Source organism: Bos javanicus, chromosome 1, assembly GCF_032452875.1.
Source record: "Bos javanicus breed banteng chromosome 1, ARS-OSU_banteng_1.0, whole genome shotgun sequence".
In the NCBI taxonomy this organism is placed as follows: Eukaryota; Metazoa; Chordata; class Mammalia; order Artiodactyla; family Bovidae; genus Bos; species Bos javanicus.
In genome coordinates this window covers 141,807,106-141,868,053 of record NC_083868.1, presented here as the reverse complement: position 1 = coordinate 141,868,053, position 60,948 = coordinate 141,807,106, and the positions used below count along the sequence as shown (strand labels likewise).

The 60,948-nt window shown below is 51.6% G+C and overlaps 1 protein-coding gene and 1 pseudogene across 1 annotated transcript; both read left to right on the top strand.

Moving 5' to 3' along the window:
* Window positions 1–475: 475 nt before the first annotated feature.
* RIPK4 (receptor interacting serine/threonine kinase 4) lies at window positions 476–26,754 on the top strand. Its single transcript, XM_061422058.1, has 8 exons — window positions 476–722; window positions 10,403–10,694; window positions 15,617–15,765; window positions 17,623–17,672; window positions 19,925–20,083; window positions 20,879–20,982; window positions 22,244–22,505; window positions 24,209–26,754. The coding sequence occupies exons 1-8, from the start codon at window positions 541–543 to the stop codon at window positions 25,366–25,368; spliced, it is 2,358 nt and encodes a 785-aa protein (XP_061278042.1). The 5' UTR covers window positions 476–540; the 3' UTR covers window positions 25,369–26,754.
* Window positions 26,755–42,006: 15,252 nt separating this feature from the next.
* LOC133250679 (translation machinery-associated protein 7-like) lies at window positions 42,007–47,745 on the top strand (annotated as a pseudogene).
* The last annotated feature ends 13,203 nt before the right edge of the window (window positions 47,746–60,948 follow it).

Sequence of the window (60,948 nt, the reverse complement as noted above, 5' to 3'; positions counted from 1 at the left end):
GTGTGAAAAAGTGAGACATGAATCTCCAGAGAATTATGCTGAGTGCAAAAAGCCAATTCCAAAAGCTCCCACGCTGTGATTCCTGTGTGGGAACATAAGGTAGTTTGAGGTGGATACACGAATCTACACAAGTGGTAACATTGTATAGAACTTCTTACTAACAAAGAATATAGGAGAAATCTGAATAAGATGGGCGGATTGTATCAAAGTCAATATTTACTTTTTTCTATTTTTGCAATATTTTGTAAAGTGATAGCACTTTGGCAGAGTGAATTATTTTTTACAACTGCGTATGGCTCTACGATGATCTAAACACATACGCAGGCCCGCAGCACACACGCGGGCGCCGCCAGGTCCTTCTTTCGCTGGGCGCCGTGCGACCTCACCTGTCCGGTGGGTCGTTCTGCCCAACCTGGTGATCGCTCGGGGGGCGGGGCCGGAGAGGGGCGGGGCTGGCGGCGGACATGATGTCAGCGGGCGGGGCGCGCACCTGGCACCTGGGCGGCCGCGGCGGCGCTGGGCGACGGCTAGACGCGCGCGATGGAGGGCGAGAGCCGGGGCCCGTGGGCCCTGGGGCTGCTGCGCACTTTCGACGCGGGCGAGTTCGCGGGCTGGGAGAAGGTCGGCTCGGGCGGCTTCGGGCAGGTGTACAAGGTGCGCCACGTCCACTGGAAGACGTGGCTCGCCATCAAGTGCTCGCCAAGCCTGCACGTCGACGACAGGTCAGCGGCCCGGGCGGGGGCGGCTGCGCTGGGCGGGCGGTGGGGAGCCTGGGTTCCGGGCGTTCCCGTTCTCTCCACCCGAGTGGCCTCCGGGGCAGCCTCGGCAGGAAAACCCAGCGCCGGGAGAGGCCGTGAGCCCCCGGCGGGGTGGGCGCCGCTGGCCGGGTGGGAGGGACGCGGGGGGCGGCTTGGCGAGCTCCGGGTCTATTTGACCGCCGGGGTCCCGGGATGCGGCTCCTACGGGAGACCCTCGGGGAGCTGCGTTCGCCTAAGGAGTTGTTGAGTGCCTTGTATTGTTCCCTGGCTTCCGGTGAGCCCCGGATTTTCAGGGTCCCGAGCTCGCCTTGCATCTTCGACCCTCGGTGGCGCGGCCGGTCCGCCCAGGTCCCACCCAGGCGCTGCGGTTTGCTCCCGGCTTAGAAAAATTGCCGTGTGGGGATCTGGGCTTTGTGAGTGAGTTAGACTCCATTCGACTTACTTAGTAATTTACTTTGGAGCACAAATTGGTGGAAGACAGTAATTATTTCGGTCGGAAGCACTGGACTTGGCTTGGCCAGGCTTCCTCAGAGCCCTAGCACTTGAGAGTCGCTACCTGGCTTGGGCCTGGCGGTGGGTCCGGCAGGTGGCCCGGGAGCCTTGTTACAACACTCGGCGCTTTCTGGTCGCACACTGCCTTTTAGGCTGATTTCATTTCCAGACCAGGCCTCTGGGGAGCGGCCTTGCACTTACCCGCTTTGTGGCCGGGCCAGGGCGCCCTCCTAGACCCCGGTTTCTCCATCCAAAGCTGGGAGGATATCTGCTTGTTCCTCGGTAACAGGGGCGCTCAAATAAAGACAGTTGGAAAGGACCAGAGCTGCCCCAGTTAAATTCAGCCAGTGGATTATGGTCTGTGTGTACTTTTAGGGGAGAGGGAGGTGGGAGGAGAGTCTTGAGAAGCAGCTCTTTTTGGCTGGGGGTTGTTCACTGTTTATGGTTGCATTTTAATAATTTATAAGCTTTAGTTGAGTGCATCTAAATTACTTAGCCTTTGGTGAAGTTTGCATTCAACATGCAAGTTGTGTGGCATTTGTGGTTTGTATGGAGCCATGCCACACAATGCTCGTTGCAAAGTTGGGGCTCTTTGCAACCCCATGGACTATAGTCCACCAGACCCCTCTGTCCATGGAACTTCCCAGGCAAGAATACTGGAATGAGGTGTCATTTCCTACTTCAGGGGATCTTCCCCACCCAGGGCTCGAACCCAGTGTTTCTTGGGTCTTCTGCATTGACAGGCGGGCTCTTGAAGAGCTGTCTCTATAGTCAGCCCTGAACAGACACAGACTAGGAAGGTGACTCCTTTGCTATCTCAGAGACCTGGTTCCTAATCCTCGGCTTATTGAGTGATGGGCCTACAAACTCCAGCTCCCCCCGCCTCCACCCCCCATCACCCCCTCCCCAGTGGTGGCAATGCTCATTTCCAGGGTGGCCATGTGTACCCCCTGGACTGCGGTACACAGAATCACAGTGCGAGCTGCCACAGCCCGTGGTCCCCGATAGGAGGAAGCCCTGGGCATCTTTTGTGTTTTCATCCTGGCCTAAAAGATTATACAGCAGAGCTACTGGTGGCTTTTTGCTCTAAGCCTCAAATTTCAGTAGAGTGGTGACAAGTGTCATGCACATATCACCGGCTCAAAGGTGAGCAGCCTGAGAAGCTCTGCCTCGGATCCTGGGAGCTTCTCAGTCTGGGAGGGGCACTGTGGTTGTTTTGATGAAATCTGAATCACTTTGAATGCCAGCTAATAGTTGGATACTGAAAGGCAAGACTCTTGCCGCTGTGTAGATTTTTATGCTCTCGGGGACATTTATTTGTCTGCTGGAGTCTTCTGGCCGTTTTCCTCATCAGTGAGGGCTTTTAACATCACCTTATTGTGTTGGAAGAGCAGAGTAAACAAGCAGGTCCCCAGGCTGACTCATCAGCCCTCCCTAGGATCTGTTATTTCCAGCGTCCAGGCCCTTGTTTCTTGGGTGGCCCAGATGGAGGTCGGGTTTCTCCACGTGAGGCAGGCCACTTAGAATCTTGCATGGCCTGGTTGAAAAGTGTTTTGTCCTGTAACTGGAAGGCTTTCCTGCCCTGCCTGAAATAGGCAGGTAGAGGCATGTGCTGGGCAGCTGGGTCGAGGTCAGCATTGCCCAGCAGGAAGAATTCACCTCTTGCGCTTTGCCAGACTGAGTCAAGCAGGCTGGCTTCTGCGTTAGCAGCAGATTCCTCTGATTGAGAAGATGGTCAAACCCCTGCTCTTTGTAAATAAAACTCTTCAGAGTTAATTATTGACGCTTTGGTTTGAGATTCTCATTCGGAGTTCATGCCCCTCCCTCAGTGGTGCAGGGGGAGCAGGCTTGCATCCCTATCTTGGAATGGTGGAGTGTCCGGCCAGATTTCCACAGGTTGGCTCCATGCTCTTTTGGTGAGCTGCACACCATCCTGACCCTTCTGTTTGCAAGATGTTTCCTGGAGCGGGGAGTTGATTTGACTGAGGCTCCTGGGTGCAGCCCCCAGCCCCGTGCCCCTCCTGGCCAAGTCTTGTCTCACCTGTTTTTAGGCTGGTGCTTCTCACCCCTGCCACGAGGGCCTGACTTTTCCTTCCAAGGGCCTTTTCCACTGGTTACATTGGGACCCACTGCAGGCACACGTGTGGGCTTGTTTTCATCAGCTGCTTCTTCCTCTAGGGAGGCTGGGGTCTCCTGGCCCCAGTCTTCATGCCACACCTTGGCCACAGCGGGGCCTGATCCCCGGCACCCATCGAGGGCTCCTCAGAGGAGCAGGCTGCCCCAGACTATGTGAGCAGGTACTTCCTGTGAGAAAGTCAGGAGCCGCCTGGTCCCAGACACCCCTTGAAGTTTGCAGCAGGCAGAGGAACACCTGCAAGGTAGCTTCCAAGGGGGACCTGGGAGAACTGATGCCCCCTTCATCTGCATCTCCCCCTCTCATGGGGACGTCTGGTAGTCTGGTAGCTCAGGGGAGACGTGTGTCCTCCCAGCTGACCCTCATTAGGGGATCTTGAGGTTTGGGGCAGAGCTTAGTTGAGCGGGGGCATTCCCATTTAGGTGAGAACTAGCCCTGCAGGCCCGTTCCTCTGGCCCCCACTCCTGGCTAAGAAGAAGCCCGGGATAGCTGAGCACCAGCAGCTGCTGGGTGATTGGCCGAGGCTCGTTGGGGCGAGCCTGAGCAAACCTCAGGTTTGTACATACAGAGCCGACAATCCGACAAGCCTGGTTCTTGTCAGTTTTAAAAATAGCAGTGTGGGAACCCCTTGCAGGCTCCCTGGGAACGTAACTGGGTTGGTGCACAGAGAGGAGGCTGGGCCGGGAGGCTCAGGAATGATTAAATGGTGCTCCTGCTGCCTCTTCCCATAGGTGCTTCCCAGTACTCTCCCTCTGAGGAGCTCTTTGTTACCAGGTGCCTCCCTGCACCTCCACCCTTCCTCCTCTGTCTGCAGTTTCCTGCGGCTCCTTTTTCAGAAGCCTGAGTCCCAGGACTCATTTTCTCCCCTCCTCCCCACAAGGTACTTGCCTCTGGATATGGCTGGATGTCTTTGGAATTTCTGCTGAGACTGGAGGAGAACCCCATGGCTTCTCCAAAAAAGGGCCTTTGGAAATAATCAGTTTGGGACTTCCCTGGTGGTCCAGTGGCCAAGACTCCTTCTGATGCAGGGATGCAGGGAACTGAGATCCCACGAGCTGAAAGGCAGCTCAGCTCAGGCTGTGACAAAAGATCCCGCATGCCTCAACTAAGACCCGACACTGTCAAATGAATATCAAAAGAAAGAAAAAAATGATCAATCTGGTGAGATTTCTCATCTCTCCCCACCCTACGCCTTCTCTGGGGTGGGGGAAATGGGTTTCAGCCAGAAGAAAGATTGTACTGACCTAAATGGTGCTGAATAAGTGACTTTAACAAATTAGACCCCAGCTTGGTGTTCCGTCTTAGAGCAAGAAGGGCGGGGCGGGTGTGCTTTCCCCCATTCCTGCTGGGAAACAGCAACCCTTCCCCAAATGGGAGAAAGGAGATGTGATTGAAATGATTACAGAAGAGAAACATGACGCCAGCCCTACTGAATTATGCCTAATTGTAGACACGCTTTTAGCACGTCACCATTTTGGGGTTTAATGAAGACTGATGTCGGTGTTCTTTGGAAGGAATGATGCTAAAGCTGAAACTCCAGTTACTTTGGCCACCTCATGTGAAGAATTGACTCATTGGAAAAGACCCTGATGCTGGGAGGGATTGGGGGCAGGAGGAGAAGGGGACGACAGAGGATGAGATGGCTGGATGGCATCACTGACTCGATGGACGTGAGTCTCAGTGAACTCCGGGAGTTGGTCATGGACAGGGAGGCCTGGGTGCTGCAAATCATGGGGTCGCAAAGAGTCGGACACGACTGAGCGGCTGAACTGATGTCAGTGGACTCTGGTGGCCGGAGCTTCCCCGCCTCGCTGGGTGGAATGGGATTTGATGGTGAGGAGTCTGGGCACCTGTAGGCCCCTGGCCCGGTCCTACACCTGGGTTCTGGGACCTGTTTGACAGTCTCTCCTGGTCCTTAAGTAATAGCAGCCATTCACAATATCCAATCTCCATCCTTTGTGTGTTGTCATCAGCATAAACTGGAAACACTGCTTCGAGGAAAAGTGCATTTAAATTGATGAAAACACAGTCATGGTTTCATTCTGTGTACGAAGCACTTTCCTATCTTTTCCAGCAGCTCCCGGAAAGGGCCCAGCCCAGCCCAGACTTATTGAACTGCTGATACTGCCAGGTGTGGGGTGGGGTGGGGTGGGGTGGGGTGGGGTGGGGGGTCCTGGCACGGTACCAGAGGCCTGGGGAAGAAAGACCTAGAGGATAAATGGGACGGACACCTTTTGTGTCGACCTTCCTGAACCTGAACAATGAGGGTGGTTGGGGGGCTCGGCCAGCCCACCCCCAGTTCCATGTGAGGGGCTCCTTCCGGGTTCCCTTGATTCCCCTGCTGCGTGGTCCTGGAACCCCCTTCCCCTCCCCGGTGGGTGCAGCCAGGGTAGGGTCCTCGGCTTTAAGGCGTTTCTGACTGAGCTGTCACGGAGAAGGTGATTTGTCCCTTGAAACGCAGACTTCATTTCCAGGATATCTCACCTTCCTCCTCCAACTGTCGTGGGATGTGTGGTCAGTGGTCACACTGACCTGTGTCAGTCACAAAGCCTGCCTGGTGTTGCTTCCCAAAAGGGTACAGGCAGTCTTAGAACATTCCAGCCACAGTCAACTCTATGGAGCAGACAGCCGCAGGGCTGCCCCCCAGCCCGCTTAAACAAAGTCAGGTTAATGGGGTCTCAGTTTGGCGGGAAGGGCCCCGGGGCAGGGGAATGAGCTGGGAACCTGCTGACCTCGGCTGGTGGGGCCATGAGTGATCTGCTGCCAGCGGCTCCTCTGAGCCTAACGAACTCTGCCATCAGAAGTCACCTGGGTCTTATGTATTCAGCCCTTTGGGCAAATGGAAGCAAACACTTTTGCTGAGAGGCACAGAGCCGCTCTTTATAAGACCTTCAGCCTCAGTGTAGTTGACAACCTCCTTGGCTGTTGTCAGGCTGGCAGGGGGGTGGGGCTGGGGCTGGGGCTGGCTCTCAGAATGTCCTCTGAGTGACTGGCCTGTAAACTCTGGAACCAGCAGTGCCTGGAAGCCTGCAGGCCTGTGGGGGGACTCCCGGTGAAAGTGTGTCTCTGTCCATCCCGTGGCCAAACATATGTCAGGGCCACGTGAGTGCTGCATGCTGGACTCGTGCTGGTGGGGAGCAGTGGCACACCAGTCACTTTAAAAGAACATAAAGGAAGGCAGGAGGACCAGACAAGTCACAAAACTGATTCTTCAGTAGGGAACAGAAGCAGCCCCAGTGCTGATCCCCACCACTGGGTAGTGAGTGTCAGAGGAGGGTGCTTGAACTGGTTAGTGTAGGTGACGTGAGGTCTCCCCGGAGGAGGAAGAAGGGGATGGGCCAAGGGTGCCATTTCCGATCCTTAAGTGACCTGTGTTGTTGTTCGGTCGCTGAGTTGTGTCCAGCTCTTTGTGACCCCATGGACTGCAGCACATCAGGTTTCCCTGTCCTTCACTACTTTTATTTTAAATGATGCTTGATCCAGCCCTTTTCTGGTATAGATGTCCCTCGAGATCAGGTACAGGGCTGGGGTCTGCCTGCAGGTCATCCTGGAACCCAGCGAGCAGCGTGGCTGCAGGGAGGGGCTGGCTGGGACCAGGCATCTGAACCCAGGCTTCAGCCCAGCCTGGGACCCCCACAGGGGCTCTTGTGAGCATCCTGCTGTCTGTCCATTCATTGGCTCTTTAACCAGAGTGCTAAGGAAGTGCATCAAACTAAGGCGAGTTAGCTCAGTTTTGTTTTGTAGTCGTGTCTTTATTTACTCCTGATACCTGTCACACTTGTGTTTGAGGCCAGTAAGTAGGGTTCTCTTGCTCCTTGAACCTGATTAGAACTAACCCACGCTAACCCTTCCTACCTCCCACCTCCTGCTGCTTCCCTGAATGGGGAGCCACCTAGTAATTCCCAGTAGCGTTCTAGGACCATCCTTGTTCCCTTCCTCTTCACATCCAATCTGTCACCAAGCCTTAATGATTCTCATTCAGAAATGAGCCCCACATCGACCAGCCTGCGCCCCGATGACCTCCCTGAGTGGGTCACCCACCCTAAGTGTGTGTATCCCCTCTGCTCCTGTGGTTCCTAGCCTGGGCCCCCCTGCAGAAGTGGGGCTGTGACTTCCTCATAAGCCCTTACTGCTGCCTGCCCTCTGCCCACCCAAGTTAGGGACCCCCTTTATTTAACCTCCCCAGGTCCCTGCTCTTTCCCCTCAAAGATCTTGGATTTTTCAACAACACCTCTTTTTGGGGGTAATTTTCCATCTTCTCCCCTAGAAGGTAAATATCCTGAAGGCAGGGAAGGGTCTCCTTGTCATCAGTTCTAACATGTAGAGGATGCTCAGTAAATATATGTCAATAAATGAATTTTAATTGGATACGGATTAAAATTAAAGCAAATGCTGGGAGTACTGAAGTGGGTGATTCCAGGCTGTAGTGGTTTATTTTAAATTTGGCTAAAAATGCGTTAGCTCTGTTGCCGGGGTTGTCAGGCTTAACCCTTGGCTTTTGGGGCTGGATAAGTCTTGGCCTTGGGGGCTGTCCTGTGCAATGCAGGGTAGGGGGGTGGGCAGTGCTCCTGGCTTCTCCCCACTGGATGCCAGCAGCCCCCAGCTCTGACAACCCACATGTCTCCAGCCAGTGCCCAGTGTCCCTGGAGGCAAAGTTGCCCCTGGGTGAGAACCACTGGTCTACATCCCGAGATCCTGTCCCTGAGACGCCCACTGTGGTGAGTGTTCACGGGGCGGGGGGCTCCCCTCCCAAAAGCAGGGGCTGGATAGGTAGGCAGAGGTGCTGAGATGCTGTCCAGCTGAGCCCACTGAAGGCAGAGCCAGAGCCAGTGTCAGCGTGTCACGGCTCTTCCTTGCTGGTGGCCCCACCCTGGGAAGTGCTTTCGTGCCTGTGAGGGGAGCCTAGGAGTGAGCTGTGGTCACAGAGAGGAGGCTGGTCAGTGAGAAACAGACTCATTTTTCTTGGTGGTTTCTGATTCTCCAGCAGGCTGAGAAGTGGGACCAGGGGCAGGCGGGGCGGGCAGGTGCACCCAGACTCCGAAAGAGCCCCTGCGGTGGGAACCAGCCATCCTGGGTCTGGGTGAGGTGGCTGGTGTGGGAGTCTGCCTTCTGGTGGGGACAGGTCCCTGCGGCCTCTTGTGCTGCTTTCTGCTTCAGTTCCTAGCCCTCCATGGGCTATGTGCTTCTGAACTGTCCCTTAGGAGCTTTGGAGAAAACAGATTCCTGGCACCCACCTGGAGCCCATTCCCCAGGAGCAGAGCTGAGGAATCTGCATTTCAGCCAGCTCCCAGGTCCTTTCTGCGGTGGCCAGACGCTGTCCTTTTGGGCCTCAGCCTCGTCTCCTGAATGCACCCTGAGACTTTGACCCGTCACACTAACCCTGACCAAGGCCCTGGGTGCTAGGCTGTAAGGCCATGGGCTGCACCAGGAAGTGACATAGAGCGGGTTGGCCGATTTTCTGACTGGAGAGAGCGAATGTTTCAGGCTCTGCAGCCCACGGAGTCTGGCCACGCATCTCTGCCTTGAGTGTAGAGGCTGCCCTGCCCCTGGGGACGTGAATGGATGGGCAAGACTCCCAGCCAGAGTTCCTTTAGAAAATAGGAGCTGGCCGTGGACAGGAGTTCAGCAGTTTCTCAAAAGGTTAGACATAGAAATACCACATGACCGGGCAACTCTCCTTCTCAGAGTATATCCAAGAGATAGAAGCGGGGACTTGAACCACCTGTGTGTATAAATGTACAGCATTAGTCCCAGTAACTGAAAGGTGCAGACCAGCCAAGTGCTGATCGGCAGATAAGCAGATAAACACAGCGTGTGGGTTCCTACAGCGGAATGTTACTCAGCTCTGAGAAGAGTGACCTTCTGGCGTGTGCTTCAACATGGGTGGACCGGGAAAGCATGATGAGTGAAACAAGCAAGTTACTAAAGGACAGGTATTGTATGATTCCACTTATGTGAAGTCCATAGAGGTCCTGGGAAGTGGAAAGGAGGTTGGGGGCTGCGAGGAGGGTTCCTGTTGGGGTGGGCACAGACACTTTTGTTGGGATGATGACAGAGTTTGGGTGGAGAGAGTAGTGTTGATTGTACAACCTCGTGAATGGATACTGATGCCTGTGAATTGCCCACTTGTGAATGGTCACAGTGATAAATGCTGTGTTACGTGTAATTCACTACAGTGGCTTTAAAGAGAAGGAGGCTTTTGGACAGTGGTCTCTGCAGACCCTGCTCAAGACCAGTGCTCTGTGGATTTCAGTATGGGGTTGCGGTCAGGAATGACAAGGCCGGATGGAATGATGGGCTTCAAAAAGAAGGGGACTGTGCTCTTTGGGTGGACAGTTCATTACAGCTTTTAACCTGAACGTCCCAAGTGAAGGATTTGTCAGCTTCGGCCGCCGCCTCTGAAGCCCAGAGCCTGCACTGGCTCAGTGCTGCCTGAGAGTTTTCAGATCATAATCAGTCTCTGTTTTCACCTCTGATAACCCCAAAACACATAGCTGTGTTTGAATAACCATGGAACTGAAGGCCTTGGAAGGCCCAGAAAGTCCCCTACGTACGAACCTTTAAGTTGCCAACTTTCAAAGATGTGAATGTGCCCGTGTGCCAGCTGTTGTGCCGTACACTGTAGCTCTCAAGGTCCTGTACTGTAAGGTTAAAAGATGTTTTCTTTCTTAATTTGTGTTTGTTTTTTATATATTATTTCTGAAAAGTATTTATAAACCTAGACAGTATAGTACTATATAGCCGATTATGTTAGTTGGGTACCTAGGCTCACTTTGTTGGACTTACAAACATGCTCTCAAAAGGAACTCTATCGTATGTAGGGGTCTCACTGTATTTAGCACTAAAGTGAGCCCTGTGTGTATGTGTGCACACACACCCATGCATTTGTACATATGTACACGTGCATTTTAGCAATTTTGTCAGCCGTATGGAGCTGATTGTCTCCTGGCTGCGGTGCCCGTGTTTGCGACAGGCGACTGCTGCCCGCCATGTTCCTCATGTCTTTGAACTTTTCCAGGGAGCGCATGGAACTTCTGGAAGAAGCCAAGAAGATGGAGATGGCCAAGTTCCGTTACATCCTGCCCGTGTACGGCATCTGCCGGGAGCCCGTGGGCCTGGTCATGGAGTACATGGAGACCGGCTCCCTGGAGAAGCTGCTGGCCTCCGAGCCACTGCCCTGGGACCTGCGCTTCCGCATCATCCATGAGACGGCCGTGGGCATGAACTTCCTGCACTGCATGGCCCCGCCGCTCCTGCACCTGGACCTCAAGCCCGCCAACATCCTGCTGGATGCCCACTACCATGTCAAGGTGGGGGTGCGCGGGCAGGGCTCGTGCTCTGGGGGTGCAGGGGGAGGCTGGACCTCAAGCCCGCCATCCTGCTGGACACCCACTACCATGTCAAGGTGGGGGTGCCCAGGGAGGGCTGGGTTCTCTGGGGGTGCAGGGGGATGCTGGCCCTCAAGCCCACCATCCTGCTGGATGCCCACTACCATGTCAAGGTGGGGGTGCCCAGGGAGGGCTGGGTGCTCTGGGGGTGGGGTGGGGAAGGTGGTGGAACCTCAGGGCCAGTGAGAAGGTGGAAGAGGTTCTCCTGCAGGAAAGAACTTGAAACAGAGGCTCTCTCAGCATCAGGACCCCCACTGTTGTCGTGTGTGGCTGGTCCGAATGCCCCTGATGGTGTAGCTGGAAAATGGGCTCTTAGGAACACAGGTCACCCTGCCCCACATTCTGGATCAGGACTCTAGGAGTCCGGGCTTATTGGCCATCTGACAAAGTCAGGTTAGAAAGTGGACCATGGATTGGCTGACTCTGTGTGAGGCCCGGTGGGGCTGTGTTTCCCCTTGGTGGTTCCTGGGGTGATGGGAGTCTCGGGGTGTCATGGAGAGAAGCCCTGGAGGGACGCCTTCTGTTGTCTTCACTCAAGGCCTGTTAGTTCTAATCTATTTTTCGGTAAGTTTATAAAGCAGAAAAGCATGAGGTATAATATAACTAAAAACCAGGGGCCGCCCGCTGGGATTGGCCATTGTTAGTGTGTTCAGGTTTGCATTTCTTTGAAGATCTCTTGTCAATGGAGGGCACCAGGTGACCTGGGTCCTAGGGCTCACCCAGCCGCCACGGCCTCCCCATGCCTCAGGAAGGCAAGTTGGTGGGAAGACCCGCACACCACGGCCTGGGTCCCCTCTGGCTCCTTGGCATCCTCACTCACCCTTGGAAGAAAAGCTGGTCCCCCGCACGCCGCACCCACCGCCCGCATCCTGACTCTGCAACAGGCACAGAGCTCTGGCCAAGTCCACCTGTGACCCATGGGGAAATCAGTTTTCACATCAGATGTTTAGTTACAATGTGTCCTTAAAGGAGATGTCACTCAATAATCAGATTTTAGCAGAAATTCGAAGTACGCTCCTGCTAAAGTGAAGCAGGGAATTGAGAAAACAGACATCAGGTGGGTGGTTCCTGGTCCGCCCAGCTCTAGCGCCCCTGCAGTCCTGCTTCCTTCTGGGTGGGGTGCTGGCCTCACGTGTGGACCCTCTGCCCCCTGTGAACATTACAGGGTTGTGACTGGGAACCTGGGGTCCATGGGCACCCAGTCAGTGTGGGACCTTGGATCTCAAACTTGAATATGCCCAAGAACAGGGAGGTGAGGACAGGTCCCTGCTGTTTGCAGAGGACCCCACCTGCAGGAGCTGCCGCATCTCCCAGGGGAAGCACCACGTGGACGGTGGCTCCTGCCAAGCTGGGAAAGTTGAGTCAAAGGCCCGTGTTGTCCCACTGTACATGGTTGAGCAGAGGTTAGAACCACATTCAGGCACCCTGGAGCCCTTGGTCCGTCACCGAACCCGCTGCCACACATGGGGTGCTCACAGACATAATGGGTAGCAGGCGTTGTCACGCAGGGGTGGAGTGGGCAGTGGTGGTAGGTGCCCAGGCAGCCCCCGGGTGCAGTGTGAGGAGACACTGTAACTCCAGCTCAGGGTGGGGGTGTTCCTGGATGGGGCTGGTCTCCAGAGGGGACCAGTCAGGATTGGGGGGCACACACGGAACAGCTCAAGGTGGGGGTGTCACTGGGTGGGACTGGTCTCCAGAGGGGGACCAGTCAGGATTGGGGGGCACACACGAAACAGCCTTTTGGTGGAGGAAGTCATGGAAAGTTCTGGGTTTTAGGGGCAGGGGAAACAGACATAGTTGGATTAGAGTATAGGGTGTGGGAGGGTTGCTGAGACATTGCTGGAATAAAATGCGCCTTTCTTAGGGAGTCCCCAGTGGGCACAGCCCAGCCTTCAGAGCTGTCTTTTCAGCATCATGGACCACAGTGGGCCCGGCGGGGCTTATATTTCAGCCCATTTCCTCCCCACGGTGCAGGTTCCTCTGCTGATAGCCGCGTTTGGGCCGGGAGGCCACGCCCTGTAGGACCATGATGACCTTCCTCCCAGCACCCTCCTCAGCAGCACAGCCTTCCTGTGCTCTGCCCCTGGCGGGTGGGGTGATGGCCCTGTTGTTGGGTCGCCACGCCTGGCCCATGGAGTTGGAATGACCGGGACACAGTCCCTCTGTTCTGTCCATACCAGATGTTGACCTTCTTACAGGGATGGTCCTGATGCTGGGCACACAGTAGGACCGAACACTCGCCCAGCAGGGTGGAGAGTGCCACTCGCCAGCACCCGGGGCTGGTGTCCCTGTGGTCTGTGTGTTTCTGCGTCGGCTCTGAGGCTCCTCGGTTTGAGCACTTTCTCCCTCCGCTTTCTTCTTCCTCCACTTGGCAGCCCCTGGCTTGGCAGGCCTGGCGCTTTTGACAGTTTTAGGAAGTGGGTGAACATTCCGTCAAGGACCATGCGGCTTGTCATGGAGGACCTGGGATGGCTGGGAACAGCGGGGGAGGGATGCTGCCACTTGGAGGACACAGCCAGGGTACCGCCCCACTTCCCTGGAGAGGTCAGGAACGGACTCCTCCATGACTCCCTGTTTATGGGGCGGTCACCACACACAGCCCCAGACCAGCAGAAAATCTGTTTATGGGCTGTGTTTCTTTCATCCTCAGGAATGGCTCAGTGGGAGCTTGGTCTGAGGTTCTAAGTCATCCACTGGATGTCTGGGCAGTTCTTCGTTGATGGTTATTTGCAGTGATATAACTGGAATCTGCAATCTTGAAATACGATGATAAGTTGTCACTCCACCCCCTTCCCTTGATCCCTCCAGACTCATTAATGTCCATAGATAGGAGGATTGGAACTGAAAATTTCACAGCAACCAGTATGTTTTGGAATGAGTATTCAAGACGCTTAATATTAAATGAATACTTGATATTAAGTATACGAAGTGTCACTACTAAAATATTAATTTTAGTATAAGCAGTAAACCCATTTCAACTTCATAATGAAATAACTCGACTTAAAACCTCAGGCCACACTTGAGGCCCAGGTTGCTCAGCCCAGACTGTGTTCAGAGGGACACCCAGGGTCCTGTCCTCTGTGGCCCACAGTGGCCTTCTCCCCGAGGTGGCGCAGCCCCCCCTGCCCTCGGTTACTCTGTTAGCCTCGTCCAGCTGGGCCCAGCAGGGGAAGGGCTGTGTCTCGGGGCCTGTGTGACACTGGCTCTGGGCAGTACCACAGTGGACACTAAGTGTGAATTCATTTGTGAATTGTAGACACTTGCTGTTCACCGGGATTGCCACACTGTCCCTCTCTCCAGGAACCTGGGGACAGACGGGGAGATGAGAAAGGTCAGGTGGAGAAGTCTGGCGGGCCGGAGGGTCAGTGGGCATCAGAGGATTCTCATTTCTGAGTTTGATTTTGATGCCAGGGCTTTCACATAGAATTATGCATATTTTCTTTTCACCACGTATATCATGAAGCAGCCTGCTGTACCTGAAAACAGCAGAAATAAAAAGAAAGGGCAGCCAGCACACTTCTGAGTCTGGTCCTGACACTTTCCACTCGTCCAGCTATTACCTTGTGTTGCTGTCTCCTCCCGAGATGCCGGGTTGGGTGATGGGTCTGTTATGGGGAGCTGGCGCTTTGCTCTTCAGAGTGGAAAGTGTCTTGGAGGCCAGAGAACGGAGAGCTGCCGGAAGCCCAGAAGTGGCCAGACTGGCCTCCTTTGCATGGACCCACGCCCACCCTGGCACAGCCTGGCTGCAGAAATAGGGGGCTGGGTCCAGTCTTGCAGGCTTTCTTCCCATCACCCTCCCCACCCCCGCAGATGTGAGGACCGGGTCCCCAGTCATGAACTTCCCTTGCTCAGCGGTGATGACACCAGGCCCCTGGCTCGCCTTGTGGGCAGGTGAGCCCAGAACTAAAGGCCTGACTCAGCCGCATTTCCGATCACTCCAGAGGTGTGTTTGAGGAGGAGCCCAGAATTAATTAGAAGGCTTAGAAAAATCCACGAGGCTCAGAGGAGAATTTATGAAGGGGCCATTTTCCACCTGCCGGCAAGTGTGGCTTAACTGCAAGGGGCGTTTAACACCACCAAGCTCTGATTGATAGCCGGGGTCGGGGGCCGGAGGGCGGTGGGTCCCTGCAGTGACTTCCCCCTTGTGGCTTCCCCAGACCTTCAGGGTGGGCACCTTTGTCCCAGGAGCTGAGGAGGCAGGGGGCTGTGAGGGCCAAGCCCCTGGGAACAGGTGCCCTTGGACTGGTGGGCTGGGTGGTGTACGAGCCGGCTGCAGGACGCTGGGATGCTGTGTGCTTGCAGACAGCAAGTATCTGTCCCCAGAACGTTCTGCGTGGAGGACAGATTGGTCGTGTGTGTTCTGCTCGCTTTAAAGGGCTTCTGAAGACATATTTCCTTTTAAAGGACGTGCCACCACTTGCCCGCTTCCCCAGCTGCGAGATTGCATAACTGCTTTGCCCCAACACCTGAAAACGAAGGGCCGCTTCCTCCCTTTGTGTGACGGGGCAGACACAACGCCCCACAGACAAGCCGTAATTCTTCAGTTCCCTCTCCCAGTGGATTCCTTCCTGATAGTGTCATCTTTTCCCGAGCCGTCAAGCCCTTAATGTCTTCAGGCTTGGTTCTTCCCTGGCCGGCCGGGCCTTCCCGCCTGCTCGGGGAGTGCAGCTGACATGAGAGCTGTGATCCTGTGAAGGGGCCCGCACAGCCAGGCTGGGGGACTGCGCCCCCCAACACTGCTGAGGGGACATGATGATAAACGTCCTCAAGTGGCAGCCGGGCCACCTCACTTGGCTCGCTGCCAGCCAAGCCTGACCAGCCCCCTCCTCGCCGCTCTGTTCCAGATTTCCGACTTCGGGCTGGCCAAGTGCAACGGGCTGTCCCACTCGCATGACCTCAGCATGGATGGCCTGTTCGGCACCATCGCCTACCTCCCTCCAGAGCGCATCCGGGAGAAGAGCCGGCTCTTTGACACCAAGCATGACGTGTACAGGTGGGCGACAGGTGTACAGCCCCGGCCGGCTCTGCAGCTCCATTCCTCGGGTTTGGACGGGGCTTTCCCAAGGGCTCCTGGGTACCGTCAGATAAGAGGTTCAGTCCAGATGAGAGGGCGTTTAGTCGGTGGGCACAAGCCACCCCAGAGCTTTCTCTTTTCTTCTCTTTCCTTGCTGCGCTGTGCAGCATGTGGGGGTCTTAGTTCCCTGACTAGGGATCGAACCCGTGACCCCTGCAGGGGGAGCTCAGAGTCTTAACCAGGGACTGTTAGGGAAGTCCCAACCCCAGAACTTTCTTACAAGAGGAACTTCTCTGCTGTGAGTGATGCCGCTTAGGATGGAGGTCATGAATGGCTGGTGTCAGTCAGAGCCGGTTACGTAACGGATGGGCAGCCCCTGCCTGGTGAGAGCTTTGGTGTTTGTAGGAAAGGTAGGCTTCCTCACGTGTCTGTTGAGACCACCTGCTTTCAGTGGTCTGTGCGGCTGTCTGCATGTGAATTCAGGCTCCCAAATCCAGTCCCTCTGGCTCAGAACTTACCCTTCCGAGCATCACTGACCTGTGACAGGAACGTGGACACCTGGAGGCTGTTCCAAGGCAGCATTGGGGATTTCTGAGCCAGAGAACAATCGGGAATCACGTGGTAGCATCGTTTCCCAAATTGTCATGGTCTTAATCCCTCAGATGTCTTGAAGAAGAAAAGCAGGCGGGCGGGTGTGAGTGGCACTTAAGCCCCGTCATTGTGGTTCTTGTCCACGCGGATGACTGTCACCCTGAGCCCTGCCCTTGTGTCATCGCCGCTGCCTGGGGTCCCGGCCAGCTGGTTTGACCACAGCCGCCCTGTCTGTGCTCTGCTGGGCTTCTTCCTGTCCGTCTGCAGGCGAGCGGTACGGGGGCACTGGGCCCGGCTCGTAGGGTTTAGGGAGAATAAAATTCTCTCTTTATTCAGAGTTGAGAGTTTCAGTTTTTGAACTGGCAGATTTCAGTTAATTTTCACTGAGGACTTTTGGATCTCTATAAACAGGTGCTGTTAACCCAATGCAGGCTGATAGCCCAAGTTTGGACTTTTTTTTTTTAATTTACCAGATTGAGCTCTTTGGGGGGTATATCCAGAGCAATTATATAGATAGATTGTGTGTGTGTGTGTGTGTGTGTGTGTACACATGTGTATATATATATATATGTGTTGTGTATGTATATATTATATATATAGATAAATATGTGTACATATATAAAAATATGTGCATACACACACATTTATGTATGTATATTTACATGGTTGGATAAAATGTTCATTCCTGTATTCTGTAAGATGTTACAGAAAAACCCAGATGAACTTTTTGGCCAACCCAATTTGTATATGTCTTACCACACAAGTGTATATAGCTTCTAATCACCACCAAGGGCTGTGGGAAGCTCAGATGGCTGCCTGCTCGTCTTTTCCATGCACTTGGATGACATCAGTGGGCAGGTTACTCAGTCACCAAGAGCTGTAGTCAGCATCTTGTGGACGTGTCTGCAAGAACGTGGTGTGAATGAAGCAGTCACGCCGTTCTCCGCACAAGCTGATGGCCCAGGGACAGGGTGGCCCCCTCTCAGGGACCCCTTCCTGCTGTCTGGACTGACAGTCCAGTCTGAGCTTCCAGCACGCCTTGTCCCACAATAAGAGTATTTGCCCATTTAAAAAATTCATGAAAAATACCTCCATGTCCTCTTTCTCTCTCTCTCTCTCCCTGTCTCTTGAAGACTCTGGTTGAGGGGGTGGTTTTACTGAGCTTGTCGCAGTGTCAGGGGAGTGGGGCTCTGGCTTTGTTTGAGAATCTGACTTGCAGGCACTGATGTGCCCGTCTCCTTGCAGCTTTGCCATCGTGATCTGGGGCGTGCTCACGCAGAAGAAGCCATTTGCAGGTGAGTGGACATGTCAGGGGTGGTGCAGCCGTCTCTCCTGGCCCCGTGAAGGGGGTGCTTTGCGGTCCTTTCTGTGTAAGGAGGGCCTGCCAATCGCAGAGGGGGCTGCCCTGGCTTGTGGAGCTGGTGGGCTGTCCAGGCAGGTGGGGTGGTGAGGCTGCTCTGTCCAGCCCAGCAGGTCAGCATGGAGACCCACGGCCCACCTCATTGTGGGCTTTCCCATATGTCAAAAAGGTGATCTCTCCATGCAGTTCACATACAGGGAAAGGCACAGATCCAATGGGGTCCAGTCAGTGGATCTTGTTAGGTACCAGCTCATTCTTTTGTGTTGTGTGACATACATAGCATATAATTCCCATTACAATTTTTTAGAAGTAATTCTTATTAGCATTTAGTTGCTAAAATTCCCATTTTTAATCACTTCAGCTATGCATTGTGGTGTTAAGCTCACAGTGTTGTATGATCATCACGACCTGGACCCCCTGGTGCTTAGGCAAGTCATTCCCAACCCCCCACCCCCAGCCCCTGACCACCACTCACCTGTTTTCTGTTTCTGTGGGTTTGTCTGTTGTACTTATTTCCAGCTAGTTTTTTTTTTTTTTAATTTTGTAATTTTTGGTTGTAAAATACATGTCTAACAGAAATGACTACTAGAACTGTGTTGAAGTGTATGGTGCAGTCGTGTGAAGGGTGTTCTTCTTCTGGGGCAGCCAGTCTCCAGAATCACTGTGTAGATGCTGCCGCAGAGGGGTGCCCCCAGGTCAGAGTCCCTGGGTCAGCCCGCCCAGCCTGAGAGCTGGGGGTTTCCTCTTCCCCCGCACCCACCAGGCACCCACCACAAGGATTTCTGGCCTTGAGATTTCAGTACCTTGACTTGGTTTACTGGAAAAGTCAAGTACTTTTTCTCTTTATTTTGGAAAGCTTTCCTCTTCCTCTCCAAGCCTATCTGGGCTACTTCATCTTTTCTGGTTTGACCAAAAAGTTCTAAAAATGCAGATCAGAGTCAGTGTGCAGCCCTAGGTCTGCTGGTTGAGAAGCAGAGTAGGATCCTTGTAGGGTTTTGCCCGTAGTCGTTACCCTGTCTCCATGGCGCTGCCTCCTCCACGGAGGTCCAGGGTCTGGGTTCTTTTCAGTGTGGCCGTGTGCCTGTCTGACTGCCACCGTCTGCTGGACATGGCCCCTGGGGTCAGACACACGATGGGAAGGAACGTGGGAGCTGAGGTGCCCGTGCTTCATCAATTGGTCGACGGGCCATCCAGGGTGCGCAGAGGCGGCTTATGAACCTGTTCCATCTGTGTTTGGCAGCAGAAACCCTTCCAGGTGTTTAGGTGACTTACATTTTATCCAGAGGACCTGCTGGGTTTTGGAAGTCTGAGTTATTGTGGAGATAACATGTAGATACCTGAGCTCGCTATTGCATAAGGTTTAACGGGAAAGTGGAACAAAATATCAGAGCAGACTCCTGGCAGCCATCGGTGACTTTGGGCCAGTTTTCCACCCCTGTGGCTCGGCATCTTGGGAGTCCCCTGGTGTGGGCGTGGTGGGAACCAGAAACTTGTACTCCTGCTTGGTCGCTGGTGTGGTTTTAGGCTGATTGAGGAAATCTGGGCCCTGAGGGTCACCTTGGGCCCCTCATTCTGTGACCAGGATGATGATGGTGAGGGGTCCACGCCTGCTTCTGAAGGGGGTTAGAAAGGAGGCCAGGTGGGGCCCCACATTACGAATTGCAGGAGAAGGGTCCCCATTTACATAGCCCATGTGTGAAGGGACTGAGAGCCATGTACCATCACTGGGCCTGGCTCATCGCCAGGCACGTGTGCTTTGGGGTAGGAATTCAGAAAGACTTTTTCGTCATTGCAGGGAGCTATGGGTCACTTAGGGGCTGGCAGTGTGACTCCATGGTTTATCAGTTTTCCTCTGTTTGGGCCCCTTTGGAATCTGCCCCGTTAGATATTTTGCTCCTTTGAACTTGATTTTTCTTTGAGTTCGCGGCATAGAAAGATCTCTGTGGTACCAGAGAGTGATTCCCCTCGGTAGATCACAGGTGGTTTCCAACATCTGGAGCATAGAGGACAGGTGTGTCCGGCAAGGTTAAGGATTTCAGAAACCTCCGTGCTTTGAAGAGGAAATAATACCGTGTCTCCCAGGAGGGTGCCCAAACTTTCCCACGGTCGTCGTCGCTCCTCCTGAAGATAAGAAATCCGACCTCAGCCCCTGGGAGCTGCCCTGACTTGTGCACCTTCCCTTTGCAGACGAGAAAAACATCCTGCACATTATGGTGAGAGTGGTGAAGGGCCACAGGCCGGAGCTGCCGCCTGTCTGCAAACCCCGGCCGCGCGCCTGCAGGAGCCTCCTTCGCCTCATGCAGCGCTGCTGGCACGGGGACCCCCGGGAGCGGCCCAGCTTCCAAGGTGAGCGCCCACCCTGGGCTCCGGGAGCCCTGCTGCCTGACTCTCATGCTGTTGTCCCAGGGGATGGAGTTGATGGCCAGGAAGGGGACAGGCGGCAGCTGGGACGAGGAGGCTGTTCACAGACAGGAGTGCCAGAGTGAGCCCGCTTCCTGCAGGCTGTACCCGCCCAGGGCCCCGCCCATGGCCCTCCAGCTCCCAGGGCCAGGGAGGGGCGGCTGGAACCACTTGGTCATCTCCAGCTGTCCACCTCCGGCTGCGGCCTGCTGTCCCGAGGAGCCTGGTGTTCTGGGTTCAGATACAGTAGTGCGTCTTTTGGGGACCACATGACCACTGGCCTGTGGCCTTCTTTGAGTTTCTCTTGGGGCCTCGTCCCCAGGGAACAGCTGTGTCCTTTGGTTAGGAGAGTGATCCTGATGCTGTTGGAATTGATCATGACATTTCAAACATATGAGGAAAATGAGTGTGAACGAAGTGCTGGCAGCCTGGTACTGGCAGCCCTGGCCGTCGGAGTACGAGCTCTGGCTGGGCTGGCTAGTGGGGCTCCCTGGACGAAGGCTTCTTGGGGAAACAGAGACACGGTGGCTCCTTTTAGAGTCTGGCCAGACCCTGCATGTGGTTGCTGATAGGGGTGCTGGGGGTCCGCTGTGAGCTCAGCCAGGGGCCAGCAGCGTGGGCAGCGCTGACAGGTCAGACTGAACACCGCAGGCGCTGGTCCCCTCCAAGGTCACAGGCTTAAGTAGCTCATTTGCTAATTCATTGTCTGAGTGACACACCTGTTTGTATTTTCCTCCAAAGAAATCACTTCTGAAACCGAAGACCTGTGCGAAAAACCTGATGAGGAGGTGAAAGAGACGCCTCAAGACCCAGATGTGAGAGACCCGCCTGATGCTGAGGCCGAGGTAATGGGGACCCTCCCGGGGCCTGGTTTCTGCCACACCAGCTTCAGGGATTGAGTCTCTGCTTCCTGCAGACACCCTGCCAGCCTGGACCACCCACCCGGCTCTGAGGCTTGGGCCGGCCGCAGAATTCTGTCTCAGGGCAGGGGTAGGTCCATGGTGTGCTGGCCCCGGATTGGTTTCCTGCCTGACGGTATCCCATCCCCACCTGCTGTCTGTGCTTAGGGAAGGGCAGTGTGGGCCCATGGCTGACATTAAGTAGCCGCCGCCTGGATGCTGTGTGTGTGTGTTTTCTGACTGCACTGCACAGCATGTGGGATCTTAGTTCCTTGACCAGGGACAGAACCCGCACCCCCTGTATTGAAAGGGCACAGGCTTAACTATCGGACCACCAGGGAAGTCTGGGCCGGATGCTCTTTGAACCAGGGGAGCTGCTTGAAGCCCCTGCTGGGCCACACTGGGGAGAGGGGTCTGGGCTCCAGGGGTCTGGGTGTCTTTCTGCACCTCGAGGTTGGGGATTGGCGCCTTTCTAACTGCCCATAAATGTTTTTCCTCTACGAGTGCCACACAGGTTATGTAAGATGTGGTAAGAAATTCTAACTATGCTAACTAAATAAATACATTTAAGGCAGTCGGACTTGTAAAGTGGAGGCTGATAAACTGACTTTATAAGGTGTTATCTGGTGTTATCATCCCTGGCCGGGGTGTAAGGCCGGCAGATAAGTAACTGTTTATGGTGTGTCTGCTTTCTGAGCACGAGGGCTGTGTGTGTCAGGTCCGGGGGCAAAGCAACGGTGGAGGGGACCTGGCCCCTGATAAGGAAAAGAGCGGCCCAGCACATGGGTGTGACTCGGCGCACCAGGCCGCGGGGTTGGAGGATTCAGGGAAGGGCCGTGAGTCCCTCTCAGGCTCTGATCCCTCACCAGGACCTGCCTTTCTCCCTGCTGTCAGGACAGAGCCTGTGAAGGGCCTGTTAGCACGGGTTGAGCTGGAACGCCGTGCCCTCCCCAGGGCTGAGCCCCACACCTCACCTGTGCACCCACAGCTCCCAAACCAGCCTTGCATGGCCCCAAGGAGGGTTCAGCGTGTTAGGACCCTACCCAAAGCCATCTCCTTCCTCCGTTTCTCTTTAGCACCAGCACCGTGTGGGAACAAGAGTTGAATTCTCTGTGTGGCTCATGTGGGGGGACCCACATGTTCCCCTGATCCTGCCCCATCCGGTCATGGATGGAGCCTCATCTCTTCTGTCTGCTTGTCTCCACAGGCCCCTGTGCCCACCCCACTGAAGCGTGCGTCTGCCCCCACCTTCGACAACGATTACAGCCTCTCTGAGCTGCTGTCCCAGCTGGACTCTGGCATCTCCCAGACCCTTGAGGGCCCGGAAGAGCTCAGCCGCAGCTCCTCCGAGTCCAAACTTCCGTCGGCAAGCAGTGGCAAGAGGCTCTCGGGGGTGTCCTCTGTGGATTCTGCTTTCTCCTCCCGAGGGTCACTGTCCTTGTCTTTCGAGAGGGAACCTTCAACGAATGGTGAGCAGGGACCCCCACACCAGGGAAATAATGGGTTTAATTCTGAGGGGGCAGGCATGGTGTGAGCAACTGAAAAGGATCAGGCGTCTTGTTTCTTGGCCTGGCTGTAGTTCTGTGTTTTCTGCAGCCCTTTGCTTATTGGGTTTGGGTGTCAGTGCACACTGGGGGGGCACACGGGCTGAGCAGGTGTCACTTAGGTGTAAGGGGAGTGGGTCATGCCCCTGGCTGTGTGGAGGGTCTCGCCTGTGCCGACACCGCGTGCAGGGACTGACCTCAGGTGTGTAGGTTGAAGAAGCTGGATTGTACCAGGTAGCCCAGTGAATGGATGGACCCCCTCTTCCTGGAGAGCTCTCTCTCTTTTGTAATGTCAGCCCTGTACCCTCTTTCTCAGGCAATGCTGGGTACACACCCCATTCTTTCTTATTTGTGGGCTCCCGTTTCCTGGGCCTGCACTGTCATTGGAAGTCATAACTGCCTGGTCCTGACTATACACCTTGGGTTTTCTCTCTGGAAGGCACTTTTCCCTGCTCCGGCCCTGTCCCAGTTGCTGGCCCTTGGGCATGGGGGCCCTCCTGTGAGGGCCTCACTGCATCTCCTGTGAGGATGATGTGTGAGATTTCCTTTCCATGAGGAAAAGATGGATGTTCATGTGTAGGGCTGTAGCACAGGGGTGGCCAGAGGGTCGTGGGGAGGGTGCAGACCTCAGGGGGAAGGGGAGCTTGCTCCTCCTGGGGAATCGGGAATTCTTCCTGGAATGAGGACCTTGCCTAGATGCCTTGGCCCTCCTGGGATTTTTAGAGTGGTGTGTTTGGGATTAAAGAGAGCATTTTGAGTAAGGAGACACCTTGCAAAGATGCAGATGTAGGGAAGGCCTGGCTGCATTGGAGGTGAGCAGTCAGCGCTGAGGTTGGAAAGAAAGAAGCACCTGTTTCCCATGGAGAAAGTCATTAGAATGCGCTCTTCTCAGGGTCTGGTACCTTCAGGTAACGTGTTCATGCTTAGATCAGTCACTGGTCCGTCTCAGGAGCCTGTGCTGAAACACCAAGTCCCAGCTGCATTTACTCTGTTTTCTTAGCACCCCCAGCACCCCCTCCTCCTATGCAAGGCCCCTTGAGTGTGTTTCCCATGAAGGCGCCTTGTTTCATGCATATCAGAACCCCAGACAACATAGTGGGGTTTTTCTGTAAATCAAACATTTACATGTTTACATCATGAGTAACAGTCCTTCTGAAGTGGGAGTCTCGGTCCTTGGAGGATTTTTCTAGAAAACATCCTAGGTGGTGGTACTGGGACAAGAGGCACTGTTTGGAGGTTGGGCTGCAGGCAGCTGCTTGGCCCTGGAGGGATGCCCCAGGGTGGGAGCTGCCAGATCTCCAGTGGCTCGGGGGCTCCTGCCTGCTCTGTGTTCACTGCCTTCTCTCCCTTGTTAGCAGTCACTGCCATTGCTGAGCACCAGCAAGGGCCTGAATTTTATATCCTTTATTTAATCACAACTTCATCGGATAGCTGGAATGATTTTCATTTTGCAGTTTGACAAAAGAGCACCTTGGGGATATTCATTGACCTTCCTGAGGTCTCCCCACTAGGTCTTAAACCACATGGACAAACACTTAAGCGATTTCAGGTAAACAGTAGCTACGTTCAAACACCGGCCAGACCTCGGGAGCCGCCCCGTCTGACCCCTGCATCTGCTGTCCCCGCAGACCTTGGCACCACGGACATCCAGAAGAAGAAGCTGGTGGACGCCATCGTGAGTGGGGACACCAGCAGGCTAATGAAGATCCTGCAGCCCCAGGACGTGGACCTGGTCCTGGACGGGGGTGCCAGCCTGCTGCACCTGGCCGTGGAGGCCGGGCAGGAGGACTGTGTTAAGTGGCTGCTGCTCAACAATGCCAACCCCAACCTCACCAACAGGAGGGGCTCCACCCCGCTGCACGTGGCCGTGGAGAAACGGGTGCGGGGCATCGTGGAGCTCCTGCTGGCCCGGAAGATCAGTGTCAACGCTGCAGATGAGGACCAGTGGACGGCCCTGCACTTCGCGGCCCAGAACGGGGACGAGGGCAGCACGCGGCTGCTGCTGGAGAAGAACGCCTCCGTGCACGAGGCAGACTGCGAGGGCCGGACGCCCATGCATGTGGCCTGCCAGCACGGCCAGGAGGGCGTCGTGCGGATCCTGCTGCGCCGTGGCGTGGATGCAGGCCTGCCGGGGAAGGACGCCTGGGTGCCACTGCACTACGCCGCCTGGCAGGGCCACCTACCCATCGTCAAGCTGCTGGCCAAGCAGCCAGGGGTGAGCGTGGACGCCCAGACGCTGGACGGAAGGACACCCCTGCACCTGGCTGCCCAGCGCGGGCACTACCGCGTGGCCCGCGTCCTCATTGACCTACACTCCGACGTCAACGTGTGCAACCTGCTGGCGCAGACGCCGCTTCATGTGGCCGCGGAGACGGGCCACACGAGCACGGCCAGGCTGCTCCTGCACCGGGGCGCCCACAGAGAGGCAGTGACTGCAGAGGGCTGCACTGCTCTGCACCTGGCCGCCCGCAATGGGCACCTGGCAACCGTCAAGCTGCTGGTGGAGGAGCGGGCCAACATGCTGGCCCGGGGCCCCCGCAGCCAGACGGCACTGCACCTGGCTGCTGCCGGCGGGCACTCGGAGGTGGTGGAGGAGCTGGTCAGCGCCGACGTGCTTGACCTGTCCGATGAGCAGGGCCTCAGCGCACTGCACCTGGCCGCCCAGGGCCGACATACCAAGACGGTGGAGACTCTGCTCAGACACGGAGCCCACGTCAACCTACAGAGCCTCAAGTTCCAGGGCGGCCCCAGTCCTGCCGCCACGCTCCTCCGGCGGAGCAAGACCTAGCCTGCTGACACAGGAGACGGGGCCCAGCAGGGTTCCTGTCCCAGCATCGTGCTCTGCTCGTCACATCCGTGGCCTGCGGGACACTGACCGAGCTTAGGCGTTACCCGCCCTCCCGATGAGGTTGATCAGTGTGCTTGGCCGCTGCTAGTGGGCACCCGTGTCGGAGGGATGGTGGGCCGGAGGCATTTGGTTGTGTCCCTCACTCCTGATCTTGGTCCCTCGGTGACAGAGCCGTGAGCCCACCTGTCCTGAGCGGCTGCCTGGAGTGCATGGGAACGCAGGTGTGGGAGGAGCTGAATCTTTTGTCTCCATTTGCAGCAGTGAAGAAGCTTGCTCCACAGAGTTTGAGTGGGATTCTTGCTTTATAGAATGTCAGTAATGGATGAAGAGTGTCGGCTATCGCTTGAGATCTGTTAAAAGCACTCACTTCGGGGACTTCCCTGGTGGTCCAGTGGCTAAGACTCCATGCTCACGGTGCAAGGGGCCTGCGTCTGAGCCCTGGTCACAGAAGTGGATCTCACACGCCACAACTGAAGATCGTGCATGTACAACTAAGACATTGTGCAGCCAAATAGATAATGGAAATTTAAATAAAAAGTAGGTTAATCTAGTTTGTGGGCAACGAGCATAAACTGATAAGTTGGTTTTTTAAAACAAAAAAGCAGTCGTCTCACCAGCCCTTTTACACCCAAGTTTGTTTGTCCATCACTCTGTCCTTGTGGGTGGCCACACATGGATGCCAGCCGTGTTACCTGCCTTTGTTCATTTCATGTTGCATAAAATATTTGAACTCGAAAGTCAGCTGTCCAAAAGTCAACGGACAGCCTCAGTTCTGGACTCAGAACAGTGTTATTGAGTTCAGTGACCCACCTTTCATGTCATTTTCTCTCCAGTTCTTATTTTTGGAGAGACGGTGGTTTGTGGCTAGTGATGCTGTGTTGGGGTCTCCCAGGGGGCTCCTGACTTGCTTTACAGACAGCTACACTGTGCAGGGGCCTCAGCTTTCGGGGTGTGACCCCCGAGACGACTGCAGGAGACAGCTTCATGGTCTCGGCTATAAAAGCACTGTTTTTTCATCATCAAGGGTGTCTCGCACCTCCCGCTGATGCTGTTGTGAGAGTCAGTTTGCTGAAGGGCCGCAGCCTATATGTACACATGCCCCTTGGCCTGGTATATGAAGCAGAGATTGATATTAATGTACCGTGTATGTTAATGTGAATCTGTGGGCGGGTTACTTCTTTTCTATAACAGGAAATATCCCGACTGCTTAAAACTGGCTATGTTTTAATACGCCTTGTGCTTTACTACGTTGTATTACTGTTGGATGTAGAACGCGTGGAAGAAAGTCTGCTTGATGTCAATAAAGCTGAGTTCTCTTCCTACTTCTCTGAAGCCCTTGAGACTACATCTTTTTATACATGAGCTCAAATAATCGGATTTCTGCAGCCCAGAGGTTGAGGCGGTCACACGTGGTGTGGAGACGCCCTTTGGAAGGGCAGCCTGGAGCTGAGGTCAGAACCAGGGGTGAGCTGGCAGCAAGCTTTCCCTTGTTACTGACCAGGATAGCCACAGTATCCGCGTGCTGTGTCTGCTGCGTCTCAGCCCCAGCCTTGGAGACGTGGTCCCGTGGGCTCAGGTGTCTCATGACTTTGTTGTCACCGTGTCCCCCCTAGAGACGTGCCTGCTGCCTCACTCCGAGCAGAGAGGTCAGACCCCTGACCATGACCGATATAGCCCTTTCATTTCTGTGGTTTCTAGACTCCGTGTCCAACAACTGTGAGGACATTGTGAGCCGGGTGCAAATTTCTTCTGGATCCCCATTGGGCTGAGGGCACCGCCCATCAGCTCCTGGTGCTCTTGCCCCTGCACGCGGGCCTGGGCACCATGGGCTCCTGGTTTTCCACTTGAGTGCTCCACACCCAAGTGCTGACTCACCCAGAGTTGCCGTCTTCTTCCAGGTCACTGTGCCTGGTGCCGGTTCTTCAGGGCCTTGGCTGGAGGCATTTCACTGCCCAGCCTCAGCTACTTGGGTGTGGCGGGCAGTTTGATTCAGGACTCCTGTTGACGCAGCAGCAGAGCGGAAACCAGCGTTGGAGAAGCTGACATTCAGCAGGGTCCTTTCCCTGAGCTTTCACTTCGAGGGCCAGCTTATGGAAAACTTTGATCTTAACCCTGGGCAAGGGTCCCTCCCCACTCAGCCACCCCTCTTCTCCTCCCACTTTCCTCAGTCATTTCCCCCTACCCACCTCTCTCCCTCCCATCCTTATCCCCCTCTTTTCCTCTCTTCTCTTGCCTTCCTTTACAATTATCGTATGAAGTCAGGGGGTCAGGACCTGCCATTCCAGCACCGGTACGACCTTCCCAGGTGCTGGAGCTCCAGGCTTCCTATTGTATCCATGCATTGACATCATGATCAGGGACATGTGGCTCTGGTGGGGACTGTTGAGTCAGGAGAGGCACCACATGGGCAGGGTACTATGCAGGGGTGTTAGTCATCACTCTGGGCCCAATTGGCAAAGAAAAATATGCCACACCATGATCCAGTGTGAACAATGGCTGGATCCAGTGTTCACAAGTGTCACCCTTCCCCACTGGTGGTTTCATTAAGGTGCAAGCAGGCTCCATGCACAAAAACACAAATGGCTCTGACATCTCCTAGCTTAACCTCAGCCCAAGGATCCCAGTAGAAAGAGTGTTCTCGTCATCTCTGCCCCTTCTCAAACCCCAAATTCAATGTTATTCATAGGAACTTGGGCTTCCCTGGTGGTTCAGATGCAAAGCAGGAGATGTGAGTTTTGATCCCTGGGTCAGGAAGATCTGGAGAAGGAAATGGCAACCCACTCCAGTATTCTTGCCTAGGAAATCCCATGGACAGAGGAGCCTGGTGGGCTACAGTCCATGGAGTTGCAAAGAGTCAGACACGACTGAGGGACTCACACACACGTACACAGGAACTTACTTTTTTTCCTCCCCACATTTTAACAGCTCTTGCGAGAGTGGATGGCATCTTACAGTTGAAGTTGGCAACATTGTTTTCTCTTTTGGAGGTGCTCTAGATAAGGGTACATTTTATCATTCACAGCATCTCAGAATTGATGTAGTACATTGGCCATTCCCCTTAGGAACGGCCTGGCTATGCCCATTCCTAAGACCAGCTGTGGTGGCCAGGGCAAGAGAATGCTCTGGACCCGAGGCTGGGTCAGGTGGTCGGTCTTACCCAGAACTTGGGGTGGTAGTTTGCTAAAGGAAAACCAGGACACTCCTGCTGGAGAGGTGGATTAGAGGCTGGGTAGTGATGATTGCTTCTGGGCAGGAAAGCTATGACAAAGGTAGACAGTGTGTTAAAAAGCAAAGACATCACTTTGCTAACAAAGGTCTGTATAGTCAAGGCCATGGTCTTTCCAGTAGTCATGTACGGATGTGAGTTGGACAATAAAGAAAGCTGAGCACCAAAGGATTGATGCTTTTGAACTGCGGTGCTGGAGAAGACTCTTGAGAGTCCCTTGGAAAACAAGGAGATCAAACAATCAATCTTAAAGGAAATCAGTCCTGAATATTCATTGGAAGGATTGATGCTGAAGCTGAAGCTCCAGTAATTTGGCCACTTGATGCAAAGAACTGATTCATTGGAAAAGACCCTGATGCTGGGCAAGATTGAAGGCAGGAGGAGAAGGGGGTGACAGAGGATGAGATGGCTGGATGGCATCACTGATTAAATGGAAATGAACTTGGGCAAACTCCAGGAGATAGTGAGGGATAGGGAGGTCTGGCGTGCTGCAGTCCATGGGGTCACAAAGAGTCTGACACGACTTGGCGACTGAACAACAACTAACAGACACGGGTTTCCCCACACAGAGACCCCCCACAAAGAGCCCTCAGAAGAGCTGGACCCGCCTGGGGACCTGAGATGCCAGTGGAATGTGTGTCTGGACATCTCAGGAATTCGACAGAAGTCTCCCTGATTCAGGCTCTTCTTGAAGCCCTGGAGAATAGCAGGGATGTTCTGGAAGGTATTGGCCTGGCTTTTGGACAGTTACCCAGTGGCTTCCAAGCCATAGCCACTGGGTCAGAGAGAGTATCTTAGGGTCACCCACTCAATGCATCAGAGGTGGGGGAGGAACCCCTGTTCCCAGGCTCTGTGAACTCTCACCATATCTAGAGGGAAGAAGAGTCATCCCTAGTTACTGAGACCCTGTCCTCCCTAAGCCAAGCTGGATCTAAGAGGGTGCCCACCTGATTGAAGGGGATGAAGCAATCGAGTAACAGAAAGGTGGCTCAGATGGCCACCTCTGCAGGCTACGGGAGGGAAGAACAATCAGAACCTCCCAGGTGGCTGAAGGCCGTGATGATGAAGGGGTTACACAAAGAATAAGTGTCCTCCGTGACTATTGGAAAGTGCTAATATCTGTAATAAAAATGTTTGCACTAAAAGTAACGTATGTGTGTGTGCGTGTGCATGCTCAGTCGTGTCTGACTCTTTGCAACCCCATGGACTGTAGACTCCTCTGTCTATGGGATTATCCTGGCAAGAATATTGGAGTGAGTTGCCATTTTCTTCTTCAAGGGATCTTCCCAACCCAGGGATTGAACCTGTGTCTCTTATGTCTCCTGCATTGGCAGGCAGATTTTTTTTTTTTACCATCTGACCCACATTTTTCAAAAAAGCATTTAGCTGCTGGATGAGGATGAGGAAACACACAGTAGGAGACAAGCCCACCTAGGGCAGGAGGCATCCCTGCCGGCCATTTCACACCTCCAAGTACATGTAGGGGAAAAATAACTGTATAGTTGTATGTGGGGTTCCCAGGTGGTTCAGTGGTAAAGAATCTGCCTGCCAGTGCAGGAGACCTAAGAGACGCAGGTTCAATCCCTGGGTCGGGAAGATCCCGTGGAAAGGGAAATGGCAACCCACTCCAGTATTCTTGCCAGGATAATCCCGTGGACAGAGGAGCCTGGCGGGCTATAGTCCATGGGGTTGCAAAAGAGTGCATGCAACACAATTTAGTGACTAAAGAGCAATAGTTGCATGTAGCTCCAGAAGGATGCTCCCAGAGTCTGTGGGGTGCTGGCCCAGAGCCTGAGGGTCGAGGGTGCTGGGGGAGGACACTCAATTTTTAAGACTCGTGTCTGAGTTAGATGCTGCTGCTACTTGGCTCACAGCCTGAAGGTTTCATCAAGCCTGGGCGCCTCTGTGGCAACCAAAGGGAATGAGGTCTCCTTCCTTGCTTCCTCCCTCCTGAGTCACTGCCTGGGCTGGCTGGGCCACCGGAAAGATGAGCCCCTGGTGAAGTGGCACCTGATGGGGACAGTGAGTGTGGCTGGTGGGGAGGTGGCCCCTGCTTGAGAAAAAACTGGCTCTTGGGCAGGCCGCTGCCTCCTCCGCGGGCTGTGGTGGGCTGTGGCCATGGGACCTCCTTTTTCTTTGGTCTTTCCTGGGCAGCTGTGTGAACGTGCATGTTAAGTCACTTCAGTTGTGTCTGACTCTGTGACCCCATGGACTATAGCCCTCCGGGCTCCTCTGTCCATGGGATTCTCCAGATAAGAACACTGGCATGGGTTGCCATGCCGTCCTCCAGGGGATCTTCCTGACCCAGGGATTGAACTTGTGTCCCTTGTATCTCCTACATTGGCGGGTGGATTCTTTACCACTAGAGCCACCTGAAAGAGCCCTGCTAATTAACCAGCCAGCTCCCCAGGAGGCAGGGCATCTCCCTGCCCATCCATCTCTCCCTGTGCTTCCAGGAACAAAGCCAACTGGATGTGTTGAATCTGATATTAAAAATGTCAATCTTCAGAGGTGAAAGTACCAGACTCTGAAAGGCAGAGACAGACACGTGGACTGCTCAGCGCTCTTGCCAGGAACCCTTAGACCCAGACCTCTCCCTGCCCTGCCCCCTGCTCCATCAAAGGCGGGACATGGGACACGTTTGAACCAGTTGTGCCTGGACCTTGTGACTCTCTATACTCACAAATAGGAACTGCGCCTCTCCTGCCCCGCCCCCCAGGCCTCTCTCCCTTCTCTCAGCACTCAGCACCTCTAGCCAGGAAAAGCTCTCTGGCCCTGACAGTTAAAGGTCCCTGCCCTCCGTCATCCTGCAGAGACACCTACTCATTGGTAAGCCCTGCCCCTGCGCACAGGGCTTCCAGACTTCAGTTACTAATCACGTTGGGAAGATAACAGTGAGCCTCTCACAAGGAAGACAAAGAAAGACACTACCCCCAACCAAAAAATAAAAGAAAGAAAAAGAAAGACATCACCCCCAAATAAGCCAACAAGCAGAGAAAACAAAGTATGGAGCAGGGGAAAACTTTAAAATATACAATTACCTCAGAGAGAAAGCAGAAGACTTCAAACAAACGGAAATCAGAACAGGAGTGTGTGCATGAACATTTCGAGAACAGAAATTGAAAAAAATTTTTAATGTGGTGGGAGAGATGAAACCCTTAACAGAAGGAAAGAAGGTCAGAATCATTCCAGGAGGCCCAACATCCCAATGAGAGAATGTCCAGAAGCAGAGAAGGAAGCAAAGACACCCAAAGTAAGGACAGGAGCCTTAGCTACAGAAGGGCCATCACACGGTGCAGGGCAATGTCTGGGTGGACAGCTAGTCAAAGCATGGCACCCGGAAGGTCAGGGTGGGGATGCAGAGGTGGTGCTGGAAACTTCCAGGGGGTTGCCGGGGCATCGGGGTGGGGGGTTCTAAGTCAGGTGGCATCGGACTGCTAGACAACAAAGGGCAAACTAGAAGACAAGAGAACGATGCCCTCAACATTTTAAGGAAAGTGTTTTTCTTCCTTCCTTTCTTTTTTGACTGCCCAGCAGCATTTGCTCTTAGTTCTCCGACTAGGGGTCAAACCCATACCCCCTGCAGGGGAAGCGCAGAGTCTTAACCACTGGACTGCCAGAGAAGTCTCCGGGAAGGCAGTTTTTCAGTCTAGCACTGCTGTGAATTTTCTCCTTTAATTGTCAGCTTTGTTTGTCTCTCCATCTTTTTCTCTCCCTTCGCTATGGTCTACGTCATTGGCCCCTATATAGGAGCTGTGCCTTCCAGTTGCAGAGTGGAGCTGACTTTGTGAGAATGGGGCTGTGTCTAACCTGTCATTAACTTATCCATTGATATTGTTATTCCATCCATTGTATTTTTTATTTCTATAAGTTCTATTTCACTCCTTCTGAATATGCCCCCCCCCTTTTTTTTTTCCAGCAGTACCTGGGTTCAATTCCTTGTTTTTACATCTATAATCATTTTAAACATGTTTGTTTAAAGCTATTATCTGATAGTCCTATTACCTGAGGTTCTTAGGAATCTCATTTCCCTGTTTATGGGGTCTGCTGGTGGATTGTTTTCTCATGTCTTACAGTTTTGGATTGTGAGCTCATTTTCAGTAGGGCTCTGCCTGTGGGAATATTTTGTGCTTAAGCTGAGGACGTGTTTTTCCTGAAAGATTTTGTGTTTGCAAGATTCTCATTTGTATTGGCAGTCAGTGAATATTTTCATGCTAATCTCAGGGCTTTGTGAGTCCTAGACTATGCAGGTAGTACACGTTTGAGTCTCACACCTGAAAAGGACAGGCTCACCATTACAAGTTCTCTAGATTGGTTTTGTTTTTGTTTTTTTTTGCTTGGTTTTTTAAACCACCCATGGCACGGGCTGACTTCCCTCATGGCTCAGCTGGTAAGGAGTCTGCATGCGATTCAGGAGCTGTGGGCTTGATATTTGGGTTGGGAAGATTCCCTGGAGAAGGAAATGGCAACCCCCTCCAGTATTCTTGCCTGGAAAATCCCATAGACAGAGGAGCCTGGCAGACAACAGTTCATGTGGTTGCAAAGAGTCAGACACGACTGAGTGACTTCACTTCTCTCTTCTCTGGCACAGGCTGAGATAGGTATGTTTCCAGGTCTTTTCTCTTTGTTGGTGGGTAGACATATTCCTTTGCAGGGAGCTGTCAAGGGTCTCACTTAACAACAGCTGCCTTGCATGGGCCCCAGCCTTTTCTTGTGTCCTGGGATGTTGGACCCAACTCCCCAAGTATGGAGACTGGCAGCCACATTTACCAGGTTGGTCTTCATTTCTCTCTTCTCCTTTGGTGCCTAGAAATTTTGCTCCCTTTTTTTCTGGTACATTTAGATAATCATGTAAAGGGATTCTCACATTTTATACAACATTTCTAAATGTGTATTAGGCAAGTCTTCATGTCTGGTCCACATAGGATAGGGGCAGGTCCAAGCCTATTGACCTAGGCATAGTGATGTACAAACAGTGAATTTTAATTTCAATGTGGCTGTTGACATAACCACCCTGGGTGACTGTGGGTGTGGGTGGGGCTGTTATGAAAGGGCTCAATCTTCATCTTTTGTAGTCAGAAATGAAGACTTAAACAGAAAACAGCAGTGAACAGCAGTGACCACTTAGGACAGGATGAACACTAAAGATTTGAACTTCAAGTTTTTAAAAAATATATTTATTTATTGGGCTGCCTCCGTCTTAGTTTCAGCATGTAGGATCTTTGGTGCAGTACATGGGCTCTCTAGTGGTGTTCGGGCTCCAGAGCGTGGGCGCTCAGAAGTTTTGATGCACAGTCTTAGTTGCTCTATAGGACCTTAGTACCCCAATCAGGGATTGAACACGTGTCCCCTGCACTTCAAGGTGGATTCTAAACCACTAGACCACTAGGAAGTCACGAACTTCAGGACTTGAATGTGGCTGCCCCACTGTGTGAGAGCTGGATTTTGGCAGTGGGCGACCAGTAAGGCAGGGGACAGTTGTGTTCTGCTTCCTTGTCCGGAGCTCTTTGCTTAATGCGCCGTGTATATTTACTGATCTGATTAAAAAACACACAAGGAATAATTTGGCCACCTGATGTGAACAGCCAATTCATTGGGAAAGACCCTGATGCTGGGAAAGGTTGAGGGCAGGAGAAGAGGGCGACAGAGGATAAAATGGTTGGATGGGATCACTGACCCAATGAACAAGAGTTTGAGAAACTCCAGGAGATGGTGAAGGAGAGGGAAGCCTGGTGTGCTGTGGTCCGTAGGGTCTCAAAGAGTTGGACATAACTTAGTGACTGAACAGCAGCAACAACCAAGTGAACATGCCTACACATGTTGATTTGCTGATGAGAGGACCCCAAGGGGCTTGGGAATGAACAAGGCAGGGTATCTTGGCTGAGACCCAGCTCTCTGAAAGATCCCAAGTGCAGGATTCTGGGGGTTCTGCTTTCACTTTTTAAGGCAGCCCAAGTTTCAACATCCATCCAACAAGCATTCCTCAGCCCTTCCCAAGTGCCAGCGCCTGAGCTAGGAGCTGAGAACCTCTGGCCTTTCCTGAGGGAGAATGAAAAAGGCACACCAGTGATGTCCATGAAACCAACCCTGAAGACTTCTCTATTGACTTAAGATCTGACCACTGACTTTGTAATTAACCCACACAGATTTTCCTGTCCACTCAAATCCACCTTCAGAGGCTGATGGTGGCTTCTCGGGATGGTGGCATCATCAGGGAACTTTCCTTCTCGTTCTTTTAGCCCCGAGTGGAAATAACGATGTTTACCTGCCACTGACTAACTGGGTGAGGCTTCACTCATGAGCCTGCTCCTCCCGCTCCCCTCCCTCCCTCCACCCAGACTTGGGCTTTGCCTCTCTCTGTGGGACGCTGAACCTTGATCTCTGTCTGAGGCTAACCAGGTTTCCTCTAGCTGCCCCGGCATGTGGACCAACCTGGTTATTTCATGTGGTGCGGGTGGGTGGTGGCAGACTATGTGGGCCCCACCTCCAACAACATTGCCTGCGGCCTGGCCTGGTGGGTGTTGCCCACCTGCTAAGGCAAGAAGACACACCTTCTGTTCCCTTTCTTCACCATCAGAGAAGCCTGAGCATGGAGGGAGAATGGCATGCAGTCTGGAGACCCAGGTACAAAGCCGGCCCTCTGCTCCTGACTGTGGGCTGGCGAAGCTTTGATGCCTGAAAACTGGATATCCACAGTCCTGTGAACTGTGAACTATTGATGGTCTACACCCCAAGAGTTGCAAACAGAGACTCAGAGAAGTGCAAGCGCACCTGTGCTCAGAGCAGCTCGTTCCCAACCAGCAAGGGGGAAAGAGTGCAGGGTCTGTCAGTGGGTACCGGAATCAACCCAGCGTAGCATCTCCACACAGTAGCGTGTTATCCAGGAAGGAAGGAAGGATGGGTGCCTGCTACCACGTGAGTGAGCCTCTAAGTCTCTATGTCCAGAGAAAGACAACAGACACGGAGGTCACATACTGTATATTCCATGAATAGGAAAAGTCCTGGATGTGGTGGCCAGGCCTGGGGGGAGGCTGGGGAGAAACTGCTGAGAGGTCCAGGCTTTTCCTTTGGAGGGAAGGAAACACGGGGTTGGAACAACATTGTGAATGTGCTAGATGCTTCCTCAGTTGCCTCTAACGTGACTAATCTTATGCTGTGTGTATTCATCTCAATACATTAAAAAAAAGGTCCCTCAACAGAAGCAAGTCCTGCAGCTGCCAGGCCCTGAGCCAAAGGCAGAAAGGGGCCCCTTGTTTGTGTTTTCCTCTTCCAGGCCCGCTAAGGACCTGGGCGGTGCCTGGTGCGTCCTTATTTTACACTGACTCTGTCTTGTTTTATGATTCACTGCATCTCTTTTGTAGATGTAATGAAGCTGTGCAGCATGGACATGTCAGACTAAGGCATCCCTTCAGTCCACCTTTTGTTCCTTCACTTCCTCCATCGTTTGTACAGACCAAGCTCCCACCGAGCAGTGTGGGTCACCTCCTGGTCTCAAAGGACACCAAGCCCTCTAGCGTCTCTGACACTTGCTCACCTTCTAGAGGACAGTGGGTAACAGAGAGAGCCGGCCCAGAGGAGAAGGGGAGGGAGGCGGCCTGGAAGTTCCTTGCCTGGGGACCCAGCCCTCAGGTGGCTAGGGGATGGTGTTGGGAGGTCAGGGAGACCAGGAAAGCCCTTGCAGGTGGGAACAATGGACAGAGATGTGTCATGGGCTGGTGTGCTGGGAGTGATCTGGATGCCGGCCAGAAACGGGGGCTGTGGAGACACGGGGAGCAGCCCATGCTGCCCCTTTTGGAGTCAGTTAGGCAGTAGCTTAGAACACTATGGTCCCAGCGTGGGAGTGAGCCATCCTGGGCTCTTCCCAACAAGTTGGATGAGCTCCTAGGACCAGGCCTCATGGGCTGGAGAGTTGGGCTTGGGGCTGGGGAGGCTGTCCAGGGGCCCCCACCCCCACCCTACCCTCCACCATTTCCATCTTGGCTGGCAGGGCTCCCTCCCCAGGGAAATGGCTACAATGGGACCCATGCATGACCATCCACTCACAGGACACATCTTCCTGAGGCAGAGGCATCTCAGGCTGTGGGCCCCCAGAGCTGCACTTTGGAGCAACTCTGAAACAGCAAAACAGAGATGCTCCCAAGGAGTCAGAAGAGGCCTGGCTGTTGTGGAATCCTGTGTCGGTGCTGGGCTGGGTGGAGTTTCCTGGTGATTATTGGTGGTGGCAGTAATGATCTCCACACCCTGGCTGTAGCCATGTTAGGGATGGAGGGGTGGGGCTGGCCCATGAAGGAGGGGCTGGGGGAGCTCTGCCAGTTGTTTGGCACAGATCTGGCCCCTCCAGAAGGCTTCTCCCAGCCTTGGTCGAGCCTGGAGAGCTGTGTGTCTGATGCTTGTCAGCTTCTCCTGGTCTTGGGGGAGGGAGCAGGCCTGACACGCCCTGCATTCATCACATCTGTCCAGAGAAACAGAACAGTGGGTGTGAAAATGTGCAAATTAAGAGATTTATCATGAGGAATTTGCTCATGAGATTATGGAGGCTGGCAAGTCCCAAATCCTATGGGGTAGACCAGATGGCTGGAGACCCAGCTGAAGTCTAAAGTTCATCGGTTGCAGCAGCCCTCTTTTTCTTGAGAAGGCAATCTTTTGTGCTATTGGGTTCTTTGACTGATGTGGTGAGGCCCACTCACACCACAAAGGGCAATCTGCTTTACTCCAAGTCTACCAATTTAGATGCTGATCTCATCCAAAAGCATTCTCACAGTAACAACTAGAAAAATGCTTGGCCATATGTCTGGCACCATGGTCTAGCCAAGCTGATGCACAGAATGAAACATCACATTCTCCTCACCCTTACCAGCAGCCCTGGGTGCTGGAGCCCCCTCAGCATCATAGGTTCCCACGGAACCCTGTTCAGTTGGGTGAATGTCACCTACCTTGCATACAGGTAAACTCATAAGACTGAAGGTATTGGCTTGCCCAGGGATGCAGGGTGGCCTGGCAGTCCCACTAGGGGCCTGGACCACGCATCCTCTCTGGAGATGAAACAACAGGAGGGAAGAGGTTAATGTAGACAACCACAGCACCGCCGAGGAGACCAAGTCACAGGAAACCGCTTCTGCTGATCTGGCCACATTCTTCCTTCATTCATCAAAGGCAGCAACGGCCTGCTGGGACCTGCCACAGGAAATCATCACCTCAATCTACCTGAACACACCTTCCTGGAGTGGCCTCCCCATCGTCCTCACTCACAACCCAGTTCTCCCTCGACCTTCAGCCCTGGGAACGACTCCCTGTGGTCCCAAGTCCCCTTAGGGGGGGCTTCCAGGATGACCTGAGTCAGAGCATCTCAGCCAGGGGCCAACTTCCCTGATCATGTTGGTTAAAACCAAGGTCAGTGTCATCACTCCCAGGGGACAAGGAGGATCCTGATTAAGTGGGGATGGGAGTGTGTACACTGGACTACAACCTTGGATATGAAACAATCGAGGCCCCAGAGTGGTGAAGCTATTGCCCAAGATCACTTTTTAATATCCCAAATATTGCACAAGACATACTTACAATAAAAAGTTAGCCATAATATAGTTTATTAATTTTTTATTAAAATGTACAATTCTCAATTTTACTAATGTTCTGTTTGAAATTTTAAAAATGATTCATAATTTTTAGCACAAGTATACCCTAAATATTGCATGGACTTACAAAAAATGATGAATAGCTCACAAATGTTTATAATTTATACTTGTACTTTATTGTTTATGACTGTGTGTATGTGTGAAAGTCGCTCAGTTGTGTCCAACTCTTTGTGACCCCATGGACTATACAGTCCATGGAATTCTCCAGGCCAGAATACTGAAGTGGGTAGCCTTTCCCTTCTCAAGGGAATCTTCCCAACCCAGGGGTTGAACCCAGGTCTCCCACATTACAGGCAGATTCTTTACCACTTGAGCCACCAGGGAAGCCCAAGAATATTGGAGTGGATAGCCTATCCCTTCTCCAATGGATCTTCCCGACTCAGGAATCGAACCGGGGTCTCCTGCATTGCAGGTGGATTCTTTACCAACTGAGCTATCAGGGACTACTCATACTAAAAAAATTGTTGCTGATCTGAATTTCACATTTAACTGGGTGCCCTGCATTTTATCTAGCACCTTACTTACGTAACATCCTCTTAGTAATTCTTGGTTCTTTGAAGAGTATAAAATTTTGTTTCTATTAAATTTCAAATTTTTCCTTGTTTTTTGTTTTATTGAAGTATAGTTGATTTACAACATGTTAGTTTCAGGTGTATAGCACAGCGATTCAGTTTTATATGATATATAAAATTTTTTCTTGTATATATATATTCTTTTTCAGATTCTTTTCCATTATAGGTTATTATAAGATAATGAATATAGTTCCCTGTGCTGTACAGTTGCTATTTATCTATTTTGTATATTGTAATTTATATATTAGCATATATATATATATATTTCTGCTAATTCCAAACTCTTAATTTATTCCCCCCCGAAAGTTTGTTTTTAAATAGTTCAATATTTGAATTTCTCTCAAGTAAGCTTATCGTATAGGTTTTACTGCAACCCACAGATGTCATTTTGTTGTTCAGTTGCTCAGTTGTGTCCGACTTTTTGGGACCCCATGGACTGCAGCATGCCAGGCTTCCCTGTCCTTCACTGTCTCCTGGAGTTTGCTCAGACTTGTGTCCATTGAGTTGGTGATGCCATCCAACCATCTCATTTTCTGTTGCCCCCTTCTCCTCCTGCCCTCGATCTTTCCCAGCATCAGGGTCATGACCATTAACAAAGAGCTGATATTTCTTGCATTACAAAGACAACGTGCTTTGCTATTTGCAAAGCCAGCCAGGAGATGAAGGGAACAGGACTCTCTCCAATCTGCCAAGTTGCTTGTTCTTGTCCCTGGCCACCACTTCCGGACCAAGGACTTTGGGGGAGATGTGGCGGTTCCTGGCTCCATCTGCAGGTACCCCTGGTGGGTGTGGCACTCAGTGGTGAAGCACCTGGGGTGGAGCCAGAACCCAGAAAGCGCCCAGGAGAGAGCTGGGAGAGTGTGGGCTGGCGGGGGAGCTGGCTGGAGTCCCTGAAGTCCCGGGTGCAAAGTGCGGAGGACTCTATTAGGCGGCTGTGAGTGCTCACCAGGGCACCTGACAGGAACTTTGGCCTCTTCTGTGCTCTGAGCATGAACTAACTCATGAGGTTAATTCAGGACACCAGCCAGGAATGTCCCTCTGAGAGGCTCCAGGCCTCCTTCCATCTTACCTTCTGTCTTCTCTCCCTTCAGCAGCCAGTGGCCTCTAAAGGAACTTGACTCTCCTTCCCAGGCCTGATGCCCCCAGGCCTTCAGTGGTCCTTTTGCCCCCATGAAGGCCGCTCACTCTAGCCTGTGTCCAGCCCCACTTTCAGTTACCCTCCTGGGCCTCCGTCCTGGCCCCTGAAGGGCTGGCAGCCCCTCTTACACATCCGTGCCCCTCCTTCTGGAGCTTCCTGGCTGGCCTGCTGCCCACATCCCTCCTCCTCCACACAGTCCTGGCAACATTCTCCAGGAAGTCCTCCCCACGTCCAGGTGTGACTGGGGCCAATAGGACAATGCCCTGCCTCACCTGTGGGACTCTCCCAGGTGTCTGCATTGAAGGAAACAGTGAAAGCATCTCCCCAACACCTCTCCCCCAACCACCAGAACAGGCAACAATAACACTCATAACAGGTGACATGCCCCCCACCCCATTGAGAGAAGAGAGTGCCAGGCAGGTGGGTGCAGGAAGCAGTGGCGGGTTGGAGGTGGCGAGGAGGAAAAGGAAGGATGAGAATAACATGTGTTACACGACTCCACTCATATGAAATGTCCAGAACAGGCACAGTCATAGAAAAACAGTAAGTGTTTTGGTTTCCAGGGCCTGGGGGCTGAGGGAAATTGCAGGGTGTTACTGAAAGGGTAGAGTGTTTCTTTTGGAGGTGATGAAGGTTCTAAAATTGACCATGGAGATGGCTGGGAGATGGTTGTACAACTCTGTGAATGTACTAAAAGCCATTGCATTGAACACCTTAAATGAATGAATTATGTGGTATATGAGTTCTTGCTCAGTTGCTAAGTCATGTCCAACTCTTTGTAACCCTAGGGACTGCAGCATGCCAAGCTTCCCTGTCCTTCACCGTCTCCCGGAGTTTGCTCAAACTCATGTCCATTGAGTCCATGATACCATCCAACCATCTCTTTCTGTGTCACCCCCTTCTTCTCCTGCCCTCAATCTTTCCCAGCATCAGAGTCTTTTCCAATGAGTCAGCTCTTCACATTAGGTGGCCAAAGTATTGGAACTTCAGCTTCAGCATCAGTCCTTCCAATGAATATTCAGGGTTGATTTCCTTTAGGACTGACTGGTTTGATCAGAGGCTGTATTGGGAGAGGAAAGTCTGGATTCAAAGGTGGCAGGAGGAAGGTGTGAAGCACAGGGAGGAAGCGGGGTCTGGGGATGGAGGTCAATGAGAGGGCCGCTGGGCTGGTTCCCCGTGGCTGCTGTTACATGTGGCTTAAGACAGCTTGCATTTATCAGCTCTCGGTGCTGGAGGTCAGAGGTCTGATGTGGGCCTGGCTGAGATAAAGTCAAGTGGCAGCAGGGAGGTTCCTTCTATAAATCCTGGGGGAGAATCCTTTCCCAGCTTCTAGAAGCTGCTCATCTTTCTGGCTCTCTGGCCCCTTCCTCTAGCCTCAAAGCCAGCCATCACTTCCCTCCCTCTCTGCTTCCCTGAAGGTCTCCTTCACTGATTCTCTTCCTCTGGGATGACATTGGGCCCACGTGGATAATCCAGAATGATCTCCCAGCTCACATTCCTTACCTGAACCACAGCTACAGGGTCCCTGCTGCCAGAAGAAATGACACAGGTCTCAGGACCAGGATCATCATCATCCCTGGGTGGAGAGGGGTGGAAGGGGGGTTTATTCTGCCCACCATAGGCATCCCCACCTGAGAGCAGAGAAATATGCTCCATAAATATGTGTTGAATGAAAGAATAGGGGTCAGATGAAACCCAATCTAGGCCTGATTGTTGGTCCTGGAAGTGGGGTGGATGATGCATTCATTCAGTGGGCATCTCATGAGTGTTCGTGCCGATCTGCCTGCCTGCAGTAGAGACTTGGAGCTCAGCAGGCAGGTTGGAGAGTTCTAGAAATAGAACCTTTACACCTCCAGCCGTGCTGCCCAGGTCCAGTCCTGTGGAGGGTGAGATTAGGAGCAGCTTCCCCTTGGCCCACCCCTGCTGTTCCAGGGGTGCTAAGCCAGGGTCCGTCTCTGCCACGGGGGCTGCCCAGCCCCTGCTAGGCGCGAGTAGGAGTCAGAAGGAAGGGACCTGTGACAACTTAGAAAGCCATTCCAGGCAAGCCCGTGTCCCCAGCCTTAGGGAAATAATTAGACTATTGTGTGCGAAATAACAATTAGGCCATTAAAGAGAAGGGCCAGGAGAATCTGCCTTCCCACGCCCTACTCCTAGACTAACCTTCAACCCCACTGTGCAGTCTGTTTCCTTTGCAGGTGTCCTGGTCTCCACGGCAACCGGGAATCATTTCACACACAGAAGGTTATGGTCGTGTGGGAATGGGGAGCTGGGGACATGTCAAGGGGCAAAGTTTTCATTTATAGTACCTGGGTAGAAAGGTGTCAGAACAGGTCTCAGCTAAATTCTACCCAGATGACTAAGCTGGCCTCCTGACCATTTATTTGTCTGTCAACAGAATGGCTGTGGTCATAGGGTGCTTTTGGTCATAAATAATAGAATCTCTAACTCTCAGAAGCTAAAGCAAAGCTTTCTTTAAAAAATTTCTTTTTTTTTTTTTTTTGCATTTTAAAAATTGAAGTGTAGTTGATAGCAATGCCTTCAATCATTTCATGAACTATGCAGGGAGGGCACTGGGTTGGTGAGATTTTTCTTGGCTTGCCCCTCAGTGGCAAGATGGCTGCAGGGGTTCCAGGAATCACATACTCCTAGGCAACACCCAGTGCAGGGAGGGGCAGGTGGCAAAGGGCTTCTATTCTCACAGCTCTTGTGTCACCTTGTCCAGAAGCCGTTGGCGACTTCACCTTCCTGATCACTGACAAAACAGAGTCACACAGCCACTGTCAGACACTCAAGCACTTTAAAGAAAAGGAAACGGGCGCAGGGAGCTTCCTAAAGTGTCTGCTCTCTGCGGCGGGTGGCCTGTGTCCCCTACCACACTCATGTGCATACGTACACACTCACATTTGGTCCAAGCAGTTCTGAAGGGGTGAGGTTAACCCCTTCTCAGGAGTGGACACCCCCGCAAGAACTGAATCAATCAGGACTTCCCCTTCCCCAGGCCCTGGGGAATGAGCGAGGGGTGGGCTCTGAGATCCTGCCCCACACTTTACTTTTCTTTTAAAAATATTTATTTATTTGGCTGTGCCAGGTCTTAGTTTTGGCGTGTGGCATCTTCAATCTTCGTTGCGGCACGTGAGATATTTAGTTGTGGCATGTGGGATCTAGTTCCCTGACCAGGGATCAAACCCAGGCCCCCTGCACTGGGAGCATGGAGTCTTGGCCACCGAACCACCTGGCACAATCTGGAAGGAGGTGCCCACTGCATTTAGCCAGTGGCCAGGACCTAGCTGGAGTTTCAGGATACCCACTCTTTTTTTTTTTTTTTAAAGTTTGAAGTCTTTTATTGAATTATATCAAAAGTATAGAGAGTTATTTTTTTGTTTGTTTGTAATTTTAAGGTTAATATGGAAATAAGTGAAAAATGAACTCTATGATGTCTGGATCAACTACCTGAATTTGTGAAGTGAATAACAAACATGCAATTATCATTTTATTGGCTGACTTTGGCCAACAAGTGAAAAACACATCATTCTTTTAGATGACTGCTGTGGGATGTGTGTAGGTAATAAAGAGTGTATCAGATTACAGAGTGACAGATTTATAGCAGAAGCACTGATTACAATGATGGATGTCTCAAATGGCAGAAGGAGCATTTTGCCAGGAGATGCAGAGGAATGGGCTTTGCATGAAGACAGCCCCCTAGAAGGGTGCCTACCCCCCACCCCCAACCCCGTGGCTTGCGTGTGGGACCACTCAGCTCCTGATTTCCTGCAGACAGTCTGCAGAGGCACCCGGAGAGGACAAGTTCTCATTTGCTTATAGCCTTGCAACTCTTTCCTAAGGGGATGGATACACGCCCTTTCCTTAAAAAAAAAAAAAAAAAGAGGTTGTAATCCACGCCTGGTCTTGTGATCTTCGTTTTCCTTTTGGGAAGAAGTGGAAGTTTTGTCAGGGAATATGCTTCTGTAGCCGATGTTAGTGGCGTTCCTACTGCACATGTGCCCCTCGGTGGGTGCAGTTCAGCCTCTCCACCAGAGCATCCTGAGTCTTCCTTGTCTCCAGGTGGGTAGCAGCCTTTGCACCTGGCAGGGCGGTCCCCTGTACAGTCCTCTCATCCAAAGTAGCCAATTCGTGAACTGCCTTTGAACCACTCTTTCCAGTCACTGCTCTCATCACAGCCCCATTTCTCCAGGCACTCAGCCCCTCATCAGCCCTTCAAGACTCCCTCTTGAGGGTGAATGATTCACATGGCCTGGGGCTCACAGCTGCCAAAGTCCACTCCGTCCCCTCCCCCATGCTGGCAGAATCTGCCCTTTGGTCTCAGGTGCCAAGGAGGAGAGAGTAATTGTTACTGGAGTCATTAAAATGTTTTCTGTGAAGTAGATGTGAGTTGAAAAAATTAGAAAATATAGAAAAGTATAAACAAGGAAATAAAACCATCTGTAAGCCCACTAACCAGAGACAAGGGCTATTAACAATTCAGTGTATTTCTGTCCAGGTTATTTTACCTGAGTATAACTCAGCATCCCACTAGGTATACAGAAACCCCTCTACATGTTTAAAGCATGGTATTTAATTGTATTTAATGTGAGGAATATGCCAGCTGAGAGCCCATGAGAGCCAGTGGTAAGATTCAGAACACCCATTAAATGTGAATTCGAGATAAACACAAATAATTTGTTGGTATAAGTATATTGTATGCGATATCTGTTTATCTGGCATCCAAGCGCAAGTTTAACTGGGCATCCTGGTTTTGTTTTTTGCCCTGTGTAGGTTTGAATGAGAACCAAAGCAGGCAGTTTTGAGGATGTGTGGCTCTTCCTCGTCCCACTACATGCATATGCACGTGTGCACACACACGTGCACACGCTCACACACCATGGCAGGGCCCCCTGCAAGTCTTCCTCCAGGGCACTCCCTCTACTGATGTCCTGGCACGGTGTCGACAAAGCACATAAAACCAAGTCAACCTGGGCCTGGCTCACGAGGGTGCGGGCAGCCCTGCATTCTGACCCTCACGCCTGCTGTGTGGATTTTGCTGAGATGCCAACCCCCCAGAGCCCTGGGGTCCTCTTCTAAAAATGGGGCCCACACATGCTTGCCCTGCAGGATCCTGGACGGTCAATAAAATACTGCGGAAGGAGCCCCAGCCTCATAGCAGGTACGGAATAAATGGGTGTTTTCATCATCTCACACCCAGTTTGCATTCATTTGGGAGGGCCGGTCAGGAAGACCCCACCACCAGCTGGGGGTCAGCTGGTGACTGTAGGGAACAATCTGGGGCCTTCCATGGCTTCAGAGAGGAGTGCTTCCTGCCTCCGTGAGTCAGTGGAGGCAAGGTGGCCTCCCCCATCCCCGCCTGCCTCCGACTGCTCTCCACGGCCTCCCCTGCTGGCTGAGGCCTGGTTCCCAGGACCCAGACTCAACTGCAAGGGCCTGCCCACTCGCTTATTACAATCTCTGCCCCTGCAGTGAAGGAATGTCGTGGGGGACTGGTATGCCCAGCGCCTCCTGTGCCCTGTCCCCCGGGTCCCAGCTGCTGCTGTGGGAGCAGGTCTGGGGGAACCCTGTTCACTTCCTGCCCCTGGCTTCTCCTCGTGGAGCCCACCTGGCATGCAGATGGTGCCAGGAGATGTGGGAGTGACTGCTTGAATATGGGAGCCAGGGGTGGATGGGCAAAGCTGCTCCCTGTCTGACCTCACCTGACAACTCTGAAGCTCTGGGGCCCAAGTCCTCATGACCCACCTCCCCTGTGTCTTGCAGTGTATTTCCTCCTCCAGTTTCACCTTCTTCCTCCCCTTGCTGGGGCTCTCTGGGGCCCTCTCCTAACAACGCCTGCCCACTGGCCCTCTTTCAGGCCCTGCACAGGGGAGCCAGGTGCTGACGACTGCTCCTGGCCAGCCTGGGGGGCGCCTTCCCAGAGGACACAGGAGGACGCCAGAGAGAAACCTGGAAGAGGAGGTGGACTGCGAGGATGGATCAGCCGTGATCCTGCTGAGCCCGATTTTGGGAACAGATGGTGTTGCCTTGACACTCAGATGTCGCCATTTCTAACCAGAGTCTAGCAGGCTGAGACCCCTGCCATCCCCAGGCTGCTTCTGAACAAAGGCACTCAAAGCGTCATGTGATTCTTGAGTCGTGTCAGCACAGGGAGGATGGATGGGCCGCAACGGACAGCCTTGTCTGTGTTTTCTCCGGTACCAGGTTTTAAGGTTGAGGCTTCCTAGCCTCAGAGAGGCCAATACCTCCAAAGCCTGAGACCTGGCTGGCAGCCTCATGGGCTGTGAAACATGGATGGTGCTGCTGAAAGGACCCGCTGCATCGCAGACGGTAACAGCATGCTCCATCCACAGAGCCAGGAACAGGCCACGTGTAACCTTGAACCAATGCTTCTCTTCTCCTGGGAAAGTCACTAGGGCCCACCTGCCAGGGGTTGGGTCTCCCCAGGCCTGTGCCCCGGGAGCCAGATGCTCTTCCAGGGCCCATGACCTACTGCCCCACCTGAAACTTGACCCAGACTGGATGGACTTCAGACACCAAACACTTTTGAGACAAATCACAAAAAGTCATCAGCCAACAAAGGTCCATATAGTCAAAGCTATGGTTTGCCCAGAAGCCACTTACGGACGTGAGAGTTGTGACCGTAAAGAAGGCTGAATGACAAAGAATTGATGCTTTTGAACTGTGGTGTTGGAGAAGACTCTTGAGAGTCCCGTGGACAGCAAGGAGATCAAACCAGTCAATCCTAAAGGAAATCAACCCTGAATATTCATTGGAAGGACTGATGCTGAAGCTGAAACTCCAATATTTTGGCCACCTGATGGGAAGAGCTGACTTACTGGAAAAGGCCCTGATGCTGGGAAAGATTGAAGGCAAAAAGGGAAGGCAGAGGATAAGATGGTTAGATAGTATCACTGACTCAATAGACCTAAGTTTGAGCAAACTCTGGGAGATAGTGAAGGACAGAGAAGCCTGGCGTGCTGCAATCCACAGGGTCACAAAGAGTTGCACATAACTTAGCAACTGAACAACAACAGAAAAACAGCTTCTTCAGGTAATGTTCTCACCACTGCATCTTTGGCACCATCAGGGTTTGTGCTCTGGTTTTGTATTTTAATTCTTCTGTTCTGTCTGCCCTGCATGTTTCATGGGTACAAACCACAAAAATGAAGTGGGCATGCCTGGAGCAGGCTAGGCTTCTCCCCACATCTTCCCACATGTCTCTCCTCCCTCTCCCACCTCTGCTCCTCCAGGAGAAGCTAGGCAGTGATATGAATTATTTATGTGATCCCCCAAAGACATGTTGGGGTTCTTATCCCCTATATCTCAGAACATGACCTTATGGGGATTCAGGGTCTTTATAGAGGTGATCAAAAAAATGAGGCATGGCAGGCGCCATGTCGGGCCTCAAAGGAGGCAAGAAGCAGCCCCTGAAGCAGCCCAAGAAGAAAGCCAAGAAGATGGATGAGATGAGTTCCAGCAGATACAGAAGGAGGAGCAGAAGAAACTCTAGGAACTAAAAGCGAGGGCTGTGGGGAGAGGCCGCTTGACCACAGGTGGAATTAAGAAATCTGGCAAAAAGTAAGCTGTTCCTTGTGCCTAAGGCAATGGCGATCCTTCATTCCGTTCTTGTTTAAACACCTGGATGTCCTGCCATGACGTCTGTTGCCACCTAGAGCTGATAATAGAAGGAAGCGCTGTCTTGGAACCTATTGTCCATTGAATAATAAACTTGTGTGGAAAAAAAAAAAATCATACACTGGCTCATCTTGTCTTTAGTACTTCTCAGCCATTCCTACCTTAGCTGTGAGACACACAAAAACCCAGCCCAGAATATTCCTGCCAGAGTGTTCTTTAGTCTTTGTTCTATCCTGAATTCTACACCACCTGGAATTAACCAATTTATTTGCAAAAAGGGGCTTCCCAGGTGGCATAGTAATAAAGAATCTGCCTGCCAATGCAGGAGATGTAAGACATGGGGGTCTGATCCCTGGTTGGGAAGATTTCGTGGAGGAGGAAATGGCAACCCGCTCCAGTATTCTTGTCTGGGAAATTTCAGGGACAAGAGAGCCTGGTGGGCTACAGTCCATGGGATTGCAAAGAGTCAGACACAATTGAGCAACAGAGCACAGCAACATAGCAGCCTTTTAGAAAAATGAAAGAAAATGAGGCATTGTGTGGACCCTACCCTGATATGACTGGCATCCTTAAAAAAGGGAAAATTAGACAGACAGACAGCTACAGAGGGAGGCAGTGAGAAGACACAGGAGAAGACATCCATGTGACTGGGTGATGCATCTGCCAGCCAAGGATGGCAAGGATGCTGGCAGGGGCCAGGAAGGACCCTCCCCTGGAGACTTCAGAGAGAGCGTGGCTCTTTTCGTGCCTCAATTTTGGAGTTCGAGTCTCTAGAGCTAAGAGTAAGTTTCTGTGGTTCGAGCCCCAGTTCGGGGTGCTTTATTTTCTAGTAGTAGTGTACGGGTGTCAGAGTTGGACCGAAAGGAAGGCCGAGCGCCAAAAAATTGATGCTTTTGGACTGTGGTGTTGGAGAAGACTCTTGAGAGTCCCTTGGACTGCAAGGAGATCCAACCAGTCCATTCTAAAGGAAATAAGCCTTGAATATGTAGTGGAAGGACTGTGCTGAAGCTGAAGCTCCAATATTTTAGCCACCTAATGCAAAAAGTTGATTCATTGGAAAAGACTCTGATGCTGGGAAAGATTGAAGGTGGGAGGAGAAGGAGGCAACAGAGGATGAGATGGTTTGCTAACCTCAGTGACTCAATGGACATAAGTTTGAGCAAACTCTGGGAGATAATGAAGGACAGGGGAGCCTGGCATACTGCAGTCCATGGGGTCTGAAAGTGAGACATGACTTAGTGACTAAACAACAGCAACAATATTAAGGCAGTCACAATAGGGGGAGTTAATTCATCAGACATGGGGGAAGAAAGCTTTTTAAATAGTACCTTGATCAAGGGGTAATATTATACCTGATTTTATGTTCTCATTTATGAAATGGTTGCACACCAACCAGGACTTTTTGAGAAACTGAATATACTTTCTTTTTTATTGTTTTTTTTTTTTTTAATTTTTTAAACTTTGTGATGGGTGCTTGTCTCAGTGCTTGGGCTCTTTTCTAGTTGTGGCATGTAGGCTTAGTTACTCCGGGGCATGCGGGATCTTAGCGCCCCAACCAGGGATTGAACCAGTGTCCCCTGAATTGGAAGGTGGGTTCTTAAACTTTGGACCTCCAAGCCCCGAGAAACAGTATATTTTTAAAACTTACAAGGTTCGCTTGGTAAGAACTTGTCTCACAAAAGGAACTATCCCTTTGTAGACCAATTTTGTAGACTTGTTTTATCTACATTGTCATTCATTTGGTCTTTTCAGAAATAAGAAACATGTGATTTAAATGTCACAGAACATGAAAAAAGTGTGAGGCTAGCTCCTCTCCCATGTTGGCACCATGGTCCTGCCTGACCTACCTCTGGAAAGCATTTGGAGCTGCAGTGTGAGATTCAGGGGCCTCAGTCCTGTTCAAAAAGCTCCCCTTTGCCGCGGGCAGGCTGCACAGGGAAGACTAGGAAAGTCACCATGATTTCCCTTGTCATCTTCTCTGCTGCTTGCTGTGGAAAATGTGATGATGTTTATTGATTCTGGCTGCAGACTGGGACTATTTTTAGCAGCTGGACTGGCCTATAGTAGGCCCAGGGACATCCTCTGCATGGGGTGGGGGCAGGGCAGGGCCCTCCTGGAGCCGCCCCATGGAGCCAGAGGAGGAACAGTACCCACGTGCTCTGGCACCTTCCTCGGCAGCCTGTGCTCTGCGTGAGCATCCCCAACGTGGGCTGAGTGAGTCACCTTCCTAACTGTGCTTGGCAAACACCTGGAAGGCTGTTGTACTGGAAGTGAGTGGAGGGGCTTGGACCCTGCCACACTCTGATCCTCTGATTCTGCCTGGTACTGGGCTCTGACCCCCTGGCACACTGTTGGCCAAGGGCGAAGGTCTGAAGGAAGCATGCCAATTTCTGTCTTCCTCTGCAGGCCCCCGCTGCACATGGAGACCTTGCACCCCTCCTTCAAGTGGTCTCGTAAAATCGACACAGTCCGAGTCTGAACCAGAGCTCGCCTTCATGATGGTGGCTGTGGTCCCTTGGCTGGCATCAGGCCCTGTGGGTGGGGGCCACACTGTCCCCAGGTGGGAACTCAATGTCCCTCCCCAGCGGGAGCTGCCCTTTCCCAGAGGGTGTGGACCACAGGCATCCTGTCCTCCCTCCTCATTTCCTGGCCTGGAGAAGACCTGAGTCAGTCCACGAAGCTGGTGGAGGAGGCTGCCTTTTGCAAAGAAACATAGATGCCAAGCAAGGTGACTGCTGCCCAGGACCGCCTCTAGAGAGGGCGTGGCCTAACCTCCTGCAGATCGCAGACTGTCTGTACCAGGGCTTTGAGATCATCGAGGGTGACGTGTGTCCAGCCTGTCACTTGGAAAAAGTCTGGGAGGGAGAATCCTCTTGGATAATGTCCTGCAGGACGTTGACTCAGGACCGTGACTGTTCATCTTCTCAAGGACTCAAAATACAGTTAGACAGTGCATTTCCCATGTGTATGTGACTTCAACTTATATATTATTATTTTTTAGAAAGTAACAGAAATATTTTATTTTGCTAAACTGATTTATTTATTTGGCTGCTTCAGGTCTGAGTTGCAGCATGCAGGGTCTTTCTTTGATGCGTGGACTCTCTAGTTGTGGCACAGGGGCTCAGTAGTTGCAGCCCATGGGCTTTGTTGCTCCACGGCGTGTGGGATCTTAGTTCCCTGACCAGGGATCGTCCCCTGCATTGCAAGGTGGACTCTTACCCACTGGACCACCAGGGAAGTCCCTCAACTGCTTCCTTGGTGGCTCAGATGGTAAAGAATCTACCCGAAATGGGAGGGACCCGGGTTTGATCCATCGGTTGGGAAGATCCTCTGGAGAAGGGAATGGCAATCCACTCCAGTCTTCTTGCCTGGAGAATCCCATGGACTGAGGAGCCTGGTGGGCTACAGTCCATGGGGCTGCAAAGAGTCGGACACGACTTAGCAATAAACACTTTACTGGGATACAACTGGCATAGGGTAAAACTCAGTTCTGCACGAGTTTTGACTCATGTACCCAGTTGTGTTACCACCACACAATCCAGAACAGACGTCTACCACCCCGAACCGTTCCCTACCCCTTTACAGTCAGCCTCCTGCTTCCGCCCTAGCCCCTGGCAACCAGTGACCATTCCAGTCTCCACTGAATGCATTTCCAGAATGCCATCTCAGTGGAACCTCCCACTTCCATTGGGAGGATGTGGCTGTTGAATGTGGCATTTCCATGCAGCGTAATGCATTTGTGTCGAGTCCGTGTTGTTGCACATACATGTCTGTAGTGTCTTCCTTGTCATCCAGCTGATAGATAGACTGTTGGTTTGTCTAGTTTGGGGTGATTATGAATAAAGTTGCCATAAACATTTGTATACAAGTTTTGGTGTAAACATTAGTTTTGTTTTAAAAATATTTATTTATTTAGCTGCATCAGGTCCTAAGGGGATTCCCAGGTAGCTCAGTGGTAGAGAATCTACCTGCCAGTGCAAGAGACACAGGTTTGACCCCTGGTTGGGAAGATCCCCTGGAGGAGGAAATGGCAACCCACTCCAATATTCTTGCTGGGAAAAATCCAATGGATAGAAGAGTCTGGCGGGCTGCAGTCTGTGGGGCTGAAAACAGGCAGACAGACCTGAGCATGCGTGCACATCAGATCTTAGTTGCTAGCATGTGGGATCTTTCATTGTGGTGCATGGACTCTCTAGTGCAGTGAGGGGTTAGCTGCTCCATGGCCTGTGGGATCTTAGTTCCCTGACCAGGGATTGAACCCTAGTCCCCTGCATTGCAAGGTGGATTCTTAACCGCTGGGCCACCAAGGAAGTCCCTGTAAACATTAGTTTTTATTTCTTGGGTGAATATCTAAGATTAGACTTGCTAGGTCATTTGGTGAGTCTATATTTAACTTCATCCTGAAAGTAAAAATGAAAGTCACTCAGTCATGTCGGACTCTTTGCGACCCCATGGACTGTACAGTCTATGGAATTCTCTAGGCCAGAATATTGGACTGAATAACCTTTCCCTTCTCCAGGGGATCTTCCCAACCCAGGGATTGAACCCAGGTCTCCCGCATTGCAGACTGCCAATCTGGGACTTCCCTGGCAGTCTAGTGGTGAGGATTCTGCACCTCCACTGCACGGACACTGCTTGGGGAACTAAGATCCCACAAGCTGCATGTCACAACCAAAAAAAAAAAAAAGAAGAAGTGAGAGACAAACTACCAACCTGTTCTCCAAAGTGGCTATAGTATTCTGTGCTCTTGTCAGTGATTTATGCAAACTTCATTTGCTTTGCAACCTCACCAGCACTTAGCATTGTGAGTTGTTTATTTATTTTTTTAAAGAAATTGTATTTATTTTGCTTTTTGGCTGTTCTGGGTCAACAATGAAGATTGATGCTTAACAGAAGAAAAAGTTGTCAAAGAAACAATGCAAATAAATTTACTGGAATTGCAGGACATGATTTTCCTGATTGAAGGTGTGAACCAAGTTTCTCAATAAAACATGAAACAAGGTGCATCATGTTGAAATTTCAAAACACAAGGGGTTAAAAAATTCTAAACATTTATAGAAGAAAAACAGTGGGATATTCAATGCATCAGAATTTCTCAATAGTGTTATAGTATTAATAATATTGGAAAGCAGAAAATAGTGGGGGCAATGCCTTCAAAATTCTAAAAAGTTTTACTTGGAATTCTTTATCTGTACAAACTGTCAAATAAAGGACAGAATAAAGATGTTGAAAATAAGTAACATTTTTAAGAACTAAAAATTGCACCCCACATGCATCCTTTCTTAGGAAGCTACTGGAGGGTGTGCTTCACTTGAGTAAGAAAATAAACCTAGAAAGAGAAAGACATGGGACCCAGGACACACTGTATATAGCACAGAAAAATGCAAAGACATTCTCACTGAAGTTGAAGGGAACTCTTGGGAGGACATCTATGCTACAGCCAAAAAGTCAGCCAGTCCAGATACAAATGGGAGGACAGGGAGCTCCAGTCAGGATGTCTCCACCGGAGAAACAAACAACAAAACGAGACATGCATGCCTACCTGATGTGCATGATTTGGTTGGGATGAGTTTTTCAGCTTTGTCAGATTCTAACATTGGGGACGGAGAAGGCAATGGCACCCCACTCCAATACTCTTGCCTGGAAAATCCCATGGATGGAGGAGCCTGGTAGGCTGCAGTCCGTGGGGTCGCTAACAGTCAGACACGACTGAGCGACTTCACTTTCTTTTTTCACCTTCATGCATTGGAGAAGGAAATGGCAACCCACTCCAGTGATCTTGCCTGGAGAATCCCAGGGACGGCGGAGCCTGGTGGGCTGCTGTCTATGGGGTCACACAGAGTTGGACACGACTGAAATGACTTGGCAGCAACATTGGGGAAGAAGTGGTCCATGTATGTGTGTTAGTGGCTCAGTTGTGTCTGACTCTTTGCAACTCCATGGACTGTAGCCTTCCAGGCTCCTCTGTCCATGGGATTTTCCAGGCAAGAATACTGGAGTGCGTTGCCATGCTCTTCTCCTGGGGATCTTCCTGACCCAGGGATTGAACCCAGGTCTCTCACACTGCAGGCAGATTCTTTACCATCTGAGCCACCGGGGAAGCCCAAGTGGTCCATAGTACATAAAAAATTAAGTGTATGAAAAAAAATGAGTCAATAATTAACTTCAGGAAAAACAAAAATTTGCACAAGAAAAGAAAGAGTATCTTAGTGCTGTAAGAGACTTTCTTGTGACATTTACGGAGTCATAGTAATGCCAATCCTAAACATTGATTTGGCCAAAGATTGTGATATAATTGTGAAGATGATAAGTAGTGTGGAAGAGTCTGAGAGTGTACGGAGGATGGTGGAGGGTACTTTAATAAGTGAGCTAAGATGGCAAAAACAAACAAACAAGAAATAGTGTAGTAATCATGTTAGTTAAAAATGTGAAGGTAAAGATTAAAATATAAAACAGTTAAGACATTTGAAAGTAACTCAATGGGGAGGGAATGGTAGATGGGAAGGGGTGTGGTGACAAACAAGCCTTGCAACACTGACTTTTAAAAGAATGTTATAAAAATTAATTAAAAAGGGAGGAAGAATCATCTTCATAAAAATTACAAACTCTCCTCTCAGGAGAAAATATGAACACTCCCTCTGAGCTGGCTTTAGAAACCCAAACCCAGCCATGTGGACATCAGGGCAGGTACCTTAGGTTGCCTGAGATTCTCCTTTTTGCTGTGTCCAGTGGCGGCGATGACCCTGGCCACTGAACCAGCTGAAGTCTGAGCACAGGCTTACGTGACTAAGTTAGAGTCACCTCCTGGCTTTGGCAGGTTTATGGGTTGGTACAGGTGGATTTATGGCTGTGCAGTCAGCCACCCGGTAACAAATGAGGGGTTCCAGCATGTTGGACTGGTGACACAGACACCTGGGAAAATGGAAACCATCCACCCAGTGCTCTGTTTCCTGCTGTTTTCTGCAGTCTTTTTATTTTCTTTCCCAGTGGAACCTAAATGCTGGTATTTAGGCAGCAAAGGAGTTTAGGAGCTTCTCTGACCAGACAGAGGTTTCCTATCCTGTCCTGACACTCCTCGGACACGCCTTCTTTGGTAGTGGACAGGAGATTCTCCAGCAGATATCACCCCCACCCCCAAGGAATTCTTCAGGTCCCTGCTGCCCCAGGGGTGAGCGTGGAAGGGAGGGGTAGCCTGTTCTCATCCCTTTGCTCAGACCACAAGGTCACATCTGATTTTTGTGTCCAGTTCTGAGATGTCAGAGCCCATCTGCTTAACTCATGTATGTTTCCTGTGGTTGTCATAACAAATGATACAAATTGGTGGCTTAACCAACAGAAATTTATTTCCTCACAGTTCTGGAGGCCAGAGGTCCGAGATCAAGGTGTGGGCCGGGCTAGCTAGTTTCATCTGAAGGCTTCCTTTCGAACCTGACTCCTAGCTTCTGGCGGTGACTGCAGTCCCCCGTGTCCCTTGGCTTGTAGATGGCTCACTGAGATCTGCTTCCATCGTCACGTGATCGTCTCCTCCATGTGTCTCGTCACGTTGTCCTCCCTCTGTCTGTGTTTACATTTCTTTTTCCTTTTAAGGACACCAGTTCAATTGGGTTTAGAGCTCATCCTAACCTGGTATGACCTCATGTTAACTTGATTACATCTGCAAAGACCCTGCTTCTAAATAAGGTCACGTTCACAGATACTGGGGCTTAGGGGATGGACGTATCTCTTAGCAGGACACAATTTAATACTCTCTTGGCTGGCTCCACCCTCAACGGCTGCTCAAGACTTCTTGCACTGAAAAACCCCTTCTTCAACATGCTGGCCCTAGAAGCTAAACTCTTGTCACCGTCTCTCTTCCCTTGTCATCGAACTTCTTGCAGATGTCCTTCTCTTTTCCCATCAGGAGCATCCACCCAGCCCATGCCTTCTTCCTGGTTGTGCTCCTCACCCGTGTCCGCTGCATGCCCAGCACAGCACAGGTGCCCAGTGGTGACCCAGCTCTCCTGTTACTGGCCTCCTCCTTAAGGGCAGGCAGCTGCGACCTCTGCAGAGCTCACTCAGGGGTGGGACAGACCACCACCAGGAGCCTGATCTAAGTCACCCAGCACGGACGGGTACTTCCAGAGCCACTGTTTGGGGTGGGAGCTCCCACTGGGCTGGAAACTGTAGCCATTCTCCAAAGAGTGCCAGGAGGTGCTCCGTCTGAGCTTGGCTTCCAGAACAGGCTTAATTTTTTGTTTAAAGAGTAATATAGACTAACTGACTCAATGAACATGATTCTGAGCAAACTCCAGGAGAGAGTGAAGGACAGGGAAGCCTGGTGTGCTGGAGTCTGTGGGGTCACAAAGGGTTGGACACGACTTAGCGACTGAGTAACAACCGAAACAACACGGACTAATTGGAGAAACATTACAGTGAATCTATAGAAAGTGAACATTATTATTTTAAAACATGTAGTTTTAAATTTCAAAGTAATGTGATTAGGATTAACCTAGCAATTAAAGACAATTTCCAATAAAAATGTATGTTTATGTTAAACTCCCAGTTGTCTCATTGTAAATAGTTATTTTTACAGTCAGTAAGAGTCAGTAAAAAAAAGAATGCTTTTCTAAGCAGCTTGTATACATATTGTGGAGTCCTATTATACTCTATTTAGCAAAAATTTTTTATAGATAGTGAAAAGACAAATTCTAGCCTTACCCTGAATGAATTATCACAATTTTTAAAAAGTACAGACCAGCAGGGTTGAACTTCTCTGGTGATGCAGTGGATAGGAATCTGCCCGCCAATGCAGGGAACATGTTCGATCCCAGGAGCAGGAAGATTCCATATGCACTCAAGCCACAACTTTGAAGCCCACACATTCTAGAGCCTATGCTCCGCAACAAGAGAAGCCACCAAAGTGAGAAGCCTACGCGCCACAACTACAGAGTAGCCCCTCCTCTCTGCAACTAGAGGAAGCCTGTGCAGAACGAAGAAGATCCAGTGCAGCCAAAAATAAATAAAATCTTAAAAACAAACAAATGAGCGAAGTTAATTACATCAAAACAAAATACAATAAATTGGTTTACTTGGACTTCCCTGGTAGCTCAGTTGGTAAAGAATCCACCTGCAATGCAGGAGACCCCAGCTCCATTCCTGGGTCAGGAGTATCCACTGGAGAAGGGAAATGCTACCCACTCCAGTATTCTTGGGCTTCCCTGGTGGCTCACCTGGTAAAGAATCCACCTACAATATGGGAGACCGGGGTTCGATCCCTGTGTTGGGAAGAGCCCCTGGAGAAGGGAAAGGCTACCCACTCCAGTATTCTGGCCTGGAGAATTCCAGGGACTATATAGTCCATGGGGTCTCAAAGAGCCAGACACGATTGAGGGAATGTCACTTTCATTTTCAAGTAGTAAGGATAAATATTTGTTATTTTCAAATAATAAACTTTTCTTAAATAACACCTATCTCACACTCCCACAGAATAAATGACACACAATCTCTGTTGTTTTTATAAAAACAAGACTTTGACGTTTTTACAAAAACAGGACTTTGACATTTTATAAATCCATAGATAAATAATTCTTAATTAAACCTTGAATGATTTTTGCCATTAATTTAAAGCATGTTGTGTTTTAAGAAGCTGAAAAAGGAAAAGGAAAATGTAAATTTCAGTTCTGTTGGTTTCATTGTCCTCTTTCTTACATTGCTTTCAAAATGTAGTGAATAGGATATTCTCAAGGCAATAAAAAATCAGAGATACAGGTCAAATGATTTTGGTGGATGATAAAGTTTAGACATTTCTATATAATAAAAGAAATTATTTTCTACCAAAGTTCTGAACTTGAGCTTGCCCCCTGCACCCTCAAAGGTCAGAGGTCAAACCAATGTGCCAGAGACTGAGAAGGGCCACGGAGGGGGCTTCCCACCTGACCAATTGATGCTGGGCAGGCCCCCTGGCCCTTGGAAACCTCAGTTTTTTCATCTGGAAAGTGGGAATGATGGTTCTTTCCTCCTTGGGTGACTGCAAGAACTAAACAAAATACACAAAATACTCAGGCTCAGAGCACGGCTGATTATCCATTAAACGTCGATTTCCCGTAAGCAGTGGCCTCCTATGCCCCGCTGTGCATTCAGGGTCACTCTGTGAGCTGACTGGCATGCCTGCCATGACTCGCCTCCTGCAGGGCCTACTCTGGGGCTCCTCCCTGGGCTGTGGTGACGGTGCTTCTCTGCAACAATGAAGGCAAACAGGTTGGCACCGTCAGCTGGGCTCAGCCGGGTCCTCCTGGGAAGACCAGTGGAAAGGGGGCAGTTTTCAGAATGCAAGCCCCACCCTGCTCTGATTCCCAGTACAAGGGACTGGGACTGTGGGGTCAGGTTGACGGAAAGAGCTTAGAACTTGGAACTGGAAGCCCTGGGTAGGGCCTTGGGGGCTGCCAAGTCGCACCGTGGACCTATCTGGCCACTCCCCTGCCCAACGCCTGGCACCGGGGCACCCATTGCCTGGAGGGAGCCTTCCTGGGCCTCCATCTTCCTCACCTGCCTCCCACACGCGTCCCGGATTCTGCGGTCTCTCTGTTCCCCGAGCCAAGCTGGTGTCACGTGGATGGACGTTCACTCAGGGGTGGGTGGAGATCAGTTTGGTGCGTTATTCCTCTTGTGAAGGCTTTATTTGTTGAACTGTGATAAAGATACACAAAACATGAATGTACCATTTTGACTGTTTTTAACTGTACGGGTCAGTAACATGAACTCTGTTCACACTGCTGTCCAGCCATTGCCACGGCTCCATCTGCAAAATGTGTTTATCTTTCCAACCCGAAGCTCTGCCCCCATGAACTGCTCACTCTCACACCCACTCCCATCCCCTCCCGCAGTCCCTGGCCCCCACCTTCCAGCTTGCTGTCCCCATGAGTTTGGCTCCTCTAGGGACCTCGTGTAAGAGGAATCATATTTGCTCTTTCATGGCTGGCTTCTGTCACTGAGCACTGTGACCTCAAGGTTCATCCATGTTGCAGCAGCTGTCAGAATATCCTTCCTCTTAAGCTTGAATACCATTGCCTTGAATGAATGAACCACACTCTCCTTGGACTGCATTCCAGTCATCCATCCATGGACACTTGAGGGGCCTCTGCTCTTGGCAACTGTGAGTCATGCTGCTATGAACACAGGGTGTGCAGATATCTGTTTGAGCTCCTGCTTTCAATTCTTCTGAATATATACCCAGGAGTAGAGTTGCTGGGTCATATGTCAATTCCATGTTTAATTTTTTGAGGAATCATAAAGGTTGCATTTTATTTATTTTTTATTGAAGTATAGTGGATTTATAATATCATGTTAATTACAGGTGTACAGTACAACAATTCAGTTCCACACACACATATATTCTTCAGATTCTCTTCCTTAATAAGTTATTACAAAATATTGAATTCCCTGTGCTACACAGTAGGTTCTGATTGCTTATCTGTCTAATACACAGCAGGGGGTATATGTTAATCCCAACCTCTTAACTTATTTCAATGTTGCATTTTAAAACAGGGATTTAAAAATCAGCGTTGAAAGTAAGACATCAAGCAGAATGGAGAAAGTGCCTGGATCTTGCCGACCCAGCCAGACCGGGGCTGGAATTCTGGCCCTCCATAATCATAGCCAAGTTACTTCACTTTCCTGAGCCTCACTTTCCTGGTCCATAAAATGGGATTAATACCATTCACCTCGGGTCATGCAGGGTTCTGAGAAATTTTAACTGCATTAGGAATGTTGGAAAGGCTAACGGCTTAGAGCAAGGGTCAAAAAGCCACGCTATGCACCTGTTTTTGTGCTGCCCGAGAGGCAGGAATAGTTTTCACATTTTTTGAGGGTTGTAAAAAACCGAAGAATTTGTGTCAGAGTCAAATGTGGCCCACAGAGCCTAGAACATTTACTCCCCAGGCCTTTTTAGGGAAAAGCTCCTGATGCTTCATTTAGAGAACAAACTGTAAATGTACCAAAGTTGGAGTACTTGGGTTCAAGGACAAACTATGTGACCTTGACCAGGTCCTTCTGTACCTTGGTCTCCTCAGCTGTAACATGGGGATAACAATGCCCATGACCTGTTGTCTCATCTCTGTCTAGTCTCTGCTCAGTGAGGCCATGCTTGCTCCTTCTGGCACCTTCTGCTCTGTGGTCTGCCTCCCCGCCTAGGGTGGAAGGCTCACCTGGGCATGGATGTTGAGATGCTTTGCTTGCTGACGTGTCTCTGAACTTTGCAGGGAGCAGGCACTTGGTAGATATTTGCTGAGAGAACTCAGACCCCTGGGGAAATGTGAAAACCAACGTTAGCGCACACAGAGGACATTGGCACAGTGCTGGGATGGGTGCGTGCCCAGGGCAGAGTTAGCCCGAGCTAGCATGTATTTGGGGGAGGGGGTGGTTCTTCCCACAGGGCAGGTTCTCAGGGGTGTCTTCCCTGGGTGCTGGCCCAGCCTAACACAACTTGGTAGAAAAACAGTAAGAAATGCAGTGGAAAAGCTTGCTTCCTGGAGGCTGACACATGGGGTGTGGTGCCAACGAGTGTGCAGACCAGCCCCATGATCCAAAGCAAACATGGTCACCTCCCCGAAGACCTGCCCGACTGGTCCCCACACCTTCTTGAGGACAGACGGCGAGAGGACAGGGCCTGTTTGCTACAATGTCTTCAGGGAGTTGGAGCCCCCCAGCCCCTGCAACACCCGGCTTTGCCTCGTTGACCAATGCCTCCACTGCAATCCCACAGGTGACCACCCCTCGATCACCCACTGGAAGGCCTTGCCTCCGTTTGACAGATGAAGCATTGAGGCTCTCAGAGCCAAAATGATCATCAGGCTCACTGATATGGTGTCGCATTGCTGGGACTTGACCCAGGATGGCATGGCATGGGGTCTTCTACTGTGCAGAGAATGGGTGAACAGAAGATGCACTTAAGAAGGGGGCATTGGAGTCATGGACCCTCTGAGAAAGAGGTAGGAAGTCAGACCATCCTTCTGGAAGAACCAAGGATGGGTGGGGTGGTTCTCCAGGCTAGGCCTGTGACTGAGGGTAAGGACTAGGGGGCGGGAGGCAGGCACACAGAGTTTTCTCGGATGATCTGCAGCAGAAAACCTGCAGACGCACGGGCTACCCCACCTCTACAGGTGGCTTCCCTGAGGACAGGGGGCTTAGATGTCAAACCCCAAAGTCAAGGCGATCTCTGTGAATCTCCATGGCCTCTCATCATTGGCCACCTGAAGGATGACTCACCCTCACAAACATGCTGACCTGATTCTTTTCTCAAAGCCCTTTTTTTTTTTTCTGTGGTTCTCTCCAGGGTAG

Coding starts and splice junctions, on each gene's coding strand:
- RIPK4 (XM_061422058.1), top strand. CDS start 541: ATGGAGGGCGAGAGCCGGGGCCCGTGGGCCCTGGGGCTGCTGCGCACT. Junction 723..10,402: donor AGCCTGCACGTCGACGACAG/GTCAGCGGCCCG, acceptor GAACTTTTCCAG/GGAGCGCATGGAACTTCTGG. Junction 20,084..20,878: donor GGAGCGGCCCAGCTTCCAAG/GTGAGCGCCCAC, acceptor TTTCCTCCAAAG/AAATCACTTCTGAAACCGAA.